This window comes from Leptidea sinapis, chromosome 45 (assembly GCF_905404315.1).
Source record: "Leptidea sinapis chromosome 45, ilLepSina1.1, whole genome shotgun sequence".
In the NCBI taxonomy this organism is placed as follows: domain Eukaryota; kingdom Metazoa; phylum Arthropoda; class Insecta; order Lepidoptera; family Pieridae; genus Leptidea; species Leptidea sinapis.
Genome location: NC_066309.1, coordinates 6304128 through 6376216, shown reverse-complemented (window position 1 = coordinate 6376216; position 72089 = coordinate 6304128). Strand labels below are relative to the sequence as shown.

The 72089-nt window shown below is 34.0% G+C and overlaps 4 protein-coding genes and 1 non-coding gene across 8 annotated transcripts; 1 reads left to right on the top strand and 4 right to left on the bottom strand.

Annotated features, from left to right (window-relative positions):
• Positions 1 to 5113: 5113 nt before the first annotated feature.
• On the bottom strand, positions 5114 to 11741 carry LOC126977391 (UDP-glycosyltransferase UGT5-like). Its single transcript, XM_050826164.1, has 5 exons — positions 11584 to 11741; positions 9175 to 9409; positions 8489 to 9087; positions 6885 to 7107; positions 5114 to 5725 (listed from the first exon to the last, which is right to left on the bottom strand). The coding sequence occupies exons 1-5, from the start codon at positions 11584 to 11586 to the stop codon at positions 5214 to 5216; spliced, it is 1572 nt and encodes a 523-aa protein (XP_050682121.1). The 5' UTR covers positions 11587 to 11741; the 3' UTR covers positions 5114 to 5213.
• Positions 11742 to 31250: 19509 nt separating this feature from the next.
• On the top strand, positions 31251 to 31323 carry Trnaa-agc (transfer RNA alanine (anticodon AGC)). The gene has a single exon. It is a non-coding gene; the product is annotated as a tRNA-Ala (tRNA).
• Positions 31324 to 32186: 863 nt separating this feature from the next.
• LOC126977405 (glutaryl-CoA dehydrogenase, mitochondrial) lies at positions 32187 to 33844 on the bottom strand. Its single transcript, XM_050826191.1, has one exon. It carries the CDS (start codon positions 33554 to 33556, stop codon positions 32282 to 32284), a length of 1275 nt encoding a protein of 424 aa, XP_050682148.1. The 5' UTR covers positions 33557 to 33844; the 3' UTR covers positions 32187 to 32281.
• Positions 33845 to 50115: 16271 nt separating this feature from the next.
• On the bottom strand, positions 50116 to 55055 carry LOC126977393 (UDP-glycosyltransferase UGT5-like). Of its 2 annotated transcripts, none has more exons than XM_050826169.1 (5): positions 54905 to 55055; positions 54371 to 54605; positions 53551 to 54149; positions 53250 to 53472; positions 50116 to 51480 (listed from the first exon to the last, which is right to left on the bottom strand). In XM_050826169.1, exons 2-5 carry the CDS (start codon positions 54501 to 54503, stop codon positions 50975 to 50977), a joined length of 1461 nt encoding a protein of 486 aa, XP_050682126.1. In that variant the 5' UTR covers positions 54504 to 54605; positions 54905 to 55055; the 3' UTR covers positions 50116 to 50974. The 2 variants fall into 2 exon arrangements, with proteins under 2 accessions (XP_050682126.1, XP_050682125.1); XM_050826168.1 differs by lacking the exon at positions 54905 to 55055 and adding an exon at positions 54776 to 54890.
• A 2393-nt stretch (positions 55056 to 57448) lies between these two features.
• Positions 57449 to 65589, bottom strand: LOC126977394 (UDP-glycosyltransferase UGT5-like). 3 transcript variants are annotated; one of them, XM_050826170.1, is made up of 5 exons: positions 65450 to 65589; positions 61212 to 61455; positions 59175 to 59767; positions 58684 to 58906; positions 57449 to 58294 (listed from the first exon to the last, which is right to left on the bottom strand). In XM_050826170.1, exons 2-5 carry the CDS (start codon positions 61453 to 61455, stop codon positions 57792 to 57794), a joined length of 1563 nt encoding a protein of 520 aa, XP_050682127.1. In that variant the 5' UTR covers positions 65450 to 65589; the 3' UTR covers positions 57449 to 57791. The 3 variants fall into 3 exon arrangements, with proteins under 3 accessions (XP_050682127.1, XP_050682129.1, XP_050682128.1); XM_050826172.1 differs by lacking the exon at positions 65450 to 65589 and adding an exon at positions 62196 to 62218; XM_050826171.1 differs by lacking the exon at positions 65450 to 65589 and adding an exon at positions 61833 to 61847.
• Between the last annotated feature and the right edge of the window lie 6500 nt (positions 65590 to 72089).

Below are 72089 nucleotides of genomic sequence, written 5' to 3'. Positions count from 1 at the left end.
TACTTGCTATCGACTGCAGTAAATGAACGCACAAATCGATTGCTAAGTCATGGTAGAGCTAGAGAATTTAAGGCGACACTAAATGCCGGCGACCTTGAGCGATATGAGTTCACGGCTCCTATGTAACAAAGCCTATATTTTCTAAATTCTTGCGTCGAAAATTTAACATTTTAACAGGCGCAAACAGTTTAATTGCTTACAATCCTCATTATTGATTACTAATCTTAATAAATGTACCAACACAAAAAAGTAAAAGCTATAAGATCAACTTTTATGAGAGCAGTATACTAAACAAATGCATCATGCCAAAAAAACTTGTTTAACTGCAAACACAACTGGTAGTTCATAATAGCTCTGGAGTGTTAAGTTTAACTAACAGCAAGCATTAGCAACCTACAAGTAAGACTTAAGGGTATGTGTAACAGGATAAAGTAGTGTTTATAGCTCCAAATGCTATATTTTCACCACAAAACTTGTCTAAAAACACCTTGTTTGCGTGTTTTCTGCTTACTCTTCGCCTTAATAGAAATATGACGAGAAGTATAAAATAGGATGGACGAGCTAGTAAAAAGAGATAAAGTACGATACGATGCCGATTAGGTCTTAGTTCATCCTTTTGCGGTAGGCAACTTAGTTTTAGTACAAAATTGTCCTCACATTAATATTTATTTGAGTAAAAATTTCAGCGGGCCTTATAAAAATCATAAAGATCTGAAAAAATGAGTTACTAAGATAACCAATATCTGGTGAACGCGGTCGATATGAATGCCATGAACGATTGATTACCCAAATATTTGGAGTTTCTGAATATTGATACACTGGAACAAAATAAAAATAAAGATAATGATACTTGATAAATAACATTAACGATATTAAAAAGTTCCCCTTTTCTTACTTAAAAATAATTTATGGTAAAATCAAAACTTTTCGCAATCAAGGCTAAGAATTAAGTTTGACAGTTTTAAGTTCACTTGTGGAAAAAAAGATGGAAAAGGATTAACTTGAGAGAAGAGTTTTTGGAAGTTGACACTGTGTACATCAATGTCTGTGACATGATTGAAGCTAGTTATAATTGTCCATCAGTAGAACATCTAGAAGTCGCATTCGTCTTCAAGCTATCGCCCGCGCTGATTGTGCGCACTGATCGACTTAAAACAACATGGAGGATACCAACACCGTGACGCCCGATTTAAATCCAAATAAATATCCGAAATATATAACATATTATATATATTTCCTTTCATTTTGTATACTCAAAAATTACAAATCTTGAAGGACTAATAAAACATACCTTTTTTTTTGTAGGACATTGTTTTATTTGGACGAAAAATATATTAACCTACACGTGATACCTTTGTCCTACAGTTACTAATAAAATAAAAAGTCCTTCGGTAAGACAACTTTTGAGCGGAGGACCAAGATGACATACCATGGACATTGTGGGTGGTAAACTATGCAAATATTAGCAAACCAATAAAATAAATCAGCTGGTTAGTAATTATTTTTCATGACCTTGTTTATGATACATGTTGGAGAGTGGGGACTCCTTAACAAAACCTTATATCTAGTAAGACAAATATTTTTTCACGTTATTTAGATAATTATCTCGATAATTAATTAAGAAAAATTCGGTTAGTAATATTTTTTTTTAATTCGTCAAATCAACATATTTCATCCTTGCTACCCCTATTAAGCTACCATTTACCAACATTACTGTAAGCAAAAAAGTTGGGCGTCTAGTCAAAAGGAAGCTACTCACGAAAAATTAGTTAGTAATAAATGATGAAAAGTGTACCAGGGATCCTGTACTATTATGTATCAAATTCGAACAAAATTTGAATTGGTCAGTGTATGGTCTTTTAATTAATAATAAGTTTTACGAATATTGCACAGTTATTGGACTCGATCTCGGATCACTTGAACATAATTCATCAATACATAATATCAATGTACAATATCTACATGATGTTTATATTTAGGCTGGCCATAATTACTGTTACAATTCAAAATATTACATTTGAATTTGAAATCTCTCGTTTAATATGATTGTTCATTGAGATTTTCTAATTTTGGCGCCAATACACAATATTTTGCCATATTAAAATGGAGTGGGGTGATTAAAAGAACCGAATAGCTGTCATTGTATTTACACAAAGTAGGTATGGAGCCAAATGCAATTTTTAATACGCTCCATACGCTTGGTATTAATTAAATATTTGTGTATCGGGCTATTAATAGGTACAATGAGACCTCTGTTTGTGACAGAAGAAGATCTGGTCGTCCACGTAGTGTTCGTACGCAGAAAGTGGTCAAAGCTGTCATATAAGTAAAGTTAGACCAAGACGGCTACTTTAGACGTGAAGTTCGTGAAGGTATTCATACCAACATGACCACACGGAAAGATGACGGCAGCAAGGGAAAAAATTCGAAGAAATCCTGTCCGAAAGCAAAAATATTATCTCGGGAGGTGAAGATAGCACCTAGAACCATGTCGCGTATTTTAAAAGATGACTTAGGACTTGCCTCGACTGATGACTTAGCCTATAAGAGGCGTACTTGCGTCTTAACTGATAATTTAAAAAAAAATAGGGTGGTAAAATCTAAACAATTACTGAAGCGGTACGCAAATAGAGGTCTAAGAAAAATTTTGATTACGGATGAGATTTTTTTTACAATTGAGCAACATTTTAACATAAAAAACAAAAACTACGTTTAAAAACCGACTTCAAAAACTGAAAAGTATCAAATAACTAAAAATTTTATGTAATACACCTTTTCCTTTAATATGAATACAATGCTATTATTTATATGTGCTACCTATTGTTAGGTTTTAAGTCGGTGCCAAGCCCTAAACAAAATAAAACTTAATATTTTAAGCAGCTTAATTACTGTAATTATTAAGGTTGTCTGGCCACGCGTGTCTGTCCGTTTGGGTTGACGAAGCTATCCCGCTCAAAGTCACGCGTGGCGGGTGTAGGTACTTACGTAATATGTAGCACATACAAATAATAGTATGTTATTAAACAACTGGCATATGGAGACACGCTATAAAAGAAATTGAGGTCATATTACTTAACTCGAATAGGCCGGTCACTTGTTACTCAGTTGTACGTTGTGTAAAAGCGATGTTATAATCTTATATAATTTATACGTCCAAAAATCGTCTCTTGCTGTTAGACAACCGATAAAAACAGGCCTGGAATATTAGTTAAGTGCACGAGTCAAGCTACGTCTTACACTCGTGATTTGTATGAGACTTTCTGTTAGTGTGCGTGAAATGCTACAAATAGAGGTTAGTTATTAACTCAATTTTTTCATAATAAATTCACAGCTGTCATAGTCTATCCAGACGAACAAATGATATAAGGTTATAATTACCAGTACTGCATTCCGAACTCCTAAGTTAAGGCGACACTAAATGCCGGCGACCTTGAGCGATATGAGTTCACGGCTCCTATGTAACAAAGCCAATATTTTAAAAATTATTGCATCGAAAATGTAACATTTTAACAGGCGCAAACAGTTGCTTACAATCCTCATTATTGATTACAAATCTGAATAAATGTACCTACACAAAAAAGTAAAAGCTATAAAAACAACTTTTATGAGAGTAGTATACTAAACAAATGCATCATGCCGAGAAAAACTTGTTTAACTGCAAAGAAAACTGGTAGTTTAACCAACAGCAAGCATTAGCAACCTACAAGTAAGACTTAAGGGTATGTGTAACAGGATAAAGTAGTGTTCATAGCTCCAAATGCTATATTTTCACCACAGAACTTGTCTAAAAACACATTGATTGCGTGTTTTCTGTCTACCCTTTGCTGTTTACAAATCAATCAATACATAGTATTGAAGTTTTCATGTGTGGAGACCAATTTTTATTTGAGTGACTCAATGGTTAACTAAACATCAGAAAAAAACAACTTTGTTGTTATTAGTTGAAATTATGTGATGCTGGCAAACCCGACCGACATTTTTATGTTCATAATGGTTTGATCGAGGAGCTCAGAGGCACCAAAGTCGGCTGTCACGTAGGAAATGTTTGTGTCAGTAACCTTAGCTATGCTGATAATATGGTGCTTCTCAGCCCCTCGATCAAGGGGTTGAGGAAGTTGCTTTCAGTCTGTGAGCAGTATGCTAATGCTCATGGTCTGAAATATAACGTTTCCAAAACCAAAATGATGGTGTTCCCTGCAGGTGGAGGTCCGGAAAGGGTGGGTACCTGAGGTGTATCTAAACGGAATGATTATTAGTGTTGTTAAGCAGTTCAAATATTTAGGTCACGTGCTTACGGAGAGGCTGCAAGATGACGAAGATATCGAGCGAGAACGAAGGGCCCTCGCTGTTAGAGGAAACATGCTTGCGCGACGATTCGCTAAATGCAGTAGGGATGTAAAGACTACCCTATTCAAAGCTTACTGCCTAGGCATGTACACCTGTCAGCTGTTTGTAACATTTACACACAAAGCATTTAGAAGAATAAGGGTCCAGTATAATGATACATACAGAGCCCTTATGAGTCTTCCGAAATGCTGCAGCGCATCAGGCATGTTCGTGGAGGGTGGGGTCCTTGACTTCTTCGCTGTAATAAGAACGAGAATCGCGACATTTTGGAGTCGTTTGCGCAGCTCAAAAAATAAAATCCTCACGGCTATATCTGAAGATATCAGGAGCCCTATATATAAACGAGGGATAACTGTTCACATGGAGAATAACAAAAAATAAATTGGACATGTAATTAATATTATGAATTTTTATATCTTTATAGTTTTATATTTTGGACATCACACCCTTATACAGTGATGGTTTTCTAGTTTTTAAGTTTACTTTTAATTACAATAAATAATTAATGTTAACTATAGGATGTAATTGGCCTGAAATAAAAGAATTATTATTATTATATAATAAAAAAATAAATAAACTGAAACCTGTAAAATGAAAGCAATGTAAGGACGGATGAAATGAAGCAAATAATGATCTATCAATTTGGATACAAAGGAAACTTAGATTAAGGATTGATCTCCGCTGCGCTTCAACTAGATACCGCACTACCTAAGAACAGTAGCTTTTTTATTACGGCATTATATTTTGATAATAAAAAACACCCAACAAATTATAAAAACTTCTTTACTACAGATCAATAACTCAAATTGAACCAAGATTATCAATAAACTAAATAAAAATTATTATACTTATATTAAGACTGAATCTTAAGCCTTTTTCATTTTGGGTTTTAATTTAGAAGTACTGCTTCTATAAACTTTGTACATAAGACTGATACATTTTACAAATATCCATAAAATGAGAATTAATGCGACTGTCAAGGCAATGTATGTATCCATCATTGTGTATTCGAACCAATTAAGCTCAAGAGCTGGACTCTTCATAAACGGTGCTCCGTTATTTCTAATTACATACTCTAACCAAAACACAGCCGTGTCAATAGCAGACATAGGCCTGTCGAAAAATCGCTTAGAAACTTCCTTCGCTTTCTTGTGGTAAGTATCGTTATCAACAACATCGCTAATTATTGTAAAGAGAGTATCCTCATCTATATCATGGTATCGGAGTAGACGACCTATACCCATCTCTTCTAAAATAAGTACATTGTTTAGTTGGTCTCCATATATAGGGACTCCAATTATTGGTACTCCTACCGATGTTGCTTCTATAGTTCCTATGAGACCACCGTGTGATACAAACACTTTTATGTTTGGGTGACCTGGACAAAAAATAAAAATTACAAATACATAAGTACAATACATATTTATAAATAAAATTAGAATAACCATAATATACTGATTTACAAAAAGATGGACACCTTTGAAAAAACAAATTTTATATTTGTTTGTTTTATAAGTTTATTCATTTTTAATTAACAATTTGTTATGTTTTAAAAGTGGATAACCCTCGCTTCGAGGACACAAATAAACTTTGAAAATCAAAATTTGATGAACGATGCGAGACTCGAACCCACGACCTCTAGCGTTCCGTACCAGTGCTCTAACCAACTGAGCTAACCGTTCGAGTGACGTATCGTCATAAAATCTTGTATGCTTTGTTCAACTCTCAGGTTGTGGTTTCATCTACAGGATCTACATTACAATTACTAACCTACTCAATCCCAGTATTTGCATATTAGAAAATTGACTTGAGATGATCTTGTAAATCTAAACAATTTCTAATGCTTTTAAAGTGATAAACCTCACTTCTAGTTCATTTTTAATTTCAATAAATTAGGGAATTTAGTAAGCGGTTGATGTAGACTGTAGAGGAAGAGATGAGTGATTCAGAAAGAATTATAGAGAAGGTTGTAACGTGGAGTAAAAAAAATATAATTAGATTAGAGAGATTATAGATTTTTTTATATAAGAGGGTTTTGCCCCCTCTTATATAAAAAAATGCACAAGCAGCTTATGTGAAGGGGGGATGGACATCCACAGCACCGGGGGTGAAGAGATGCATTGCCGGCTTTTAAGGAGAGAATATGTTCCCTATTTGAAGTTCCCTAAGTCGTGTCGGTTCAGGAATATAGCAGTAGGTAATTGATTAAAAGGCGTTGTGCGATGCAAGAAAATTCTTGCACAACGCCACAACACGTTATTGTAAAATTCCAAACGTCAACTTAGAAATTTAGAATTATGAATTTAGCAATTTAGAAAAGAGGGCAGATTAAAAGTATTGCCAATAAGAGAGCTTGCACGAAATGGTTGATGCAGGGAAATTAAATCGAAAAATTGTTTTTAGCAATGTGACAAAGTAGGATCTGTTACTTTTACAAACATGGGGGACATATGAGTGATTTTGATGAGCATTGTCAACTTTGTTTACACTTATTGAACTTATTCACTGTTTAAATATAAAGAAACAAGTATACATACTTAATATATCTTTTTGAGGAAGCCATTTTCTTGTTATAACATTGTCTGGTTTGTTTGTTACTTCACCGTCCTCCCATTTGAAAATAACTATTTGCTTAAGCTTTCGAAAAGCATTAAAAAATGCTTGCTTTTTAGCTTCTGGTAACTCTGCACTCTGTACATTAGATCCAAAGTTTACATAAACTACACCATGCTTTGCTTCATCTAAGATTTTTTGTAGGTCCTGAGGATATAATTTATTAATTATTTAAGGTATGCCCATCAGACTCATCATATAGCTTATGTGTTGTAAAAGAGTTTCGATTATTTCCGATTGCTTTATTGATTCAGTTATTTGAATGTAGTTTTGTCGATAATTGTAGGTACCCTTTCGCATATTCTGCGATGGTCAACCCTTAAGGTAACTCATTTATCACTACACAAACGACAACATCGCAACTCATAGACCTGCTTGAAACTTGATATGATTTATGAATCATCAATCAATGAATACTGCACCACGAGGAGGGGCGTCAATTTCCCAGGATTTGCTAAATTATATAAACTATCCCAACAGAACTGCAAATGGAGGAACATTAGTTCTATCAAAACAATCCATCAAACACCACCAAGAACCTATAAACAAAACAAAGTATCTTCAAGTAACAACAGTATTTGTGGAAGATAAAATGTTCTTACCATACTGTTCTCCAAAATATAAAATAAGTTAACCTCAATTTTCACAATATTCTATTTCTGTTTCGTTTCTGTTTTCTGGTGAAGACTGGAATTCTGAATACTTACTCTGTGAAAATAATGCTAAATGCAACAAGAGGTAGTGTTAAAAAAAACAAACGGAACTTGAACCAACGCACCGACGCGGTGATTTGACGCTAATCGAGGTACTGCTTAAACTACCACCTCTTCCCACCATATTTAATTAGCATGAGCTGAAAGCGAGCATGAGGGCAATCGCTTGGATGTTGCAAACACTCAGGACCTCAGAACACTCAGAATTGCAAGATATAGGAAATGATACCTGTTCAAATGATTCAACAAATTCTCAATTTTAAATATTATTTTGCTTGAATAATTGGTTTTTGGTCCAAAATTGAAAATGTAATTTGCTGTGGGTCTATCAAGAACACCCCAGCCTTAAATCCGGCACATACATAGGAAGTTTTACTTCCATCTTTCAGGTAGAGGTAAATTCATTCCATCGTTCTTAAATGCGTGGAATCAAACAATTTTATATATATAATATATAATGGAATATTCAGAAAGGATACTTTAACCAAATAATATACATTCACTCTGACATGTAATCAGCACAATTGGATATAGAACCAGACTCGACGACGTCAAAACTAGTCAAAAACCGCAGTGACCGCTTAAATACACTAGGCCTCAAGAACGTAGTTAATATCAGATTGATCACAAAACATGCTGGAATCATAGCCGAAAAAAAGGAAATAGCCGATGACCTTGCAAAAGCTGGAGCCACAGCTGTCAAATATTGTTCGTAGCCTATATGTGAAATGTCTATAAGTGTCATTCGATACCCTGCGTGTGTGCAATATGAGCATAAAAATAAACTGTATTATAGATCTAAAATATTTAAGTACCTTTGGCAGAGTTGTATTTGTTTTTGTTAAATGCACACCACCAATTTCAATAATATTTGGCAAATATGCTGCAGGTGTATCAATACTGAAATGACTATTTAGTAACATAAGGGAGGTATTTCGCTGTATGTCTATCAAGCTTGGCACGGGTTCTGGTAGTCCAGGTATATATTTTCTCATTAATTCCTCCTGCTTTGTTAAATACCAGTATTTCCACCAAAACAATTCATACGCTATAAAACAAAGATTCCTCAATCTGCCCATAAAACTCCTTGGATTGTCAATTTGACTGACATCAGAGGTAATCGTCGACAATTGTAAGGGATTTCTTATCAAAAAATTATGTTTTATGCAGTTTCCAAACGTAGTTACGAGTGCTAAAGGTGCTTGATATTTATGAGCTAATGCATAGAATGCTTCTTGAAAGAACTGCTCACTTATCACTAAGTCAAATTTTGTACCACTTTTTAGGAGTTCCTGAACATCAGGTGTCGCTAATGCAAGCTCAGTTATAGCCAGACCACCAGCCCATAAAACATCTTTATGAAATTCTTCATTTGATAAATTGATCATTGTAAATACATTAGGTCTTTCGACTCCTGAAAATTTATCAATAATTAAAATGGTACTATATTAATAAAGTATTACACCCTTATACACGGATCTGTTATAAGCATGTTACATACCAAGAACATCCCATATTTTTATATTCTGTATCATAATCTGATGATAGTTTGGGGGATGATCGTCTTCTTTAAATGATGTTATAACTGTCACATTGTGACCACGTCGAGATAATTCAAGTCCTATTGTTCTGAGTGAAATATAATGAGAATTCGACGTGAATGGTATTACATACAGGATATTGGCTGATTCGCAATAAGTGAAATATATAGCCAACAAAAAATATTTAAATATAATCTGAAAATGAAGAATATATTTATCACTAAAAACTAAACATTACTATGTTAATATGTATAAAATAAAAACTACTTAATGTACCGGAATGGGATTATACAGAATTTGATATGTCGGATGATTATAAGAAATACTTATTTTTTTGATTTTTATAAAAACCAATTTTTTTATCAATTTTCTATGTACGTTTACATTCTTTCTTCACTATATTTTATAAAACAAAATCGCCCTCCGCGCCTGTCTGTCTGTTCGCGGCTAATACCTAACATAGGCCGTATTGGATCACATGCATTTTTATCAGTTTTAATCACTTGTGGTATGGTATCAATATTAGAAAACGCCGGGCCACCTTCACGATAATCGTCATAGAGATGTTCATGTCTACATCTGAATCTTCGCGATGGAGCTTTATCAACAGATTCCAGTTGAAATCTCTTCACATTTTCTTGTTGACTGCAGCCACGTCAAAAATTAAAAAAAAAATCCATGGTACAAATATTTTCTCGAGCTACACTACCGCTACACAACTTCCAAAATGATAGTAATTATAAATTATGACAATGAAACTTATTAAAATATAACCTAATCTCGAAGTGGTCTATTTACAAATACAGCAATAATTTTTTAGATATTATATTACAAATAGCCACTCTAGCTACTTTCAGTATGGCCGACGTGTATAACATAGAGCGAACATAGGAATAAAATTAAAATACAATAATAATAATCTAGCTAGAAAAAATGGAGTTATTATCGTTACAGTAATTATAATATATATTATATTTTCCATAGTATTATGTCCTATGGTATATTTCTGTGGGGCAGCGCTGCCGACATTAATACAATATTTGTGCTGCAGAAGAGGGCTATTCGCGCTATTTATAACCTAGGCCTTAAATTAACATCTTGACTGTTGCCTCTCAATATATTCTTGATAATGTAATGTATGTTCATAGGCACATAAGTGAATTTGCCAGAAACTGTCATAATCATAATGTTAACACCAGGAGTTAGCAAGTCTTTTGTGGGGCGATATGTATGCTTTAACAAAAGGATCCCAGAAAATGTTCAAAACAAAAGTATTACGTTATTCAAAAGAATTGTTTAAAAACGTTTGTGTGGTAAAGGTTACTATAACATAAATTACTTTCTTAATGATACCACAGATTGGGAATTTAGCGACCGCACTCAGGCTATTAAATAATAAGTTTAATTATACAATGTTACTTTGTAAATGTTACTTTAATTGTAAAACATATTTTTGATTAAAAAAAAGCCCGCTGAGTTTGTTGCGCCCATTCTTCTCAGGCCTGAGGCATTCATTTTGGAATGAATGGTAGTTTTTTGACTTTCAATAAGTGATTTCACATCCTATTTTGAATAAAAATATTTGAATTTTAATATAATATCTAATTCAGCAATTCTATGGTAACAAATATTTTAGATGCTCGTGTGTATTTCGTAGTAAAGCATTTTCGATGTAAGTTTCGGAATGACTTTTTTCGGAAAAAAAAATATGTCCCCATCTTCATCACACCTATCCCTTCCTTATGATCACTCTATTTTAAGTGGAAATATATTATAACATTAGCTGACCCGACATACGTTGTTCTGTTATTATAATAAATAAAATACTGTTTTTTTTTATGAATTTGTCAATGATATTTTATAACATAAAAAATATTTCGTAAAATATGCTCTTCATTGTTATAACGAAATTGTTGCACAGCAAAACTGTCAAACCGTGCACCAATAAATTGTTTCATAGAAAATATGTCTATGTAAAATAAATATACGCAATAAATCGAAATAAAAGCTATCCTATCTCTCTAGTTAGACTAAACTGCACTCCATGAAGTAATCTCCATTACAATCCGTTCATTAGTTTAGGAGTCCATCGCGGACAAACAACGTATCACTTAATTTAAATATATCGGATCAGTATACCATATTATACCGTATCGAAATCAGTTAGGTGTCTTTTTTAAATTATCGCGAACAGACAGATAGTTGCGATAGTGAAGGAATACACTTTAAAAATACAATTAACTATGAAAAATATAATATTATGTGACAATTAAGCGTAAATTAAAATGAGGATCCATAAACCTACAATAACATAACTTGCCTACATATTCTAATCTTTACGAACAAACAGTCAAATTATAAATACTTACCATTTTATTTCGCTATCTCTATTCTGTTTAAGACACATACATTATAAAGCACTTTCTGTGTCAGTAATAATAACTAAAATCACTCGAAAATTAGATGATTCTGTAAACAAATATTATATTATTAGATATTACTATATTATTCGTGCTATTCTGTCGGACTCTCGTCACTGTCTGTTTCACAGATTACTTTAAGAGAGTCCGTGTTTATATTGAGGGCACTAATCGGAGTACCAACTGAGATAAGTAAATGTAATGTAAGAACTTGTTTCCGAAACATTCAATACCTGGTCTCATTGCTGCCGCAGTGTGTCATGTTATATAAGATCTTATATCTGCTTAATAAACTAACTCTTGCCCAGGGCAAAGTATGTAATGATATATTGGACTCATAATTCAATACAGCCGGACTTGTATCAAGTCTTCTCTTGACAAGGTCGCGGATTGGGGAAAAATGAACCTTGTATAATTTAAGCCCCGGCAGATTCAAGTTTGCTCGTTTACCACAAAAAATGGGCTTTTGCCGTATTACCGCTCTTCGAGAAAGCTTTCTTAATGCCTCGCCTAGTATGGGAAAACTAGGTCTCGAGTGATTGCCAATTCTGCGGTCGTCTGAAAGGCAAAGCGCTGTAGAGCGCGCAGTATTGCATAGAGATATTATGACTTATCTGGTCTGTAGCACCCCAGTATCAGCTCGAACCATTTGGCCGCATGTATCGCTGAGCTGCTCGAACTGTCGAGGATCTTGTGCTCTGTGAACGGCTAGATAACTTGGCATTGCGTAGAGACAGTAGCGATGTCTCGTCGACGTTTTGGAGTATTTGGAAGAGCTGTTTCGCCTGATTCCTGCCGCCAAATTCCACCTTCGCTCGACACGCCACAAAATAGGATATCATATGGCGTTCCTCCACAGTGCAGTTTCAAAGAACTTTCTTCACATACAAGCAAGCTGTGGAATGACCTTTCGAGTGCGGAGTTTCCAAGACGATACAACATAGGTACCTTCAAAAAAGCACGTACATTTTTCTTAAAGGCTGGCAACGCTCCTGTGATTCCTTTTGTGTTGCAAGATAATGTGGGTAGCGGTTATCACTTAAAACCAGGTGGCCAGTACGCTAGTTAGTACTGCTATTCCATAAAAAAGACAAGCCTCTAGAAAATTGTGATAATGATTTTAAATGAAATAAGTTTTTTCTGTTTTCGTGAATTTTTCAATGTTTTTATATTATTCTGCTATTCAATGGAGACAAATCCAACAAAGTAAAAATTATGAAAATCGGTCCAGACCTTTTTTAGATATATAAGTGTTCGGACTAAGTATTTAATGCTGATCTCATTAAAGGGTATTTATAAACGCTATATTTTGTAAGGATACATACATAGATACGGATGGATGTATATTATGATGTTTGAAGATTATTCAAAACTTATAGGTAGCTACTGCAATATAATAATAATAATAATTCCTTTATTTCAGGCTACAAGGCCCATAAAATAAATACCTTATAGTCTAACATACATCTATATATACATAAAAGAAAGTCGTGTTAGTTACACTATTTATAACTCAAGAACGGCTTTACCGATATGGCTGAAAATTGGTGAGGAGGTAGCTTAGAGCCAGGAGACGGACATAGGATATAATAAGTCATAAAATATCAAAAAAATTACGAAACAATATTATTATAAAAAAAAAATATTTTCTGATACATTTTGTATAGATTGACATTTTGATGTTGTTGATTTTTTCTCGAGAATAGAAAGAATTTAATAAAGTTTTTTGTTAGTTTCACGCTACATGAATTATAAAATACAACTGACAGTGCACGTCATGTTATTCAAGTTGACCGGTCGGTGTGTTTGTTTCGAGTTTCTATTAGCTTATGGTGCCGATATTATCATTAGCCATGTCACGAACAAGACGATCAAATTATTCCCGACAAAGACGTAATGCAACTAGGATTCGAAATATTGCGAATGAAAGGACTCAAGAAGAATAAGAAATTGCAGGTGAAAAGAACCGCGTTAGTATGGATCGTCTTCGTGCTAATCACAAGAGCAAAGCGTAGCAGCCCGTAAAACGGATCGACTGGCAATACGAAATCGTCCAGTAAAACCTCAGAGATCAACAACTTATAGATAATTTTCGACGCACAAGAAGTTTATGAAGTACTGATTTGAATCGAGCAGCGTTCCAATACGATTGCAGTACTTATACTGTACTGTAGTACTGCTTTTTACTAGCTTGTTTGTACTACCATGTTTGTTTCCAAATGACCTCATTTGGGGCAGACATATAAGAACGCGGATATAATCCGACATTCAAGGTATTTATTTAATTACATACTTACACACAATATAGTCAAAGAATAACATACGTACTATACTTATTCCTATGTATTGTGTATGCTAATTCTATAAAAGTGTTTATAAATCAGTAATACGGGTTTTGCTTTTGGTATTGTCGATATAAGGACAGATTCACCGTCGTATTGGATCACTGCAAACTCTCGAAGATGCACAGCTTAAGCTTAACAATTATACTTCATGGGCAACATGGACAAATAACTTGATCGATGTCAAGAGATCAATGCAGCAATGATAATAGCATTCGCCCTGACCATTCAAATCTTAAGGCCAATCCTTGAAAGTTTGTGGTATGTATGAAGACAATCCATTTTCGAAGTTCAATATATATATATATATATATATATATATATATATATAGAGTATATATATATACTCATCACGATATCTCTGGAACCACTAGAGCTAGAGACTTGAAATTTGGTAGGAATGTTCTTTTCACCGAGTAGAGGTCAGCTAAGCCCTCCTCCTAAGAATTCCATCCGCAAGAGTTTTTTTTTATTATGAACAGAACAACGTCTGTCGGGTCAGCTAGTATGATATATAACTTAAATCTACGTCACATTTTCGCGGCGATGTGAGGCGCGGGTTCGGTAGCTTCCGGCGGTCGGCGACGTTCACGATACTTGCGGAACATGACCCCCTTCGGCCACAGCTTCACGTCCAGGAAGGTCGATATATGTTCTTTCGGGACGCGAACAACAAAAGAGTTTAAGTCTACTGCGTGACGCGTCACCAACTTTTTGACCCCCAACCGGAACCTTGTTTTCTCCACCAAGTACTGAACAATGTCGGAGGCCTTGGTGGTGTGGTGAAAGCGAGAGACGTAGATATACGTCGCTGGGATTACGGGACGCAGGAGCTGGTTCTATCCTATCGGTGCTGTGCCACATTGGTTATGACTAGGAGATCTCCTCTTCTTCCGCTCCACCTTAATGAAGCCATCCTTGTCGGTCAGACCCTTCGACACAGTTCCACAACCGGGTTCGTTGCGGGCGTGTCCGCTTCTCCTTTCTGTCCGCAGCACTATCCGCTTTCTGGGTTGCTGGGGGATGGCAGCAGCATAGTCACGTTGAGGTGTTGACGTAACGACAGCAGGTGACACCTCCGAGAGGGTAGGAGGTGAGGGACGGGCAGCAAGTACATAACCGCTTACACGTGCAGGCACAGCGGCTGGTGTCGAGTCGAATTTCGCTGATTCGAAACTCGCTGGCGAAGCAATGCAAGCCCCACTTCGTGTGTTGATGTTATTGGCCTCTATTGACCTACTTACAACAGTATTGTTGCGCAAGGTCGCAACTTTAGCTTGCAGGTCGCTCATGGTGTTCTGAGAAGCCTCTAATTTCAATACTACTTCTGCCAGGCCTGCCTTGAGGTTTGTGATGTCCTTCAGCAACCTGGTGACGTCGACATGGTCGAAGGTGACGGGCGGTATCTTGTTCAAGTTCCTTGCCAAGAAAGACGGTACGTCGTCAGGATCAGTCACCTTCAGGAGATTTATCATGTGCTGAAGACTTCTCTCTCCCCTTTCATCCCTCCTGCGGGACGGCCTCTGGTCGGTTTTCATCAACTACTTACTATACTTCTATAAACTATTTAAACGATTTATTTCAATCTAAGCGTTAACTTGCAGATTTTGAGTTTTAGAAATAAAAATAAATAACTCCTCCGCCCGTTGCCCGCAGTTGTCCGATCGCCTGCAAGCTCTTCCCACCGGACTATACCATTATATCGCGCACTCGGTTATTTATCGTCTAGATGATGACTAGATGCGATAAAAGTATATATTTTGATACAAGGATCAATTTATTACCACATGTGCGTTAGAAATAAATTATAAATTTTTATTATATTTGTTTCACTATTTTGGCGGTAATGGCTTACACATAAAAGAGAGGAATATGCTGACCGGGGCTTTAGTGAAGGACTATTTAAGATAAACATTTCCACTAAATATAATTATTCTTCCATTAATATACGTGTAACTCCAAAGGTTTTTACAACCCACGCCAGAAAAGCACGCAGATGGCAGTTTTTTTTTCCTAGTTAGTTAAAACTTATCGTTATATTTTGGATAATTCACACTATATCTTTATAAATTATAGCCTATGTGTTATTCTGATGTGTAAGCTATGTTATTGTAAAGTTTCATTAAAATTCATTCGATACTTTTTTCGTGAAGATTAACAAACATATACGCACACACCCACTTAAATTTCGCATGTAGAATATTAGCAGGGTTAAAAATGTAACATAACTTTAACATTGATATGATATCAAAGTAATCGTATATCATAATTTTGATTGTGATTAAAATTATAATTAAAAACCAAGAAACAATATACTATAATATCGCAAATCACCGAAATTAATATCTAGCAACCATACCAGAGTTTATGTTAACACTTCAACCAATAGCTTTGCGTTTGCATATTTTATATGATTTATTTATTGCACTTTAGTTTAATTAATATTTATTATTCAGCAAAAAATTATAAAGAAAAACCCTTTTTAATATATATAATCAATAATAATAAAGTTTCAAAAATTTATTATTTGAACTAAACATACATTACATGCAGATATTCTATGGGCTGGACGTTAAAAAGCAAAATTGGTTACTGGCGAAGTTTTTAAAATTTATTATTGTTCTGTTTTTAAAGTGATAACCCTCACTTCTGGGATTAATTACACAAATAAATCTAAAAACAGAATTTTATGAACGAGCGAGCGCTCTTTCCAACTGAGCGCTCGCACGGAACGCGAGAGGTCGCGCTTTCGAGTCCCGCATCGTTTATAAAATTTTGTTTTCAGTTTTTGTGTGTAGTTTTTTTTTGCTGATGATACAACGTATACAAATGCTTTACTTATACTTAATTTCTTGATATAAATCGGTTTATGCAAGAAGCAGTTAAACAGTACCACCTACAATGACAAATAACGTGAGAAGTCACTTTTGCTATGGACATAAAGTAGGCGCTAAAAATACTTTTTGCTCAAACTCATTTTATTTAATTAATGATAATTATGAAATTTAGTTGTGAAATTTAAGAGGTAAAAAATATATTGCATTTTCTTTTGATTTTATTCATTTAAGTTACGAATTTTGTAAAATTTCAAGGACCATAGTTAGTAATTATGTTAATGTTAGTTTAATACCTATGCTAGGAGGAAGGTCTTGAAAAATAGATGAACGCAGTGTAATGCAAAAGTTCCGAAATATATTATTTTTGTTTTATTACTAGATTTTTTTTTTGCGTAGTAGGTATAGTGTAAGCACAGTGTGTAAACTAACGCCTATAATAATAAATTGTATTCTATAATATACTAGCTGACCCGACAGACTTTGTTCTGTACTTAATAAATAATTTACTGCTTTTTATGTATTGGTCAATAATTTTTCATAACATCAAGAATTATTTCGTAACGTATGCTGCATTCAATTGTTTCACAGCAGAACTATCAAAACGTGCGTCAATAAATTCTCTCACAGAAAATATGTCCATACAAAACAAATAATGGAAATAAAAATAATTACGGGTCCCAAATCGAAATAAAAAGTATCCTATCTCTCAAGTTGGACTTAACTGCACTCCATGAAGTAATCCCCATTCAAATCCGTTCATTAGCTTAGGAGTCCATCGCGGACAAACAACGTGTCACGTAATTTAAATATTATACTAGCTGACTTGACAGACGTTGTTCTGTAGATAATAAAAAAAAAAATCTGTTTTATAGGAATTTGCCATTAATATTTCAAAACATCAAGAATTATTTCGTAAAAGATTCTCCTTGTTGTTATAATTAAATTCTTTCACAGCGGAACTGTCAAACCATGCGTCACTAAATTCTCTCATAGAAAAAATGTCCATACAAAATAAATATTGAAAATAAAAATAATTATGGGTCCCAAATCGAAATAAAAACTATCCTATCTCTCAAGTTGGACCAAACTCCACTCCATGAAGTAATCCCCATTAAAATCCGTTCATTAGTTTAGGAGTCCATCGCGGACAAACAACGTGACACGTAATTTATATATATATTACTAGCTGCCCCGACAGACGTTGTTCTGTAGATAGTAAAAAAACAACTGTTTTATATTTCAAAACATCAAAAATTATTTCGTAAATATGCTCCCTGTTGTTAGAATGAAATTGTTTCACAGCGGAACTATCAAACCGTGCGTCACTAAATTCTCTCATAGAAAATATGTCCATACAAAACAAATATTTTATTTTCATAAAAATATTTATGGGTCCCAAATCGAAATAAAAACTACCCTATCTCTCAAGTTGGACCAAACTGCACTCCATGAAGTAATCACCATTAAAATCCGTTCATTAGTTTAGGAGTCCATCGCGGACAAACAACGTGTTACGTACTTTATATATATTAAAGATTATTTTTCTATCTATATAGCTTAGTTAAAAATCTAAGTTCTTTTTTAATCAGTACGGGACACTCAGCTTGCACATGTTTCCTTTTTACACGCTTTTTATAGCTTCACCTGTATGTATATTTGTTTGTAACCGACTAATTTGGGCGCGATTAAGACCCACATTAAACGGTCAAACTTCGTAGATTTATCTCGGTCCGATGACAATACGTTAATTTGATAAAATTATTCCATTTTTCAAATTGCACAAGACGATTTTGTTAATTTATATATATTTAGTTTTCTATTTTTTATTCGGTTTTCTATAAAAAGCGTTTTATTTGCGCTTTTTAAATTATTATTTATTATTTAAACATAAAACCTACTGGAGAAGATAGAGTGGGGAAAAATTCGGTCAATATTAAGTGTGTTATTAATGATTTATTTGTTACTAATTGCAATTGCCGACAAATAGATCTTATACTGTCCTGTTGAATTCTTTTTCTTCCTTAATTTTAACATTCTTCTTTTACTAAAACTCTATTAGTATTCTTATTTGCGCTCTGTTAAAAAATTAAAATATAGAACATATTTTTAAGAGTCCACCACCTGAGTTAAGTGATCTCAAGGCTCCACATTTTCTTGCAACATCAGAGGAATTACAGGTGTGTTGCCGGCCTTATCGACCCAAGGCAATAATTTCAACTGTAAATAAAATTGTTGAGCTCCCCTTAGAGGACATCTTCATCGGTCAAAAGTACAAATACGAAATTATGTGTAAACATTTAATGAAGATTATTTATTTATTATTTCTGCACAGAATAGATTGTAATAAAATATATAATTCTAACCTTCAAGAATGCACAGTCATACGCATACTCTCTGTACCCAAGACAGACGATATCCAAGATCTTTCATATTCCTTATTGCAGAACAAACATTGGATCAACAAGGCCCACATCGTCAAGCTTTGTAGATTATACAACGAAGTTAATTCAAAAATTTCAAAAATCGAAATATTCAACGATAATTCAAAAAAAAATTAAAAAATCTCGCACGTAAAGCTTAAACTCTGACGTTCTTTATCCAAGTAGTATGTACCTATATCCTCTTCATTATAAAACCATATACATTCTATCCTTACTTTATATAAATTTAGTACTCAGACATTTTTGACTGTATAAATCACACTGTTACCATTGAATGAATGAATTAATTGTAACATATATCAGGATTGTACCTTCTTCTTCTTCATCAGCCGGAAGACGTCCACTGCTGGACAAAGGCCTCCCCCAAAGATTTCCACGACGCGGACGATCGGTTCTGCGCCGCACGCACCCAACGTATTCCGGCGATCTTGGCCAGATCGTCGGTGTCATCGGCCATCTTGTGGGGGGCCTACCAACACTGCGTCTTCCGGTACGTGGTCGCCATTCGAGGACTTTACTGCCCCAACGGCCATCTGTCCGCCGAACTATGTGCCCTGCCCACTACCACTTCAGTTTCGCAATAATTTGGACTATGTCGGTAACTTCTCCTACCTATTGTATGTAGCATAATGAAAGCCAGTTTTGGCAGCTGCACTCAATGATGGTTCATTACGAGAGAACTCTCGAACAGTTAACAGCAAAGCAAAATTTTAATGAGAACCATGAAGTGGGTCAAATCAAATATTCTCTGAGAAGATTAAATGTCATACGAATAAACGAATAAAGATGAAGAATATTTTGGTTGATACAAAGAACATATAAAAGGTCAGATGATGAAGTAAAAGCAACAGCCCACAATATGGGATCTATTACAGCCAGAGATAGAACTGAATGGAAGATACTGGTTTCTATGCAGTTGCCGAACAAAACAACATCAAATAATTTGTAAATTGGTCTCCGATGCGCTACAACTACTAACTATTAGATGCTTGTGTGCGTGGCATCTTGACACTCAATGGCATCTTGCATCAAATTTTGTAACATCCGCTTCGTGTTATTTTACAGTATCATTCTTATTTCTTGTAGAATTATTTTCAACAAAGCTAGCAATGCTACGCAACCCGGCATTTTAGTTTCAATCATTACCCAACTTTAACAGAAAATGTGGCACGTCAACGTCACACATTATTCGAGATGGGATTGAATACGCCCATTTGGGTGTAGTAAAAGTTGCCGCAATTTGCGACCACACCTTCGGTATCTAGTTGGAGACCAATCCTTAATCTTACTGTGTACTGTTTATAAATAAATGCTTCTATCATTATTATTTATAAATCTCACTTTTATAATACTAATCATTGATAATATAGAATACTGCTACTCCCATGATACACAACACAGTTGTTGACGTAGAATCAGGTCGCTGCTATCTATAAAAGTGCTCATATTAAAATTTTCCTCACGGGACCTAGTTCAATTCCTGAGTCTTTTATCTATGAACTTTAATAACTCATGCGAGATTATATATTATGAAGCATATTAAATGTGTATCGATAACGCAGGCCTAATTTTACTTGATATTTACTTGTTAAGTCTACACTAAATGCCAGCGACCTTAAGCGGTATGAGTTCACGGCTGCCGGCCCGCCATCAATGTAACAAAGCCAATATTTTCAAAATTCTTGCGTGGGGAAACAGTTTATACGCTTACAAACCTCATTATTCACTACTAATCTGAATAAATGAACTTACACAAAAAAGTACAAGCCATAAGAATAACTTTTCTGAGAGAAGTACCAAAAAAATGCGTCACGCCATGCCAAAAAACTTGTTTAACTTCAAAGAAAAGTGGTAGTTCAAAAAGGCTCGGCCGTGTTAACTATAACCAACAGCAAGCATTAGCAACCTACAAATAAGACTTAAGGATATGTGTAACAGGATTAAATAGTGTTCATAGCTCGAAATGCTATACTTTCACCACAAAACTTGTCTAAAAACACCATGTTTGCGTGTTTTCTGCTTACTCTTCGCCTTAATCAACTGCGCCACGCAAAGAAGGATAATACGTTAATCGGCTTGTTTTTATGTTGGGTGTGTACCTTTGTAGTGCTATCGAGAGCAAATGATAATGTGGGATGAATTGGAAGATTCTTGTGTATAAGCTTAATTGCCTCAATTAATTTCGTGCCAATGGGAGGCTACTTGGCACAGGATGCCGGCTAGATTACGGGTACCACAACTGCTCCGATTTCTACCGTGAATCAGTAATGTCTATGCATTACTGTGTTTCGGTCTGAAGGGCGCCGGTCCTAGTGAAATTACTGGGCAAATGCCACTTAACATCTTACGTCTCAAGGTGACGAGCGCAATTATAGTGCCGCTCAGAACAATTGGGTTTTTCAGGAATCTTGAGCAGCTCTGCATTGTATTAATTACCATCAGCTGAACGTCTTGGTCGTCTCGTCCCTTACTGTCATAAAATAAAATAAATACTTAAATAATATTGCCAGAGCGCAGGCTTAGTCGTAAGGTCCTGCAACTTTTACTACGCCCAAATACTTGTACTCGCGCCAATCTCGAACAATGTGTGACGTTTACGTGCCAAATGTTCTGCAAAACTTAGCTAATAATTAAAACTAAAATATCGGGTTGCGTAGAAAAACTATGTAAACAGAATACTACAAGAAATAAGAAAGACTGGGATAACATATTATGATTAGTAAGTATTTTGTATTTTATCAATTTCAATGTTAATTAACGTATATAAATAGCGTATGTTACAACATTTGAAAGATGCCATCGAGTGTCAAGATGCCACGCATACAAGCACCTTATAGTACCCGCAATAAAGTAGGTATTGTTCTTAGGTAGTGCGGTATCTTAAGTGAAGCAGAAAATGAATCACATCTGTCAATATCAAAGTTCAGTAAAATAAGCGTCGATAAAGTCCAAAATCCGATAAGTAAACGGGTTTAATTAGCGAGAATACGTCGACTCTGCAAGCTGAATTGAATATTTTGTATGCGTCGGCCATTTCCGTACTAACTATAAGCCAGCTAATGAGCACGAAAATATTTCACAGAGAACTGCAATATTTTATTGATAGCTTGCATGAGTGCGCTACCGGGACACATTATGAGAATTAACGTAATTTACTGTTATGCTGTTTGTGTTGTATAGAAGTATAACTAAGTGTATTATCTGTGGTAACATACTAACGGATCAAGTCTTCTATCGCTACATACTTACAACCTTAGATTAAGGATTGGTCTCCGCTGCGCTGCAAGTAGATTCCGAACTATCTATATATATATATATATATAAAAATGAATTGCTGTTCGTTAGTCTCGCTAAAACTCGAGAATGGTTGGACCGATTTGGCTAATTTTGGTCTTGAATTATTTATGGAAGTACAAGGAAGGTTTAAAAGGTGAATAAAAAGGAAAATGCTGCTAAATTCAATAAAAACAACAAATTTGTTTTTCGTTTGATGTGTCCATACATAATTTCTATGAGAGAATTTATTGACGCACGGTTTCACAGTTCTGCTATGAAACAATTTCATTACGACAGCAGGGTGCATATTTTACGAAGTATTTTTTGATGTTAGGATATATTATTGACAAATTCATTGAAAAACATTGTTTTATTTATTATATACAGTACAACGTCTGTCGGGTCAGCTAGTCTTATAATAATAATATTGACAATATTGACACGCTTTTTAAACAAATTATCTTGCCCCAAGCTAAGCATATATATAGCCTGTGTTATGGGTTACAAGACAATGATATATTTAATACAATATACTTACTCAAACATACATAAATTCATATAATATACATGTAAACATACATAAATACATTTAAACAAATGATGACTCGGAAACAAACATCCATATTCATCATATAAATGCTTGCACCTACCGGGATTCGAACCCGGGACCTCTAGCTTAGTAGGTAGGATGGCTAACCACAGGTCGTCTGGCTATATAGAACAATCCCTCTGGTGTTGCAAGAGAAATTGGGCAGCGGTGATCACTTAACACCTAGTGAGTGTACCTACGCTCGTTTCTCCTCCAAGAAAAACGGAAAAACATAAAATAATGGATGAAAGTCGATTTTTCTGAGGGATAAACTTTTTAATGATAAATGAATGTAGTAATTCCGAAGTGTTAAATCTTTTATATAACTTACTTATATTTATTGTCATTTTTGTGTACGATAGGGAAATAGATGAATATTGTATTTAACCACATAAATGCTAGTACTTTTATATTGATAAATAAAGCAATTCGTGCGAAATTATTTCCTTACCATTCCAAAATATTCAAAAATGCAGTATATTAATATTAGAGTTTTTACTTCTGCTGGCACTCCCGGAGTGCAACCCCATTTCTTTTTAATCCTGACTGTATTAATGATGCTGTCAAATTGTTACATTGTAAAACATTATACAAGGATTATACAGGATGTGATCGTTAAGTGTGAGCAGGCGAGTATTTCGTAACTGTTACATATATCAATGAACTTTAAACTGATATCGAAAGAACGTTACTTTATCAGTAAGCTGACATCAATAATATTTAAAAAATCGAACGAGTAGTATCCAAAAATTTGATATTAAACACTCCTATACGATTATAAGCAAGGTTTTAGTGTCCTTATTTTAAAGGGTTATTTTAGCTTAGTACTGATATTGATGGAAACCGTTTATTAACCTAACAAGGTATAAAACCATCTTTTAATTTAATAATATTTATTTCTTAGTTAGTACAAAATTTTGTATTCGAGGTGACGCCCTTGTTGTGCGATACAATGACCTTTCTACTAATCTATACATACATATAAATAAAATTGGAGTGTTTGTTTGTAATATTGAAATAGCCGTTTTTTACTAAGTACATGTATATGAATATATATACAATACATACACCAAAATAAGATTTTTTACAATTTTTTTCTGTCTGTCTGTCTGTTTGTTCCGGATAATCTCTGAAATGGCTGAACTGATTTTGACAGCACTTTTATTGGCAGGTAGCTGATGTAATAAGGAGGAACTAAGGCTTTAATTTTTAAATACTTACGTTTGTTTTAGAAAAAATCTTTTATTTTAGAAAAAAAAGTAATGTTGTAATGTCAAAGAAACGGTTTAACTCTAAAAATAATTTATAAGGCAATAGCACGTTTGCCGTTGTCATCTAGTATCATATAAATGTATGGGAGTGTTTAATATCTAAATTTTGGATACATCTCGTTTGATTTTTAAAAAGTTATTGATGTCATTCTACTGATTAGCTAAAATACTTTCGATATCAGTTTAAAGATTTTTGATATCTGTAATAGTTACGGAATAATCACCTGTGCACACTTAACGATTACACCCTGTATAAATACTCTACCACGTCTCTGCGTTGTCTTCGAGAATCCATGTTATTTGGTATACCGAAAAAAAAACATAATTATTTCATTGAAATAAAACATAATTATACTAAACATTAGCCCCCTTACTCAATTATTCATAATGGTCCGTTAACTTTAAACAGCCGCTTAGGAGTGTTTGTTATCATTCTGACTTAGGTCAATAGAAGAAGACAGAGTGAGAATTAGCAAAGCTTTAAGTTAGCAGACTATTATGAATAAGGGGGTAGAACTAATGGTCATAGTACTTGCGTACGTAGAGCTATAAGTACCTTTAACTATGCCAATATCAGATCTTAAGTATGTTTTGAAGTCAAATTCGAATTCCAACAGCTGCAATTGTATTGTATTGCTGTCATCTCTGGTCTGGCGCACCCCAGTATCTGCTCGATCCATTTGACCGCATGCAACGTAGAGCAGCTCTGTAAACGGCTGGATCTCTTGGCGTTGCGTAAAGACGTCGCTTCATTGTGTGTCTTCAACCGCATTTATCACGGGGAGTGTTCCGAAGAGCTGTTTAACCTGATTCCTGCCGCCGAATTCCACTTTGGCACGACACGCCACAAGTTAGGATATCATCCCCACCATCTTGATGTGTGGCGGTCCTCCACAGTGCGGTTTTTCAAGGAGCTTTCTCCCTCGTACTACAATGCTGTGGAATGAGCTTCCTTGTGCGGTGTTTCCGGGACGATACGACATGGGTACCTTCAAAAAAAGCGCGTACACCTTCCTTATAGGCCGGCAACGCTCTTGTGATTCCTCTGCAGTTGCAAGAGAATGTGGGCGGCGGTGATCACTTAACACCAGGTGACCCGTACGCTCGTTTGTCCTCCTATTCCATAAAAAAAAAATGTATAGTAGTTACCTACATTAGACTGTTAATTGGTGTTCTTATCAAACGAAAATGCATGATTATATTAATATAAACATACAGGCTAGCTAAAATATTTAATGTTGTTGGTTTTAATATCGTTATACGTAAATCATAATGCCAATTACTATGTATATTATGTTAGTAAAAATAGGTACTTATGTACTTACTCAATCCTATCACGCATCTCTTGCGTCATCTTTGATCTGATTTACGTTTTCTAGAAAACTTCACTGTTTTTCTAAGTTTCCGCTGAGTCTTATTTACCATTATTATTATTTTTACACCAATATAGAATCAATAGTATACCACTGCCTGATACAGCAAGGTAATAGGTAATTATATCATCATCACGCAATGATATTTAAAAGTATAGATAGGTTACCTAGACAACATTCGGTGTTTGATACACTAACGCACACATGAATAATTTTACATTGCAATAGCACACTACATTACGATTACACGTCAAAGAAGGATAGTAAATGCAATTATCGCAAAGAGAATTAATGAAATCAAATAAAATGTTATAATTCATGATTTCTTAACTGTAGTATGTTAATCTATGAGTTCTTTTTACTTTCGTAATTACTTTATCTTCCCATAACACAAGACGGCATTGTAATGGTGTACCTATATCAAATTGTAAGCAATTCTGTCAACAACAAACGCGTGCGCACCTTTTTCGTATCGAGAGAGCGACTACGACCAAAGGAACCAATTGACTCCATTTAGGCGATTGATTTTCGGCGCGCTAGTGACATATCTAACTCTTTTAATACTATAATATCATTGTCATCACGCTGATTGAAGTATGTGAATTATGCAAGGCATGAAAAATGTAACGCCTGATCATATTTTGCGAACGAATACTTTCTTAATTTACTTTTGTCAAAATAGTAAGGCGCAAACGCATATCACATTCCAGCAATCTTTGTAATTGGTTACTAATTCAAATAAATGAACTTTCACAATAAAAGTACAAGCCTTATACCTCTTTTGAGTTTCATACATACATACAAAAAATCACGCCTCTTTCCCGTAGGGGTAGGCAGAGACCACTTCTTTCCACTTGCTACGATCCTTACATACTAGTTTCGCTTCGTCCACTTTCATTATTACTTTCATACGTGCTCTCCGGTCCCTGATTTGATCTTGAAACGTCCGCCTAGGTCTACCCCTTACAACACTTTCATTCACACTGGCCTTATACACTTTCTTCGTCAATCGTTCTTCATTCATTCTCTCGACATGTCTAAACCATCTCAGCATACCTTTCTCAGTTTTTGTCACAACATCTTCTTTCAGACCACAACGTTTCCTTATCTCACTATTTCTTATCCTGTCACTCAGTTAAACTCCTATTAAACTTCTCAACGCTCTCATCTCAACTGCATTTATTCTGCTTTTATGTTTCTTCTGCCATACCCAACTTTCACTTCCGTACATGAGTGTTGGAACCAACACAGGTGGTGTTGGTTGCATGCACAGCCAAACGAGCTTTATCAGACACCTTCTGCCTGTTCATAAAGGAGTGCAAAGCTCCATTCACCACGTTTCCTGCATTCACTCTTCTTTCAATATCACTCTCATGATATGATGACTGAGTTTCGTACTAAACAAAAGCGTCATACCGAGAAACATCGTGTTTTACTGTAAATAAAAATGGTAGTTAATAATAGCTCTGGGGTGTTATCTATAACCAACAGCAAGCGTTGGCAAGTTTCAATTAATACTTAAGGGTATGTTTAACAGATTAAAGCACTGTCTATAGCTCCAAATCCTATATTTTCACCATAAAAGTTGCCAAAAAATACCTTGTTTGCGTGTATGTTATAACGCTTCGTGTTATTTCACATTGAAATTAATAAAATAGAAAATACTTACTGATGATATGTGATCCCAGGGTCTTTCTTATATCTTGTTTTACTTCTCAACTCGGCATTTTAGTTTCAATTATTACCAAAGTTTAACAGAACATGGGCCACGTCAAAGTCACATAGACTCACGAGACTGGCTCGAGTACGCCCACTTGGGCGGAGTATTACTTGCCGCACTTTGCGACTACTCTTGCGTTATCTAGTTGGTGCGCAGCGGAGACCAATCATTAATCTAAGAATTAAACTTTAAAATGTTAATATTTATATTATTGGAAACTGTGCATAAAAGTTACTAGTTTTTGTTTAACGAAATATCCTCATTTTGAAAGAATTGAGAGAAATCAGTGTAGAACGATTATGTAAAACTGAATCAAACTTACAAAATATACAACGTGAACCAGAAAGGGTATAACATCCCTTCAATGGTACGTTATTTGGGTCATATGCAATAGTATGGTGATGTTTAAGTTTTAACAAATAATTAAAAAAAAGAAAAAACTTCCCTACGAAATTAAAAATATTATTTTTCAATTTCTTTTCTTAGACAACCCTAACTTTGTTTATAAACAGAATGAGGTCACCTATCTATGGAGTTAAACATAAACAATAATCTATGATTAAGGAGTATGCACACTACATGAAATGTGGCTTGTGTCTATGTATTTATTCATTCATTTTTTACTTCCTGTTATTGCAAAACAAATAAACAATATAAGGAATTACATAACATTACACAGTTTCACATCTGTATTCCTGAAGGGTTAGAGGTGTATTTTTTCCACCCACGTTTCACTATGTTTTATTACCACGTAATAGGGGGCGAGCATCTACATTTCTGAACTATGGGCTGCTAGTGAGAAATTTCCTACGAAAAACTCAATAACTGCCCCATTCCATACCCAGGCCGGGTTGAAAACCCGGTCCAGGAATGGAGTACCTATTATTAATACGAGGATGGTCAAAGACATCCATATTTGACAAAAAAAACCGTGAAAAACAATTTCTTAATAGGAGTCTATTAGAATTATCTTTATTGGATAAAACATTTTTGAATTAAAATGTCAAGTCTCATTTCCCCAGTAATAACAACAGCTACAGTGCCATTCAGACCAAACCATAATAATGCTTACACATTTTTGCTTCACGGCAGAAAAAGGTGCCGTTGTGGTACGCATAATCTATAATTACAAATTTGGAATTATTTTCAATGTAACTTGAAGAAAACTTCAAATAATTCTACATTGAAGTGCTTACGTAATAACTTATCAAAAATGTGAACTCATTTAATTTCCAACATAATAAACAAATCTTGAATTAAAAATGGTGCAGTGTGTAGGGTGCCTTTAGAATAGACATTTACACACACACAGAGCAGTAAATATCGTGTTTCAAAGCACAATTCAAAGAGTATTAACGCAGATAGGCCGATCTTTTCAACCTAACATATTTAAATAAACACAAAATGTAAAAACACAGTTACAATGCAATGCAAATACAAAATAACATTTGTACAAAATGAGAACACAAATTGCTTCACAGCTGCAATAAATAGTAGACATTTTACTATTATCTGATATTATGTCACATCTACGTTTTTCATCTGTTTCAGGTCAAAGAGAGTTCAAAAAAACAGCTGATTAGGGTTGAGGGAATCATAGTTTTTGCGAAAACTTAGAATTTTAAATATTGTATTAAAATATAATTCTAATTCATTTCTGACTTCACATAGTCATTACAGATGACCTAAGGAATGTCTGGTTCAAAGCATAGTATACCCATTAAGTTTCACGTTGTATATGTATAAGTGTTCTTACCTAATAGTATTCATTAATTCAATAATTGAATGTGCATTAATTATTTTTAAAGTTTTAATTTTAGGTTTATAATAAATATCTATTATTACTAGTACTTTAAGAACCATTATTTAGGCAAACATTTTGTGATAGTACCTACGAGTATGGTAAATTAAAACATCACTATTGTTGTCAATAGCATCTCGTTTCTAACAAGAGAGTCCGTTTATCTCAGTAGTAACCTGGATAGAAATCCTATGAAAGATGAACACTAAGTGTGCAGAAAAACATTAGGAATATAGTAGCATGTTAGCAGACTATTATGAATAAGGGGGTAAATATAACATATTATATTTGCACTTCATTTTCTAAAGATTATATTATCAAATTTAAAAAAAAAACATGTTTTAGATAACTAAATATTGTATACGTGAATATTACGCCGTTAATCAATATCTGTCATAGGGATTGTCTAAAAGCAAAACAGACATACTACACATTTCACTAACACATCTGTAAAACGTGCACACATGAACATTTTAAATTTAGTCTCGCCGTAATGAGGAGAGTTTTTGTCTATTACGTTAGTATACTAACCCCCTTATTCATAATAGTCTGCTAACCTAAAGCATTGCTAATTCTCACTCTGTCTTCTTCTATTGACCTAAGTCAGAATGAGAAAAAACACTCCTAAGCGGCTGTTTAAAGTTAGCGGACCATTATGAATACGAGGGTAAGTGTATGACCTCACCACCCCATGACGTGAGCCTCTTGCCCGTTTGCGCCTCTAATATATAAAAGAAGTGGCCTACTAGTCACATTAATAAAAAGACACTTTTTGAGAAGATATAGTTTTAATTTCACGTGGAAATAAAAAATTCACGAACCAAATATTCACGTAAGAATAATGTTACTAGTACATGCAACTTGAAACAAATTACTTACGTTCTACATTCGAAGCACCTACCGAAATAGTAGACAGCTTTTTAAAAAGCCTCAAGCATCTAGATATACGCTCTGAAAGAAATTGAGGCCACAATACTTAACTGGAATAAGCCGGCCACTTAGATTCATGTAATGCTGCAAGAGCTAAAATTGCCGCTACAGTGATAAGACCCTCGCTGACAATGTTTAAAATAGCAACCCACTAGCACATTTCTTTGAAATAAATAATATTTTAAGTGCATTTGAAATCATCCAAATGTTTTAAGTTTTCTTTAGTGTTAATTCCGCCAATATGGGCGGATATATGGATTTCCGCAAAGTAACGCCTACTTCAATAAATTTTCTTGCATTTGTAATTCCATTTACATTATCTGATTGAAAAGAGTGGCCGTTAAGTTTCTTGTATGTTCTTCTCACAAGCTCAACCAGTTACGGCCACATATGGAGTATTGCTGTCAACTCTGGTCTGGCGCACCTCGGTATGAGCTCGATCCATTTGACCGCGTGCAACACAGAGCAGCTCGAATTGTCAGGGACCCAGTGCTCTGTGAACGGCTGGATCACTTGGCGTTGCGTAGAGACGTCGCTTCATTGTGTGTCTTCTACCGCATTTATCACTGGGAGTGTTCCGTAGAGGATGATCAATTAACACCAGGTGACTCGTACGCTTTGTCCTCCTTTTTCCATAAATAAAAAAAAATTAAAATAAATATTTATAGCGGCGCTTCAAAACCGCTTAGTTTAAGCCCAATTGTATATTTTTTTTTTTACTTTGACTTAAAGTTTTTGTGAAAGTGCATTGCAATTTGCATCCTGACATGTCACAAGTTGATTTAATTCCAGAACTAAGTGGCTAGTTCTCATGGGGGCTATAATATAAATATTTTAATTTTTATAAAGTAACAAGGGGCCATAAACAAGTATCCATCCCTACTCTGTGGCCTGTACTATGCTATCACATAATTACATTACCTAAATAAAAGTGATTTCATTAACATTATTAGAGTAAAATACACCTCATTTTTTCGTTGAAAGTGTTTAACGCTTGATTAAGAATCTGATCCGTAATTTCGCCGGTTTGTATACAGGGGGCGTAGCTCAGATGGTAGAGCGCTCGCTTAGCATGCGAGAGGTACCGGGATCGATACCCGGCGCCTCCAATAGAATTTTTTTTTATTTGAAATCTAGAACAAAAGATGCTAATTGTGTGTAAACATTTCGATAAGTGATGTTGTTTTATTTGTGGGAAAATAAATGTGATTCAAAACGTTATATAATAATTATACAAAATTATTATTATATTATGATTATGGCATTTGGCAAACCTCTAGGCATAAAAAAAGGCGTTTATTTTCTCAAAATTGCTTCCTTTAGAATTATTTTTGATTAAATTTCTAATATACTAGATACTACTACCGCTTCGGAAACGAATGGCGCTCTGAGAGAGAAGAAATGACCCAAGAAACTCTCCCAGCATTCTTTTTATGCGCTTGCTTGGCTTTAGGTTGCTCTCCTTATTATCAAGGCGTTAGGTGTTTATTATATTGGACATTCTTATATATAAAAATGAATTGCTGTTCGTTAGTCTCGCTAAAACTCGAGAACGGCTGGACCGACTTGGCAAATTTAGGTCTTGAATTATTTGTGGAAGTCCAGAGAAGGTTTAAAAGGTGAATAAATAGGAAAATGATGCTTAATTAAATAAAAACAACAAATTTGTCTTTCCTTTGATGTGTCCATACATAATTTCTATGAGATAGTTTATTGACGCACGGTTTGACAGTTCTGCTGTGAAACAATTTCATTACGACAGCAGGGTGCATATTTTACGAAGTCATTTTTGATGTTATGATATATTATTGACAAATTCATATAAAAACATTATTTTATTTATTATATACAGAACAACGTCTGTCGGGGCAGCTAGTCAAAAATAAATAACAAAAGATACTCATTGCCTGCATAATTTTGACACATATGTAGGTTTATAGTACGTTGGTTTAGGTTAAAATAACAACTTGAATTATAACAGTTATACATATAATCAAAAAATAAACGATATAGAAAATAACATGTTAAAATGACTACAAAATAATAATATTATAAAAGTGACTATATTTAATAAAATGCTTGTAAGCCAGTGGTTGCTCTTCCCAATATCAATGCATGAATATCGTGTGTTCCTTCATAAGTATTTACTGCCTCAAGATTCATAACGTGCCTTATAATATGATACTCGTCTGACACTCCATTTCCGCCAAGCATGTCTCTTGCAACTCTCGCAATCTCCAACGCCTTGCCACAATTATTTCTTTTAAGTAATGACACCATCTCATGCGCAGCTAAACCCTTATCCTTCAAACGACCTACTTGTAAACAGGCTTGGAAGCCAATACTTATTTCAGTCAACATGTCAACCAATTTCTTTTGTATTAGCTGATTCGAAGCGAGCGGTCTCCCAAATTGCTTCCGATCTAATGTGTATTGTCGAGCGATCCGCAAACATGTTTCGGCGGCCCCGAGCGCGCCCCAAGCTATTCCATACCGTGCGTTATTGAGACATCCAAAAGGCCCTCTCATTCCTACTACATTGGGCAATAAATTCTCCTCCGGAATAGCGACTTCGTCGAGCAATATCATTCCCGTTGCCGAAGCCCTTAGAGAAAATTTTCCATTGATTTTAGGCGTATCTAAACCTTTTTTCACTTGAGCTCTCTCAACTATAAAACCTCTTACTTTATTTTCCTCATTTTTGGCCCACACTATAAGGATATCCGCAATTGGCGAATTCGTTATCCAAGTCTTTGATCCCGATAATACGTATGTTTTTGTTTTGGCGTCATACTTTGCTCTAGTAACCATACCACCAGCATCACTTCCAAAATTAGGTTCGGTTAAACCGAAACAGCCAATTAGCTCACCTTTGGCCATTTTCGGTAAATACTTTTGTTTTTGTTCCTCTGATCCATACATGTATATGGCTCCCATTGCTAAGCTACTCTGGACACTCATTGCAGACCTATACGCAGAATCTATACCATCCAGTTCTCTTGTAATCAATCCATAGGTGATACTAGAAACCCCAGCACAATCATATCCCTTAATCGTACATCCGAGTACACCAAGTTCACCCATTTCTTTGTATATTTGTTTATCAAACACTTCGTTTCTATTAGCATCTACTATCCTAGGTAGTAACTTTTCATTACAATAAGCCTTTACAGAATCGCGAACTGCCTTTTCATCATCAAGTAATTGTCCTTCCAAATTCAATGGATCCTCCCAATTGAAACTTACTTTTGTTCTGTTTGGACATGTTGTCGACAGCGTCCTTATACTTGAGTTGCTTAGGACAGACCACACTTTAGTGAATTTATTAAGAGTCACAGCCATTATAACTGTATAGCACAACTTCTTAACTATACACTTGATCAAAAGCGGTAACTACAACAGTTGTTATCAGTTGTTTACAAGTTTCCGTCGAACTGTATTTGCTCGTTACGTAGTTTCACCCACTCATTAATATTCCACTACACAAATGTGGGAAGTTCGATTATAAAGTTCGCTTCCCACTAATATAAATCTTTAGTAACTTTAAATATTTAGTATTCAATGCGCAATATAACCTCAGAATTCTACAATCTACATTACACTACATTTACTTGTGAATTGTGACTATCTTCATATTGCTATCATGTTGTGACGTAATCGTATCGCCGAGCTCGTCACACACACACTGTTACTTATTTATTTATAGATGGACGCCACCACGACAACAACATGTTTTTATAAAACGTGTGCGCGCCCGCGACAATGCCCGCCTCAATTGAGGCATATTTTTTCAATTATCTTTTTAAGGTGAAATTTCTTTACGCATTACTTTAAGTCAAAGTCAAAAAAATCTTTATTCACTGTAAAACTTTATAAGCTATTTATTGCAAGTCAGGATGGAGTACAAAAGTTACAATAGCATTCAAATGAGTATAACAATATTCATTAATAAAATTTAGAACATTAATTCCAACTATCTTTATAATTCAAATAATCTTTCACATTTTAATATGCCTTAGATGTTAATTTATTTATACGATACATTAAATTTTTTTAATAGGTAGTATTTTAATATCACTTGGAAGTTTATTATAAAATATAACACAATCCACTATAAAAGATTTAGTAATTTTACGGAGCCTAGTAGATGGAATTGTGAGTTTATGTTTGTTTCGAGTATTGACACTATCCACATCACTATTCTTTTTAAATTGGCTAATATGTTTATGAGCGTATAGGAGGTTCTCGTATATATACTGGCAGTGTACTGTCATAATATTAATTTCACTAAACTTTTGTTTCAATGAAACCCTTGAACGCATTTTATAGACTGCTCGAATTGCTCTTTTCTGCAGCACAATTTATATAATAACCCACCGATTGTATTTATTGAAGTTAAACCTTCTTTATTCGCATTAAGGTATTTTTGTAAACCGGGTGCGTTACCGATATGTTACCGACACAGGGTCGCGTCGTTTGTGAAACGCTCGAAATAAAACAATTTAATTGTTGCGCAGAAAGTGTTACAACACATAAGTAAAAACCGCATTCATATCGGACTAGCGGTTTCTCAAACTGACACAAGCGATATATTATTGGCCGAATATTTTAAACGGTATATTTTAGTTAGATTAGAACCACGTGTATAAATTATTTTCTTAAAAAAATATATAAAATTTACAGACACTGATCGCTCACAAATTTGTTATAGTAATAGCTTATTGTTAACTAACAAATAGAAAATTCCGCATGTTTGTGAATAAGATAATAATTTATCAGATACCTTGTAAGTATTATATCTGTTAGATATTGTTGAAAAATAAATAAGAGTAGGTACCTAGTTGATAACTGTTCATATGTGGTAACTTAATATTTTATGCTAATTTATTTCATAATTTAGGTTCCTTAGATAAGACTATTTGATAAGGTTTTATCAATAATATTATAACAGTTATAACACTCATGTATCTTGTTTATATTTACAATAAGCAGACCATCATAAGATTCAAAGGTTTTTTTTTGCACTCCAGCTTCAGCACGAACCATACAATCGATAATAGAGTGTTAAAAAAACTATAAAAAATTACGTCGCCTAAACTACTAAACTTGTTAGTGATCTAACTAATTAAATCTCCCAGGAATACAATAGAATAATTAATCGAACGGTTATGTAGGTACACCACAGGTCTCATCAGTGGGAGGCTCCTTTGCACCAGATGCCGGCTAGATTATGGGTACCACAACGGCGCCTATTTCTGCCTTGAAGCATTACTGTGTTTCGGTCTGAAGAGCGTCGTAGGTAGTGAAATTACTGGGCAAATGAGTATTGACAACTTATGTCTCAAGGTGTCGAGCGCAGTTGAGTGAATTTTTGAGTTTTTCAAGAATCCTGACCATCACTGTACGTCTTGCTCGTCTCGTCCCTTATTTTCAATTAAAAAAAAACTTACGTATCTTCAAGCGGATATTAAAACTACATTTTATTATACGGTTGCTACATCCAATAATGATCTTTGTTATAATAAGCGAAGCAAGTTATACTTCAGAAAATTACACTAAATTTTCATATAAAATATCCCAAGTGGAATGTAAAAAAATTAAGTAACTCCTTTGGGTCGGAGCATAGTTTAATAAGTTAGGTCCTTACTAGCCTGCTCTTATTACATACTTTCCAACTCCGACGTAGAAAACTTGCACGAGAATATAAAAATTTTAACAATGATAAAATTATTATGAACTTTCATGTTAAGTGAACTGCTTAATAATAGCGATTATAACGTTTTCCAACAGTTCGTACATTTAATTAATCAATAAATAAGGGTACCATTTCACTTTTCCTTTCTGTCGCTGCCACCAGATATCTAAACTACTAAATTTAAAAAATTACACCAAGTCTCTAGTCCTTCTAAAACTCGGCGATAGCGCCATCTTGTGGGCGTTAGAGACCTAGAAGGGGGCGTTAAAGGGCCAAGAAAAAACTGGGGGAATGGGTTGTTTGATTTGTAATATCACTGAGATACTTTATTTTAAAAAATTTCGGACAAGGGTGCTTGTGCACCCTTCCGTGATTTTACGGATCCATGAAAAAATTACTAATTGAATGTATGACGGCCACTTTGAAGAATCATGGATACGAATTTAAAACGTATAGTGCTCACACGGTCTAATTAGTTTATATTTCTGCCCTGTATGATGGGATGAAACTAGGAATACTTGTACTGGACTCCCTTTTATACACTCGTATAAAAAATATTTTCAGAACAATATATTTATAAATAATAAGAGAAATAAGTTTGATAATCTGTGATTTAAAGCTGCTTAATAATAACGATTGTAACTATTTAGCAGCATTAATTAATCACTAAATAAGGGTGCCATGACATAGTGCCTATCCTTTCTGTCGCTGCCAACAGATATCTAAGCCAATACGTAATTTAAAAAATTACACCAAGTCTCTAGACCTTTCTTTCATGTATTTAAAGCAGTATTTGTAAAAGTGGGCGATAACGCCCCCTTGTGGGCGTTAGAGACCTAGATGGGGGCGTTAAAGGGCTAAGAAAAAAATGAGGGGCATGGGTTTATTGATTTGTAATGTAACTTTATATTTAAAATTTCGAATAAGGGTGATTGTGCACTCACTAATCTGTAATTTTATGGATCCACGAAATAAATACGAATTGAATGTACGTTTTTGTATGAGGGCCACTTTGAAGAATCACGTATACGAGTTTAAAATGTATGAGTGCACACACGCTCTAATTAGTTTATATTTCTGCCCTGTATGATGGTATAAAACTAGGAATACTTGTACTGGGAGTGTTTAAAATATTGGGGGCGCTGAAAAATAATTGATTTTCAGGATCTTATATTTATTAAAAACTAGCTGACCTGGCAGACTTCGTACTCCCTCGATCGTTAAATAAAAGACCTAAACTTTTGTATAAAATAAACTTAAAACAAATAAAAGGAATCCTTTTTTAAGTGCTATTTACCTGTGTTTTAAGGAAGTTTATTTTTTACCTCCTCAGAAAGTTAGATAGCTATAAAAATTCTAATTAGTTATTCATTTTAAACTATAATTTTTATTTTATTTCTGAACGACGGGGGACACATCAAAGGAATATTTTCATATACCGAGTATTTTCATATTTATTCAACCTTTAAACCTTCTCTGGACTTCCACAAATAATTCAAGACCAAAATTAGCCAAATCGGTCCAGCCGTTCTCGAGTTTTAGCGAGACTAACGAACAGCAATTCATTTTTATATATATAGATATATAGATAAAAGAAATAAGTTTGATAATCTATGATTTAATGTGACGGGGCGAGTGGCGAGCGATAAAGGCCATTATATTCATGTGTCTTGAATTGCATATTTCTTGGAGAGTGTTGCAGCAAAGCCATGCGCGTTTCAAGGAACTAATAACACGCATTACTGCCTTCTTTTGAAGTCGGAAATGGAAATATTCGTCCTGGGTTCAAGCATGTATTGATCCTGTATTTTTAGTCGAGCAGCGCTATTTGATCAACATCACCGAATTCTTTGAATTTCGTAGGAGGTTTGTGTAGGTTTTTGTCACGGTTTTCTCCTTCATCACACTATATTATGTGATCCGAATATTCACTATGTTCTACTGAACTGTACTGCATTCCGAACTCCTAGGCGACACTAAATGCCGGCGACCTTGAGCGATATGAGTTCACGGCTCCTATGTAACAAAGCCAATATTTTCAAAATACTTGCGTCGAAAATGTAACATTTTAACAGGCGCAAACAGCTTAATTGCTTACAATCCTCATTATTGATTACTAATCTGAATAAATGTACCTATACAAAAAAAGTAAAAGCTATAAGAACAACTTTTACGAGAGTGGTATACTAAACAAATGCATCATTCCGAGAAAAAACTTGCTTAACTGCAAAGAAAACTGGTATTTCATAATAGCTCTGGAGTATTAATTAAAACCAACAGCAAGCACTAGCAACCTATAAGTAAGACTTAAGGGTATGTGTAACAGGATAAAGTAGTGTTCATAGCTCCAAATGCTATATTTTCACCACCAAACTTGTCTAAAAACACCTTGTTTGCGTGTATTGTGTTTACCCTTCGCCTTGACTTTGACATTCACGCAGCACGTACAGAGTGTCTCTAACAGTGTGAACCTGGGACATAAGCAGCATTTCAGTGGTCCAATATAATGTAAAATCATCCGTTGGTGGCGAGAATAGCTCTTGACGTATCTCTTCTCCTCCATTTTGTGTTTTATTTTATGGATAAGGAGGATAAACGATCGTACGGGTCACCTGGTGTTAAGTGATCACCGCCGTCCACATTCTCTTGCAGCACCAGAGGAATCACACGAGCGTTGCCGGTCCTTAAGGGAGGTGTACGCGCTTTTTTTGAAGGTCGACCCCATGTCGTATCGTCCCGGAAATTTGTTAAGTATAATCTGTTTTAACTTATTATTTTTGACAGCATCTCTATACACTAATAATAATTCAGCTCGTTGAATATCACCAATTATTTTCGGTACAAAAACCCCCAATTTTTGTAATGCTTGTGAAAGTAACAATAGCAAGTTATGTTCTAAAGCAAAATACTCGTAAAATATCAACAGGAGTTGAAATTATAACACTACCGTAGAACTGAGCGTAAATTAATAGTATAGAAACTAAATTGCACACTCGATTATGAGGTTATATTCGATTTAAAATAGGCAGTTTTGCAAATAACATCTTTATAATGATATAATATGGATACGATATCTGATTAACGGTAAAATTAAATATATCTCTGACTACATTTTGCATGGTAGATTGTGACCTTTTCATCATATCGAAACTGCTTTTATTTACGGACTTTAGATAAAACACTGTTAAATAAAGACAGTATGAATACAGTTCACATTACAATTGCTTAGATTCCAAAAATTACAAGAATCATAACTAGAATTATATTAATTAATTAGATTGTATAAAAATACGCAATTATTTTTATACTTTTTAGTGCATAATCTATTGTTTTAAGAATAGTGTTATTGAAGTCGGTTGTTTTTTTGTTAAAATATTTTTTGCTAACAGACGATCATAGATGAAGAGATAGTCTTATGTATGACGAAAATACACCTTAATAATTATTAAATTCTGACGTCATGCGCACGACTTATTACACAGGCACTAGGACAACATAAATATGGTAGCGGTGATAGTAATGTCTTTCATAGCGGTTGAAATCATGTGTCATCCTAGAAAATGAACCAGGACTTCATATGCAGTTGAAAGGTTCATGCACAATGTAGGTTTCACTTCTGATATGTGTACTTTATAGGCACGCAATTTTTTTAATGCTTCCACACCAAAGATAACACCACTTTAAATTTTAAATCTGATGAATGGTAGGTATCTTGTAAAATTATTATTAAAACAAGACAAAATACTGCTTGCATATCCGTTTAAATAAAGGAAAACGCAGAGAGAATGAATATGGTTCATTTGCTGTTCCGAAACGCAATTCTTTAGAGTACAATAATAGCCCAGCTTGTTTGTGGAAGCAAAAAGAGCAACTTATACGACGCCGAAAAATGCTCGCACAAAACTTACAGGAGCTAAAAAACTTTAAAAAATTGCAGCAACGTGCAGAGAGCCGTGAGCGGACAGTATGTCCTGTTATTTACGACCCCGAGCTAAAACCACGGCGTTATGAATGCAAAAAACTTCCAACGAACGACAATAACGCTTCGTTTCTTTGCTTATTTAAATAAAAATTTTTGCTCAACTCATTCCGTCGTTTGCTACGTTTTACTTAGCTGAACTACACGAGAAATGTTTTTTCAAACGACTTTACAAATTTAAACTTACATTTAATCATGTAAAAGTTTGATTATCATTTTCTTATGTAATAATTTAATAACCATGATTTGATTTATAAATATAAGAACATCAAAATATTTTTGATGCCATCTCATTTCTTTTTGTAGATAATCCAACTTTATTCCTTTCTGGTACCTTCTACTTCTTTAATACCAACAACAAGTTTTTCTCAAAGCCTATCAATGTCTCTATGAGTTTTTCTCGGAGAATTTGATGTTACAATTTTTCACATATCTATTGTATTCATAAATTGAAAATTTCTGCGCCTTAATACTTCCAAAGAGGACATTAGTTAGATGGAGCTCTCGAAAGTGTAACGTAAAATTGCAACATAAACACCAACTTCATAAATATATATTAATAAAGAATTCTTTATTTCGACCAACAAATGATCATAATGTGTTAGTAACAAAGTAACTTAAAACCTAGTGTTAGTACACGATATCTTAAAATCTAAACCTTCCTAACTTAGGACATGATCGACTTGTCAGCACATGACGTATCATGTATGATACTGCTGTAGTAGTGGTTCAGGTACTGACAATCGAACCTGTGAGAAACTGCTTTCAGAATACCATTGGGGCTAGCCCGGACTCTACGCAACAGGGATGTACACCGCTTACGCATATTCGCGTAAAAACAATCTACGTGCGCCTCAGCAAACATCCCCGACGCGCTGCAATGCCGTGGCAGCCCCAATAACATTCTGAACGCAGACCATTGTACTGCTTCTGCGCATAGTCGACCCACAGACTGCTCGTGTAAAATGAGGTGCAGTAAGCTTTGAAGAGTGTAATTTTTACTGGCACGGTACAGCGAGCAAATCTGCGGAAAATATGTATATCGGATTATAAAGTTATTTATGCAGTTAGTGTACCTAGGAAACTGGAGCAAAATTGTTTTTGTTTTTAGTTTTTTCTTCATTTATACACCTAGTCCTAACTGTATTCTAAGTTTGAAGCTTCTATGTCAGCTAGAACTCTAGAAGTGCCTTAAACTTTTGATGATCGATCATATATTAGAAGTCTCCCAGATATTTTAAGCTTTCTACTTACATACAAGTCAAAGTGACACCACAGGGTGAACAAAATATATAATCTTATAAATTATGCCTAGCGCCAAACATTCTTCAAACAGACAACAAACTCAACGGCCACTGCTTTAACTCTTCTCTCTTTCAATATTATGTAGATGAATATTTTTTGTTGCGTCACTGTCATTACTTCTGGTTGTGACGTGGGGCGGGTCGTTCCTTTCCCTAAAATATGGTCGAGGGAGGCGATAGCTGGTCCATGGTACATCCTCGTGAACGGGTGCTACTTGTGGTGCTTGCTTCCTATTCTAAGAATAAAATTTATTATATTTTTATAATGGCGAATTGAATGCTCACTTAATAAATGCATCTACTGTACTCAATAACTTTTGTGTTATTTTGCTCATTCGTGTTAGGCATTGAATATTTGACGATTGAGTATTTTAATGCATCACTACATACATATATTATAATTGAAATGATTTGTAAAACGATGAAGCTGTAACTATTGATTTAAAAGAGTGGCAATGAGCTTCTTGCCACTTACTCTTATTAAAGCTCAACCTTTTCCGCAGTGGTGGTAAATGTAAAAAGAAAACTTTAGACATTCATAAGTGTCATTTTCAATATTATTAATTCTATTATATTTTGCATCTTCTCTCCCATATTGATATAAGTATTTTTGTAACATTGGGAACCGTTATTGGTTAATTTTAATAATGTATATAATCTATTCTATAATTATTGTTAATACCGCTGCTTTCCAAAATAATACCTAAATAAGTAAATAATTTATTTTACCTACTTCTATGGATAAAGTGATTTTGATTTGTCTTTGATTAGATTTATAATGAGAATAATAACATTTTATCATTATTCTCTGAATTGCGAATACTTCTATTCGCAATTCATTTGAGTTTTGTTATTTTTGTGCATTTTCATTGATATATCTAGAGCACTTCTCAATTCTCATGGCAAAGTCAAAGTCAAATAAACTTTATTCAATCAGGCTTTTCAATCCTCACTACAAATATTTCTTTCAAATTACTGAATTTGCCATTTGTTACGTTCGTAAAAAGTTGAGCTCGTGAGAAGAACATACAAGAAACTCAACGGCCACTCTTTTCAATCAAATAGAGTATTTTCCAATGGCTGTAATATACATAACAAATTAGTTTGTAAGGTATTGCAACCAATATATTATGCGTCGTGTTTAAATAATATAAATTATTTCATAAAAGGTAATAAAGAATTAACTATATAAATATAAATTATCATATATTGGATGCATCAAGCTTTAGAACTTGAATTCAATGTTAGTGTAAGGATGCTTCGTGAACATGATGGTCGTGATTACTGTCATAAATAGTAATTGCATCCAACAAATACAATTATTTATTCACTATAACAGGTCCACCTGGCATCGTATGCAGCAACCGTTCATGAATTGACATCATGCCGGCCATCGTTCCCTCCGCACATATTTGAGGGAAAGAGATGACCCGGCAAACGACGCCGTCACAAGCCATTCAGTGAGCATGACGAATCATGTTATAGCATACCTACACATGATAACTAAAAATCAAAATCAAAGCTTTTTCGTCAGATTTTTTTTATGAAAATACGGGACGATACGATCAGGACGATGGTAATTGATACGCCCTGTCCATTAAAATGCATTGCCGCTTAGGATTCTTGAAAAGCCCAAAAAATTCTGAGCGGCACTACAATTCGCGCGACCCCTTGAGACATATGATGTTAAGTCTCATTTCCCCAGTAATTTCACTAGCTTCAGACCGAAACACAGGAAAGTTTACACATTACTGCTTTACAGCAGAAATAGGCACCGTTATGGTACCCATAATATAGCCGGCATCCTGTACGAAGGAGCCTCCCACTGGTATGGAGCATCTTAAGTAAATAACGAATCTCTCAAAATCATAAGTTATATATAACATGTAACTTACGATAAGTGTGTACCAAGCCTGGTATTTAATCAAATAGTATTCGTTACTATCGAGTATGCTTTAACAAAGTGTGTATTCACATGTCTGAGTCTTCTATAAATTATTCACTATCTATTTGCATGACAAACGCAAGGGGTTGGATGGGGTCTTACATAGTAACACATTCACTTGTTAAACTAAGGCCATTGATTCCTTTACACTTCCTCGTTGCTATTACAAGATATGGCATTGTTCAATTTTGACAATTCTGTGCATATATGAATAATAGGTTCTATAAACTTAGTATTATATTTTATTATTTTAGTCTGACAAATTAGCAAGTCATTAAATCTTTTTGGTCTTGTTACTGACAATCATTCATGATTATTTGAGAAGTTATTGCTTTGCATATCTTGAATTTATATAGTAAATTAAAAGTCGGCACTATTAGCATTAGAGCCTTTTGTATGTTTTTGCATCTATGTATATAGAAATATAGAATTACCTTGTTAGGCAAGTTTCCCTCGAGTCTTTGAATTCATTTTAGCATAAAGTAACTACCTATTTTCTAAAACTATAATTATGAAAAGGCATAAAAAGGCATAAAAGGCAATTATTTTCTCAAAATTGATTCCTTTAGAATTCTTTTTGATGTCATTTCTTATACTACTAGATACTAATACCGCTTCGGAAACAAATGGCGCTCTGAGAGAGAAGAAGCGGCGCTGGAACTACTACTAATCACAATCTTGTCCCAGGCTGACCGATCATTTAGATATCAGCAGTGGAGTAATAGGATTTACGACAGAGCCATTTTTTATAAAACATTTAAATTTATTTATAGATAATGCCTGAACAGTGGCTGGGACTTTATTATAGAAGTGTATACATTTACCCTTAAAGCTATTATGTATCTTATGAAGCCTACTAGAATTAGTTACAAGCAATCCCTTTTGTCTAGTGTTATAATAATGAAAATCACTATTAAGGGCAAAAAGGTGACGATTTTTGTGAACATATATTAAATTTTCATAAATGTACTGACAATGAACAGTCATAATATTTATTTCTTTAAATTTTTCTTTGAGAGACTGTCTATAACCAAGCTGATATATAGCACGAACAGCTCTCTTTTGCAGTGCAAACACTATATCAATGCAGCAGCATGACCCCATGGTAATATACCGTATGTCATGATGCTGTGAAAATAACTAAAGTACACTTATCTAGCGGTCGCAACATTCGTGTATTTTCAATCATTACACGATTGTGGTTTCCAATATATAATTACATATTATGGATCCAAGCAGGATTACATAATAGTTGAAAAATACTACTTCGTATATTATGCAATGTATATTTACGAGTATACAATAGTTTGGAGTACGAGTTTAGATAATTCCCTATTATTATAACGAGAAGTTTTAATGTTAGTTTTTAAATAACACAGTGTTGAGCAAAAAGGTGACGAATTTTGTGAACATATATTAAATTTTCATAAATGTACTGACAATGAACAGTCATAATATTTATTTCTTTAAATTTTTCTTTGAGAGACTGTCTATAACTAAGCTGATATATAGCACGAACAGTTCTCTTTTGCAGAGCAAACACTATATCAATGTCAGCAGCATGACCCCATAGTAATATACCGTACGTCTCTAAATAATACCACTGCAGAAGGATATTATGACGAGATATGCACAAAAGTTATTAAACTAATGTCAAGCAGAATTGGTACCCGCACTGACGCATTTAATTAACATATCCTTTTCTTATGGTTCTTTTCCTAAAGAACTTAAAATATCCATTATTAGACCCCTATTCTAGAACGGAGATAAAAATTAAAAGAAAATTACAGACCCATTACTCTCGTGCCAATCATATCGAAAATCTTTGAGAAATGTATGTGTTTACGGTTAAAGGAGTTTAGTAATAAATCTTATATCTTTAAACGAGCAATTCTTGTATATATATATATATTATCTGAATCTCGGAAACGGCTCCAACGATTTTCATAAAATTAAGTATGCAGGGGATTTCGGGGGTGATAAATCGATCTAGCTAGGTTTCAATTTAAAAAAAAATGGTTTTATCCATGTTTGAATGAGAAACAGCTACAATAACATTAGAATACAAAGGTAAATTTCGCCACTATATACAAGACTATTATAGCTCAGATGGGACATTGGGTGATCCGGAAAGCAGAAGACCCCGGTTCGAGTCCAGATGTCCTATTAGTTTTTTTTTTGTTCAAGTTTTGTACATTCTTAAAAATCCGAGCAAGGCTCGGTCGTCCGGATATTTTCATTTAATTAAAGATGAACAATTTGCCTTACAGAAAAAATAGATCTACTAATGATGCAATCTATTCTTTATCACTCTCAATTGTTCAAAACATTGACTACAGTATTGTACTTTGACATGTCAAAAGCTTTTGATCGAGTGTCCCATAACATATTATTAAAAAAATAGAATCATATGATACGGGGGCTTTTGTTAGATTGGTTCCGATTATTTTGAATAAATTGGAAACAAAGTGTTATTTTACTCGCACTAATAATATTAGTGAGAAAGTTACATACAAATCTGAATATACATTTAACCAGTGTGGTGTACCTCAAGGGAGTGTCCTGGGGCCTATTCTATCTTTGCTATAAATCAATGACATTATAGACGTTAGAAATAATAAAATATTTTCGCGGACGATTTTTTGATAATTTTTTAATCTGATATTAAAAACTTTGATTGAAACACATTATTAGTTAAAAAGATTAGACAATTAACTGACATAGATACGCGACTAGTATACTTTAGTTATTTCCATAGTATTATGTCCTATGGTATATTGCTATGGGGCAACGCTGCCGATATTCATACAATATTTGTGCTGCAGAAGAGGGCTATTCGCACTATTTATAACCTAGGTCCTAAAGAATCATTGAGAGCAAAATTTAAAGAAATTAACATCTTGACTGTTGCTTCTCAAAATATTCTTGATAACGTAATGTATGTTCATATGCACATAAGTGAATTTGCCAGAAACTGTCATAACCATAATGTTAACACCAGGAACAGACATAAACTTATGATGCCTACTACTCGGCTAAGTCGAGTTAGTAAGTCTTTTGTGGGGCGATGTATATGCTTTTACAACAAGATCCCAGAAAATGTTCAAAACAAAAGTATAACGTTATTCAAAAGAATTGTTAAAAAACGTTTGTGTGGTAAAGGTTACTATAACATAAATGACTTTCTTAATGATACCACAGATTGGGAATGGAGCGACCGCCCTCAGGCTATTAAATAATAAGTTTAATTGTACAATATTACTTTGTTAACATATTTATTCGATGAAAAAAAAAGCCCGCTGAGCTTGTTGCGCCCATTCTTCTCAGGTCTGAGGCATTCATTTTGGAATGGGTGGTAGTTTTTGACTTTCAATAAGTGATGTCACATCCTATTTTGAATAAAAATATTTGAATTTGAATTTGAATATGCAAATAAAGAATGATTATATTATAATGAACACATATATAAACGAAAAAACTGTTGTGTAACCCACATCTTCATAATAAACATCCTAAGCTTGAAATGCCCAGACTAAGTTGCTTGAGTAATAAATCCACGTCATTAAATTCAGAAACTTCTTTAAAAGCAAATTATAAAATTACAACATCAAAGGGAGTGACATTGCCGAAATAGACTATCGCGGATTGCTCAGCAAACACAAATGGAATAGTCATGTCGCTTAAGAGCCAGAAATAGGAGAGAGTAAGTATCTCGAAATACCCACGTATATTCACGATACGAACCGATTAAGGTATTGGAAATTTTGGGAGAATTGTTTTCGAATTAGATTATTTAAAGGTATTCGATACTGAAATTACTGCCTAACTATTATTTAAATACATTAAATAGTTCTCAACAAATTGAGTTTGCTGTCAGATGATGATTGTAAGAAGAACCAACCATAAAAAAACTACGTTTAAAAAAACCGACTTCAAAAACTGAAAAGTATCAAATAAGTAAAAATTCAATTACATACACCTCTTATGCAAACCTTTAACTTTAATATTAAAAAATACTTTTATTTGTAAGTGCTACCTATTAATAGGTTTTAAGTCACCAAGCCCTAAACAAAATAAATTAATATATATTACTTAATATTATAAACAGCTTACTTACTGTAATTATTTAGGTTGTCTGGCCACGCATGTCTGTCCGCTTGGGTTGTTTTGTTTTGTTCTAGACGATGCTATCCCGCTCAAAGTCAGGCGTGGCGAGTGTGGGTACCTTTATTACATTTGGCTTGGCACCGCCTTCAAAGCTATCAATATGTAGCACATACAAATAAAAGTATTTTATTAATATTAAAGGCAAAGGTTAGCATAAGAGGTGTATTATTTTGATTCATTTTTTATTTATTTGATAGATACAAGAGTGAATGGACCGCGATGAAATAGATAATTGAAATGTCCAATTTATTTTATTTATTCGGAAAACTTACAGTTAAGTCCAATACAGTTTTCACTTACTTGTATTAACAATAGCAATTATTTTAATATACAGTCAAGTAAAATACAGTAACTTAGCAGTAAAGTACGTATTTTCTTAAAGAATTCTATAATATACCAGCTAAATCTATTAAAGAAAATACTTTACTAAATATGGTTTCTTACTCAAACTACTAAAGAACATAAAATAATATTAATAGACAGAACATCGGGTCAGAATTATAGCTAACTAAAACTTACATAATTATTTATTACATTATAATTTACTAAACCAATATTTTGAAAGTAATGATTTAATAGTGTTAGGCTTAGAGTTAAATATATCAAACGTGTGGAAGTCAGGAAAGTCAATTAAATTGTTAAAATTACTTCCAGATCTAATTAAAAATCACAGATATAATAATCACAGGTATTTAAATATCACAGAAACTTACGTGTGTCTTTAAGATTGGTGTCTGCGAAGCTACGATAAAAAAATTGGATCGAAGATTTGTTCGTTGATACGGTATCGACTTCCAACACTCGACTCGCTAAATCTGCGCGAATCACCGGAAGGAACAGGTTCTACTTCAGGGTACATTAGTTTAGTAATTAATAGACACAATCAATCAAGAGTACCTTTGCACAGGATGCCGGCTAGATTATGGGTACCACGGCGCCTATTTCTGCCGTGAAGCAGTAATCTGTAAACATTATTGTGTTTAGGTCTGAAGGGCGCCATAGCTAGTGAAATTACTGGGCAAAGGAGACTTAACACTTTATGTCTCAAGGTGACGAGCGCAATTTTAGTGCCGCTAAGAATTTTTGGGTTTTTCATGATCCTGAGCGGCACTGCTCGTTTCGTCCCTTATTATCATAAAATAAAATAAAATCTTTCATTCGAATAAGTCTCTTTATAAGAAACAGTTTTACAGACCTTAACATTCACCTTTTAATTAGTTTAAAACTTGTAGGTACGAAACAAAATTAATGTTAAAATATTTCAAATGTATCCATTCCTAACAACTTTGTAATTTAATGACAAACTTTGTTTAGGAGTTTGGACGAAATGAAAATAACCAGGTCGGATTGAAATTGAAGGCATTCTGTTTCCAAGTTACAAACAAGTATGACAAAGCAACATGGTGCAGGTACTTTGACTAAATAATTAGAACTTTATATGGGATCTTTTGAAGCTGTAAATCCACCTGATGTTAACCGGAATCATCCCTGAAGAGTAACATCACATCCCTCAAACTCGGAGTCAATTTTGACAAGGAAAAAGGCATCCAGGTTATGGGAAGTGGTTAGGTAGGTCCAACAGTGAAGCTGAATGATCTTCCACGTCTGGGATTTAAGGGTTCAGCAGGCTTATTGGCGTTTAGATCAGTGCTGAAACCCTTGAACTTTATGATAAAAAGCGAAAAAAGTAATAGTATGGTGAAAAACATTGGAAAGGGAAGAGAAACTAACAAAAATGAAAGGAAAAATTATTTACGGGCGATCTGAGGTCGAGAAGTGGAAGTAGGAGTAAAAAACGGCTACTCTCGATTTCTATGGAAAAAAGTGTAAAAGTAAAGTTACACATAACCTAAAAATTTATATGAAAAATTCAAATATTCAAAGTTTGTAGATTTTTATTTTTATCGTTTGCAAAAAAAATCCATGAATTTTCTTGAAAAGTTACCTTTTTAAATCCCAAATACACTGTAATTTTTTGATTTGAAATATATATTTTTTTGACTTGTAGTTTCTTTCTTTGAGATAAATCATTTTATACCCTTAAACCCCAACTTCCACTTCCCTAACTCAGCTCGCCCGTAAATTAATTTTCCATAACCTCAAAATTTATGTGAAAAATTCAAATATCCAAGTTTGTCGATTTTTATTTTTATCATTTACAAAAAAAAATCCATGAAAAGTTGAAAAGTTACCGTTTTAAATCCCAAATACATTAAATTAAAAAAAAATAAAAACAATTACATACAACTCAAACCTATTGATAAAAGAAATAATTTATTACTATCTAGTATTTGAGTATCAATATTTACCAACCATGATTAATGGATGTTTCAGTCTACCGAAATTACGGCCAATAACTTAGGTTTTTACTTTGAGTAATGTATGCATCATTGAGCACTATATATGGACACAGCTATTATTATAATGGTAATAAACAATACAGAAAATATTCATAAGGTTATTCAATTGACATTCTGTTCATTAAACGTGGAAAATTCATTCAGGCGTTGTTCCAAGGCCCTCTCATTTTCCGACCGTTTCGGCATTAATTCACCGCTGAATATTCTGCCGACTTCCAACTTTTAAATGCAAACTCTTAATGAGGATATGAACCGATCTTACAAAACTGATTGAATTGATTGATCATCATTTATGTTTTCTCTGACTAATACATTCGGTAAAGCTAGTAATAGGAGACTTGTTTGAAGCATTTATTAATTTATGTAATATTTATGAAAATACAAATTTTAGTTTACATGGTGTCTCTTTTTGGGATTTCATAATACTTAAAACTATATTAATATATCAATGTTATTTTTTCCAAAGGTCAACTCTTCATTTAATTTTGATAATATATAAATACCAAATATGTAGAAAAGGGCTTTGCCGGCCTTTAATGAAGGTGTACGCCCTTTTTTGAAGGGAGCCATATTCTATCGACCCGGAAACACCGCACTAGGAACGTACGTGGAAGAAAGTTCCTTGAAAACTGCACAGGAACGCCATACATCCAGAGTGTGGGGATGATATTTTAATTTGTGGCGTATCGCACGAAGGTGGAATTCGGTCAAACAGCTCTTCGGAACACTCGCCGTGATAGATGCGGTAGAAGACACACAATGAAGCAACGTCTATACGCAATGCCAGGTGATCGAGCCCTTCACAGAACCCAGTGGGCCATCCCAGACAATTTCAGCAGCGCTGCATTGCACGCAGTTAAATGGATCGAGCTGATACTGGGGTGCCACTGACCAGATATTACAGCAATACTCCATATGTGGCCGGACATGGGCTTTGTAGAGCGCTAGAATGTGGGCCGGCTTGAAGTATTGCCGTGGTCTATTTATGACGCCCAGCTTCTATAAAGCCAATTTAGCTTTGCCCTCCAGATGATTGCGAAATTGGCAATCGCTCGAGATTTTGAGATCCAGTTTCTTCAGGTTCCGGATACTAGGCTTCAAGGGAGGTGCTGTCGAAGAGCGATGACACAAATGGGTTTTTTTCGTGGTAAACGGAAACTTGAATCTTCTGGGGGCTAAATAGGATAAGGACGAGGATAAATTAATCAGGCAAATATTTCGGTTGATGTATCGCAGTCTGAATCAAAATAGATGAATTATGAATTGCACAATTTTCCAAATTAAATCATTTTAATTACATTACAAAATATTTATGACTTTTTACTTTTAATATTCGATTTCTGTGTCATCAGAATCATTTTAACAAATATTAATATCTTAATTATAACGAACATAGTTAATGTGAGTGTAACAGCCAAGAATATGTACACATCTAGCATAGTATAAGCCCACCAATTAAGTTCAAGAGCTGGACTCTTCATGTAAGGTGCGCCATTATTTCGAATAACATACTCTAACCAAAATACAGCAGTGTCCAAAGCAGACATAGGCCTATCCAGATATCTCCTAGAAACTTCCTCAGCTTTCTTTTTATATGCATCAGTATTAACAAATTCACTAAGTAATTCAAAAAGATTTTCCTCGTTAATATCATGGTAACGAAGTATACGACCAATTCCCAGTTCTTCTATGGAAAATAGATTATTTAGCTGATCTCCGTAGATTGGAATTCCAATGATGGGAACTCCTCCGTATATTGCTTCTTGGGTTCCAATAAGTCCACCGTGTGAAATAAACACTTTTATATTTGGATGATCTGAAAGCAATACAAAAAATATACTGTGAGTAAAAATTACAACATCCACAATTGACTGGCAATAGAAGAGGTCCCTAAGAATGATTGAGAGAAAAATTTAAAGAAATAAACAACTTAACTGTTGGCTCTCAATATATTCTTGAAAATGTTATGTATGGCAGGCACCAAAATGTAACACCAGGAACAAACATAAACTTATTATACCTACTACTCGGCTTAGTTGAGTTAGTAAAGCTTTTATGGGGCGATATATATGCTTTCATTTCAAAAGAATTGTTAAAAAAAAGTTTGTATGGTATAGGTTATTATAATATAAATGACTTTCTTAATGATACCACAGATTGGGAATGGAGCAACCACTCTCAGGCTATTAAATATTGAATTTTATTGTACGATGATACATTATAACCACATTTTTATGAAAAAAAAAGATGCCCACTGAGTCCTTTGCACCCGTTCTTCTCAGGTCGGTAATTTTCGTTTTTGACTTTCAATAAATGATATTTTAAATAAAAATATTTAAATTTGATAAATAAATTGGCCACACGTTCGTCTGGTCGATCAGTGACTCCGCTTACTTACGTCAAACAACATCTCCTCTGTTTAGTATTAATATGTATTTTATTTGACAATAAGGGACGAGATGAGCAGGACGTTCAGCTGATGGTAATTGATACGCCCATTACAACGATTAAATGATATTTAAGTTATCAAATTGAAGATAAACTCATTAGTGGATATGACTTAAAGAAATACCTAATGACCCATTTAGTCCCACATTTAGAACTAATACCGAATGACCTATTTAGTTAACATTTAAATATTGAAGCGTTGTTTCACATCTGCCATTATTGTAAATACTAAATCACTTCCTAGTTCTTACTCGCTGGTGATCCTTAACTTAGCTATGCCACTTCCAGTACCTTTTTATTTATTTTTTTTTTGACTTAAACTGACTTTAAGCGCTGTATTTATCCGGAGCCGTTGTGCTGGTCTTATTACAGACATATTATTATGAAACATTTTGTTATGATAGTTTGTGATGCGTTATATTCTTGAATGCACGTCACTGTTATTACGGATAATGAGGTGTTGCAGCTTATTATGAGGTGGGGGTCAAACACTAACATTACATTTTTTTCCTAAGTACTGTTTGTACATGTTTTTTTAAATATAATTTTAAGCACATAACTTTTTATGAGGTTTTTAATTATAATACATCTATTGAAATATATTATTTACTAAACAAACGTGAGACATCATTGGAATAATTGGTACGTTAAAACACAGACTAGGGATAGATACTCACGTATTAAGCTAAAGTAAAAATATTTAGCATTTTTTGTATGACAATAAGGGTCGAGACGAGCAGGACGTTGATAGTAATTGATACGCACAGCCCATTACAATGAAATGCCGCTCAGGATTCTTGAAAAATCCAAAAATTCGAAGTGGCACCACAATTGCGCCCGTTACCTTCATATCACGCCCATTCGAACACTGCAGACGCACTTCTTATAATGTTTAGCAAGCTGTCATATTATATGTATTACAAGAACCTTTTAATAAGTTCACCAAATGAATCTTGAATTGTATCCCATTCGTAATTAATTAAAATATATAGTAATCATAACCACACATAACGCTTTTCTCTACTTAACGATTTCTATCAGTAATCTCCCTCGCCACACAACTAATACATGCTTCAATTACCTAAAACACCATCGAAAAACTTATTAATTACTATGTTACCATATTTCTATACATACTAAGAATGTCTTTCTGCGGAAACCATTGACGAGTGATTACGTTGTCTGATTTGCCTTTCAATTCATCATCCTCCCATTTCCATATCACTGTTTGTCGAAGTCTTCTAAATACGTTTAAAAACGCTTGCTTCTTTTCATCGGGTAATTCAGAACTTCTAACATTTGATCCAAAATTCACGTAAACAACACCATGCTTTGCTTCATCTAAAATTGTTTGAAGGTCCTAAAAAAATGCATTTTAACATGTTACTTCTGAACTATAACTTAAACTTAATAACTTAAACAAAAATCAAAACATTACCTTTGGAAGGGTTGTGTTAGTTTTTGTTATGTGGACTCCACCAATTTCAACAACATTAGGCAAATATGCTATGGATGAATCAACGCTAAAATGTCTATTCACCAGCATCAATGAAGCATTCTTTTGTATATCAACCAAGTTAGGTATTGGCTGTGGTAATGCAGGTATATATTTTCTCATCAACTCTTCCTGTTTACTTAAATACCAGTATTTCCACCAAAATAATTCATACAATGAAAAATACATGTTTCTTAATCGACCAAAGAAACTTTTTGGATTATCCAACATTAACAATTCGTAAGTTACAGTAGACCATTGCAATGGATTTCTAATAAAAAAATTGTGCTTCATACAGTTTCCAAAAGAAGTTACGAGAGCTAAAGGAGCTTCGTATTTATGAGCTAATACATAGAATGCTTCTTGAAAAAACTGTTCGCTGATAACTAAATCAAATTTTGCATCACTTCTTAAAAGTTCCTGAACAGCAGGTGATGCTAACGCCATTTCAGTTATAGCTAATCCACCAGGCCATAAAAAATTTTGATGGAATACTTCATCAGACAAATCGGCCATAGAAAAGACGTTAGGTCTTTCGAAACCTAAAAAATATATTGTTATAAATTTGAGTTATTGGAAGCTAGAATACAAATTACCCCCTTATTCATAAGTCTGGTAACTTAAAGCATTGCTAATTCTCACTCTGTCTTCTTCTATTGACCTAAGTCAGAATGAGAAAAAAACACTTCTAAGCGGCTGTTTAAAGTTAGCGGATCATTATGAATAAGGGGGAAAATGTTTTATTATTATATTTGTAACATACCAAGACTGTCCCACACTGATGTTGCCTGTACTTTTATCTGGTGATAGTTTGGCGGATGTTCATTCTCTTTATATGCAGTTATAACTGTAACATTATGTCCTCTACGAGATAATTCCAAGCCTATAGTTCGCATTGATATATAGTGTGATTTCGCCGTAAACGGAATTATATAAAGTATATTTGCTGCATGGCAAAAAGTCAAATAGAATACTAATAAAATAGTATTGAGTCTAACCTGAAAAATAGGCTATTTAAAAATCGTACCTAACTCACAAATAATTCAATATGGTCAACGAAAACTTTATAAACAATATTTCTATTCAATGAAATAAAGATTTCAATTCTAATAATTTTATGGCCTTTAATATATAATATTATTATATTGTCTTTTTTACATAAACTTACCATTTTAATATGATTTTCTAGTCACAAGTTTAAACATTCGAACACACAACAAAGAACATACACCAACTGATGTCGAGGTACAACTAATATTTACGTAAATGAAGTAATATTAGATAAGTAGGTACTTACAAAAACGATAATAAGCTCCCGTGCTTAGAGTCTTTTACATCTACTTCGTTCAATAACACTGCGAGATAAGAATAAAATATTTCTCAGTGCAGTAACTTCTGATAATATGAATTGTATGATGTTATAATTATTATAATATGATATTATGTAAGTATATTAAAAGTGTATAAGCGTACTTACATAAAATCATATTTATGTTGAATGAATTTTTAACATAAGTAGTTAGAAATATAACTCTTTCTTTTTTTTTTAATAGCAAAGTGTTATAAGTTAACGTTAGCTAAGTGGTTTTCCTATTTTCACAATATTTCATTATAAGTAGGGAACTGTATTTTTTAAATAAAGTAAAGTACGTGTTAGTGAAAGGTTGGAGCACTACTAAATATTGGGTATGTCTACTAATATTGGCTATCCCTACTAATATTATAAATGTGAATAATATGAAGTTCATTTCTAAGTAGATAGTATTCAATGGATGATATGACCACGACGCGACGTGACCTAAATAATATATTATATCCTATAACATTACATCTATACACAAAAGCTTTAAATTATTGGCTAACTTGTCTTGCTTATGATGAAGTAGAAATCTTCTGATCAGACTGACATGACAAACACATGCATTCTATATATTGAACCAAACAAAGGTCCAAAATCAAACCCAAATGCACACACTCACTCACACACACACACACACAGTTTTCAAACTTGTTTTCATTGTGCTATAATTGTAAAATTTGTTTTTTAATCATTTCTGTTTATTTCTATATTGTTTATTAAATAAAATGTATCTGCTAAGGAAGTTGCGAGATATTCCCAATACAAGTGTCATAAGAAAACTTACTGGGAAGTCTCAACCACTAAAAATGTATATGTAATCTTTGAAATAAAAAAAATGTATTATATTATTTATTATTATTAATGGATCCTATTTGCACACACACAGTAAAGGGTACAGAAAAGGACATAGGGAATTTTACTCAGGTGAACTATAATAACGAATGAAGGGCGTAAGAATGCTGTTGAAAAAAGAGATTTATTGCCAAGATTCTCGGAATTAGGTACGTATAATGAATTTGGGATTATTTATGAAAAATAAATCCTTACTTATATTACAATTAACGATGTAACGTTATTATTGATATTATGATTTCAAAAATACGCATATCGATTCCAAGGATCTCGCGGTCGTAGTAGAGAACGAAGTCGGGTTCATTTTTAAAAACAATATGGCCGCTGCGTGATCTTACCATAACCACAGTATTGATTTCGAGGTTCGTAGGGTAGCTGAGATCAAATTCAAAAGTAATAAATTTGTTTATTGTCAATTTTTTATTTCATTCTAATCATAATATATACATGCCTATGATTAAGGTTTGTTAAGGGCTCCTAGTAAAAAAATATTAGTAAATTAGATTGTAACCACTGTGGACAGTTAAGTCAGTTTGAATCTTTAAAACCCAATAACATTAAACATAAAATAACTTTTGTGGCAGTTACATCATAACGTATAGAAAATGTGAGGGCTTCCCTTGGTAAGAAGCTTCCGTTTCTACAAAATACATTAAAACCTAATGAAATGTATAATAAATTGTTCTTAATCAATTATGATATAAATATAATCACTATTGAAAGTACTACTAAGCAAACCTAAGTAAAAATTTCTAATCGAGGGAAAGTCAAAAGAAAATAATGAGTTACTAAATAGAATACCAGACGTGAACATTGGTTCTGATGGGCTCGAAACATTTATAACCAAATGCTGCAAAATTCACTAAATGTAAATTATATATAAACAAATTTCGGCAGAGCAAACAACCGGTGTAAAAACTTGTGATAAAGCTAGGCAGTATAGTTAAAGATGTATGATATGAGTAATCTCTAAGCATTTATTAAATGAACTAAAACCATTGAAGATATGAACGTATTGATTGATCCCTTGCCTTTTGCATAAAATGCAACTAACTTAAATATTGTAATTACCTACCTACTTACATTTCCCATTATACAAAATTTTGTTTCCCGACAAATCTTTACATAAAATTAATTTTAAATAAAAATACTTATAGATTTGTTTTTAATAAAGTGGCTACTAAGTAGTACAGTAGACTCTCACCACGGTACCGATATGATCCCTCGCCTGCCATGTACTAATGTGTTTTCGGCTTTAGAATTTCTAATATCGTAACCTTTATTCAACTTTTCAGATTGGCAACGCTTTTCTGGTTTTTTGTTTTTTTTTTTTATTAGGAAAAGCAAACAACTACAACTTACAAAGTAAATAAAGAAATAACATATAAGTCTAATAAAATTGTAGTCAGATACGCTATCCACATCTTACTATGTAAAACTTTGAGTTATTCGATGTTAGGTACATAGAAAAAATGTTTTTGCAATACTAATTGAATCTAAAGAGAAAAATAATGTTCTTAATTATAGCTAGGGAGAGTACCTAAATAAAATCTAGGGAGAGTACCTAAAAAAAATCTAACAATTAATAAACACAAAAAAGAAAACAAAAGAAATAATTATATACACAAGTTTTCAGTAAATTATGGCTATATTTACAATTATATTAACCTACAGTACTTATGATGTTAGTAGGTATTTAACAGTATGTACTTATGTAAATAAATTTCTCTGATACAAGAGGGTCTGGGCAGCGCTGATGACATACTTTACTCTTTTGTCCTCCTTTTTCATAATTTTTGTTTAATTATTTTAATTATTGTAAGAAATTACAATACAAAAGCCACGACGTAACATGGTATTAATAGAATTGGTTAGTTTGTACTAAGTTACCATTTTATTATTTTTACTTTTTTAACATTCTATCTTTGCTTAATATTATTCAAAAATTTACGTCACCACTTTGCAATTGAATTTAGTTATATTTGTATTTAATAATTCGATTTGAATTTATCGTCGTCCTAATAAGATCTATTATCAGTATTGCAACTGTAATGCTTATTATTACTAGAAGAGCAATATAAAAATAAACATCTATCATTGTAAATGCAAACCAACTTAAATTTATTGCTGGATTCTTTATAAAATCTGAACCTCTATGCCTAATAGTGTATTCTAACCAAAAAATTGCTGTCTCTAATGGAGTCATGGGTCTGTCTTTAAATCTTGCTGAAACAATTTCAGCGTTTTTCTTATAACAATCATTATTTAACACTTCATTAACTACAGTTTTTAAATTATGTTCGTTTATGTCATTATATCGTAAAACTTTTCCGAATCCATGTTGCTCTACAAGAAGTAAATTATTTAGTTGATCTGCGTAAATTGGTACTCCAATAATGGGTATTCCGTTATAAATGGCCTCTTGAGTTCCAATCAAACCACCATGCGATATAAATAATTTTACATTTTTGTGTGCTGAAAGTTAATAAAAAATCATTACTGGTGTATACAAAATTGCATTGACTTGTTTTTAAGTAGTAAGTGACGAGACGAGCAGAACGTTCAGCTGATGGCAATTAATACGCAGGATTCTTGAGAAACCGAAAAATGCGCTTGTCACCTTGAGAAATAAGATGTTAAGTCTCATTTGCCTAGTAATTTCACTTGCTACGGCGCCCATCAGATCGAAACACAATAATGTATACACATTACTGCTTTACGACAGAAAAAGGTGCCGTTGTGGTACCCATAATCTAGGCTCCCACAGGTAACTTACATATTTTTAATTTTAAACAGCAAGCATAAAGTAAAAGACATTGATACAATTAACACTCGTAATGTGATCAAATAAGTGATATAGTTACCTAATATTTCCCTCTGTGGAAACCAGGGCTGTGTTATCAGATTGTCTGGTTTATTTACTATTGATTCATTCTCCCATTTCCACAAAACCATTTGTTTCAATGTTCTAAAAACATTTAAAAATGCGTCTCTCTTTTCAAGTGGCATTTCTGCACTTCTCACGTTTGACCCAAAGTTAACATAAATTATTCCTGCTTCAGAACCATCAAGTAGTTTTTGAAGATCCTATAACATATAAAACAAACTATGTATTGCTATTTTGATTAAAATTATATTAAAAAATGATGAAAATGGCTTATAACGACTAAAAAGTAGAAGGTAATATACAGATATGACAAACAGAAAAGATTAAACAAAACCAGAACAACGGTTTCAATAATAAGAAGTAGTTATGTATTAGTTTTCTGATACTACTTCCGAATTTATTAGAAAGTTAAAAAAGTGTAAATTGAATACTAGCTTTTAGTTACCAATTAAAAGGAATTTCATAAACCTTTGGGGGCGATCCATAGCTCTGAGTTAAATGTATGCCTCCAATTTCTATTATATTCGGTAAATAGGCTGCTGGAACATCATAACTGAAGTGACTGTTTATCAACATCACCGAGAAATTCTTTTGAATATCGTATAAACTAAAATCTTTTACATCGGGAATATATTTTTTAACCAAAGTTTCCTGCTTTTCTAAATACCAATACTTCCACCATACAAATTCGTACACGGCAAAGTAAACGTTTCTCAGTCTTGACCAGAAACTCGTAGGATCCTCCACGTCCAAAAACTCTGATACCACAGTCGCTAACTGTAGTGGATTTCTGGTTAGTATATTGTGACGCATACAGTTACCAAACGTTGTAACTAAAGCTAATGGTGCATTATATTTCTGTGCCAAGACATAAAATGCCTCTTGAAAGAATTGTTCACAAATAACCAAATCAAATTTTGAGTCGCTTTTTAAGAGATGCTGAACGTCTGATGAATTTAATGCAACTTCGGTAAATGCTGCACCACCACCCCAAAGGATTTTCTGGTGAAATATCTCGGCAGGCAAGTTGACCATAGTGAATATATTTGGTCTTTCTTCACCTAAAACAATTAACAAAAAAAATTATAAATATGTACAATGTATAGCTTAATGATATTACCGCATCAATTTAGGTAAACTTGATTTTTATAAAGTTATTATTAGTTTTGACGTGTGTGTCTTTTTTCTACTTTGAATCTTTGTTACACTACCGATTTTTAAATTTCTACAGAAATTCGTAGCTACAGATCGGGCACTTTGCAAAAATGTAAGCCCACGACATTGAAGAATGTCATACTTAATAGCGATTATTTTTTCAAAATTAGATTCATGCAAAATTCTTTTAATATCACAACTACTGTTGCGGATATAAATCTCAAGATGCTCGCGAGATTATTTGTTGCACTGATAAAATTTAACCATTACAGTACAAAAGTAATTTCTAAAGATAACGTAAGCTAGTCCCGGGCTGCCTCATCGCTTAGGTATTCTACAAATGACAAATAAGACTTATCTATGGAAAAATATGGACGAAGTCACAACTATAATGATTCAATTATAAATTCAATTATAAGATTCTTAAAAAAGCTTCTGCCATCAATCTTATTACGCAACTGCAGATTATGCGATTTACTTATATAAGATCTGATTGAGTTATAAACAGCATACTTAGCACATTTTTAAGAGAGGAAACATAAATACTGAGTCTTGCGCCGTTTATCCTTTCATCTGTCAGAGCATCAGCCATTTTCTGACTCACTGTTCCACTAAGCCTTTAAGTTGAAATGACTTCACAGCACAAGTCCGTTGCAATGGGTTACACCGCACAAAGAAGCTTATTCCACAGCTTTGTAGTACATAAAAAAAACTCCAAGAAAAGCGCGCTCTGGAGGACCGCCACACATCCAGATGGTGAGGATGATATCCAAATTTGTGGAGAGTCGTGCGAAGTTGGGATTCAGCGGCAAGAATCGGCTTAGTTTCGTCTCTACGTAACGCCAAGTGATCCAACCGTTCACAGAGCAGTGGGTACTTGATAATTTGAGCTGCGCTGCATTGCACACGGTCAAATGGATCGAGCTGACACTGGGGTGCGCCAGACCAGAGATGACTCCATATATGGCAGGGCCTTCGCTTTGTAAAGCGCTAGAATGTGAGCCGACTTAAATTATTGCCGTGCTCTATTGCCGATTATCGAAGAGCGGTGATACGACATGTGGCAAACTTGATTCTTTTTTTTTCTTTCATTTTTAAGCTACTCCTTAATATTGAATTAATTTTACACTAAAAACTTTGTCATAAATCGCTTCGTCTTTTGATTTATATGTACCATTTGCTTTATTATTCTATGTTAGTATTGCTAGTAACTATGATTATATTACTATCTTATTCGGCCGCAATTATCTTTAGGATGCTGTTGTCGCTGGCACAACAGCGCATCTACTCAATGCAACAACAACATCCTAACGGCGTTGTTATATCGTACATTTAATTAAGCTCTTTTACCTATAACTTCCCAAATTTTGACGTCATCAACCATAATTTGGTGATAGTTCGAAGGCGGATTGTGCTCCCTATTCGCTGTAATGACCGTCACATTGTGACCCCGTCGTGCTAATTCCAATCCAATGGGACTCAGCAGTATATAATGTGACTTTGATGTAAACGGAATCACGTAAAGTATATTAGCGCATTCACAACATTTTGTTATCATTATCAATGTCACGCACAACAATTTTGCTATTAACATCTGAAAAAAAAAACATTACTTTATTTATTTATTGTTAGAAAACAAATAGTAAGTACACATAATAAATAACACAGTATTACAACCATAAACTATATTACGGTAATAAACGAACCCTGTGTGAAAGAGAGAAAACTATCCTTACATTAAAACCAAGGTGTGAGTAAGAGACGGAATAGATGAAGACCATGAAACCGGTTTGAAACAATTTAGTGTCCATTTATCTCCTGTCACTGGACCGCGTTTTATTTTTAGTGTTTTTTTTTTCGTTCTTGTTTTGTGTTTTAACAGATATTTAACCTTTCCGCATCGGACGTTCCCGCGGGCACTGGTAATTCAAAAAACAATGAGAGCGGCTGTGCCCCGAGGCACTCTTTTACCTCACCCAGTTTTCGGGCGTTAGTTCCCGGGCGGCGCAGCGAGCGGTCGTTATCAAGACTTTGCACGAAGATTGTTCTTTGTGGAGATTTTGGCTTTATTTTATAATGAACATATAATGTTCATTACAAAAACATAAAAGGAAATAAATAAAACAAGTAATTAACAGTAATAACAATATTTATTTTAAAATATACCTATTTTTACACTTATTGTCGAATGAAAAGTCTGTGTGAAATAAAAAAGAAAGACAATATGAATAATTTATACATAGTCTTATAGCTTGTTTCAATAGCTTTCAGTGACAGTCCTTCAAATCACCCTAGTTATAAGCATTTTATAACTGCACGTAAAATAATACGCACGGGGAAAACGTTGCGCGAGCGCCGAACGCTTGCCGATCTAAGGTGTACATCGAGCGGCGGAGCGCGCCGATCCGGAAAGGAAAATATAATGGTGTCGTGTTCTGCATTAGATTGTGTTGTTAAAGAAACATTTCACAGGTATGATTTTTCAATTCTACTATCGTGATGTATATTTTCATAGAACATATGCATTAAAATATTAAATATTACATTTTATATACGCAATAAACATTATATTTTCTTATGATTAACTTAGTCTTGCCAAAAATAGTGAAACAAAGAAAAAAAAGTGCGAATAATATTTATTACTTTTATAGTGTGTTACTTTAATACATAAATATAAAATAATTAAAATATAAGAAGCTTATTCGAAGTGGCAGCAATAGAGTGCTTTAAGCGTTAATGTTATAAATAGAAGCACGCTCTCTTTCCATGGGAAAATTCTTCACTGGCAATCGTACGGATTGTTTAAGTTAAGTTTAGAGCAAGCCGTACACTCTAAAACTGACCATAAATCATAATGCAGTGGATTAAGATCGGGACAAGACGACGCGGCCAGTCTTCAGCTCTGATGAAGTCCGAAACGTTCGTTTCCAACCACTCTGCGTAGACCGAGCTTTATTGACCATTCTTGGCTACCGCCCTCAGGCTATTAAATAATAAGTTTGCGCCCATTCTTCTCAGGTCTGAGGCATTCATTTTGGAATGAATATAATAAATGAATGAATATAAATCAGTGCTAAAGAAAAAGTTGTATACAAAAGGGTACTATAAAATATCTGAATATCTGGATCTAAAGAACCCCTGGGACTGAGCTGCTGGGCTGTTAATTGTCTGTCTTAGTTTGATAAATGTCATTATAGTTATATAATTTAAATATTAATATTGTTTCTGTTTTTTAATCAATTTTAATAATCATTAATAATCATCATCAATCATGAGTTATGTAATTTTAAGCAAAATTATTGTAAGTAGAGGCATTTAGTAAGTATTGCATAATATGTAGATGAACTTGAATTGTTTTGTTATTCGGTAGATTTCTCGTGACAGGTATCGTCATGCTCGCTTAAATGCCTCTGCTTGTGGCGGCGACGGGGGGCGGGTCGTTCCCTTCCCTAAAATATGGTCGAGGGAGGCGATGGCTGGTCCATGCGTCATGCTCGTGAACGGGTGCTGCTCGTGGTGGCTGGATGGTCTTGTTACCGGGAGGTCTGCTTGATGTGTTTTTTATTATTATTATTTTCTTTAAAGTTAAAGTTATTATATATTTTATTTTATGAAATGCTCACATAATGCCTCTACCTATTTACGGTATGTGTGGATTGATGCAGCTACTATACTCAATAACTCTTGTGTTTATAAGTATTAATTTACTTTTTTTTTTTCTTTTTTGACTTACTCGAGTAAGCCTTTAAGTTTTTGACATTTGAGTATTTTTGTTGCGTCGCTTTGCATATATTGTAATTGAAATGATTTGTAAAACAATTAAAATGTAAATATTGACTTAAAAGAGTGGCAATGAGTTTCTTGCTACTTCTTCTCATTAGCTCAACCCTTTACGAAGTAGCGGTAAATTCAATTAGAAACAATATATTTTTTTTTGACATTCAAAAGTGTCACTTCCGTGACCTACATGAATAAAGAATTTTTGAATTTTGAATTTTTAAATGGGTGGTAGTTTTTTTGACTGTCAATAAGTGATGTCACATCCTATTTTGAATAAAAATATTTGAATTTGGTGTTGTTAAGGGGCTTCACTACCTTCTCAAAAATGGTATCTTGATACACTTGTGCCGATCTGTGAACACCATTCCACGCGATCCCACATCAACTCCGCTGTCAGTTCATGAGGGATCCAACGACAACAAAGTTTCAGAACTTTCAATGCTTCATGTAAAATTTTCTCAATTAGGCTCATACCAATCCCCAATAGTCCTCGAATTGTCTCGTAGGTAATCCGTGGGTTTTCTTCAATTAGCCGCTTAACAGTAGCCACATTATTTTCGTTGACGGCAGTTGAAGGCCGCTCTTCACGAAATTCGTCATGTAAAGAAAACCGACCTCTCTCAAATTCGGCAAAATATCGCCTCAAGCTACTCAAGCAAGGTGCTTCTCTCCCAAAAGCTTTTTGAAGATAAACGGCACAGTCTTGCGCAGAAAAAGAACTTTTAAAATCATAAAAAATCGCTCTATAATATTTTTGACTTAAATCCATTTTCGTTGCGTACGTAGAACTTTGATGTGTGATAAAAAATAATTGACAAATGATTTCCCGCCAATTGTTTTTTTTTTGTTGTTACTAAGAAGGTTGCAACGACCACAAATAATATAACATTCGAAATTCAAATAGTTCCGATTAGCTAGTAGTGCAAAAGTTTTAGTGTGCCCCATGTATATGTAACGGAGGCAATAATAAACACGTTTGTATATTTTCAAGGCTAGGCTGTTTATAGTTCATATAAGTGTTACGAACACGCAATACAAGTAAGTTTTTTGATACAATACTTACTTTGTTTTTATTATTGTTATCTATATATATAAAAATGAATTGCTGTTCGTTAGTCTCGCTAAAATTCGAGAACCGCTGGACCGATTTAGCTAACTGTAGTAAATCTACCAACTATAGTTAGCTAAAATTATGTTTATTTTTTACCTCCTTAGAAAGTTAGAAAGATATAAAAATTCTTATTAGTTATTCATTTTAAACTATTCTTTCAATTTGATTTCTGAACGACGGGTACACATCAAAGGAAAAACACTATTGTTGTTTTTATTTAATTCCATGCATTTTCATATTTATTCACCTTTTAAACCTTCCCTGGACTTCCACAAATAATTCAAGACCAATATTAGCTAAATCGGTCCAGCCGTTCTCGAGTTTTAGCGAGACTAACGAACAGCAATTCATTTTTATATGTATACAGCACAACGTCTGTCGGGTCAGCTAGTCTTCAATAAAATTTCATTTTAGTAAGGTATTATTTAACAATTTTTTTTTATAGTGTTAGAATTTATTTTTAATTTGTTTAATATTTAAATATAGTACAGTTTATTTTAGATTTTTCAATTAATTTTAATTATTATTCTTTTTATTATTGAATATTAATATTGAATTTATTATTTTTAAACAAATTTAGGCTTGTCTATTACTGTAATGTGGTTGTTACCAGAATGTCCAATAACGACTCTTGATAAATTAACGTTCAAATTATATTTTTCTGCAAAATAAAGAAATAAGAATAAACATACAATACCTTTTCAAGAATTGTTTAATTCACAGTTCAAAATTTGCAAATTTACAGTAAACAACATTAAGTTTACTTAACACTTATAAACTAAATGATTATTTATAAAATATTTTTTTAAAATAACACTTCAAATACAGAATATTATTCGATGCACGTAAACTAAGAAGACGATAAAACTGATGCGATTACTTATATATAAGTTCAGTTAGGGTAAATGGTACAGTAATCGGACATTAATAATTTATTAGAGATTAAATAAATTATTAAATATTTACCAATTTCTTAATTAATAATGATATTATGAAAATTTATCACGATGATAAAAAAGGATACACTTAATTTTTTTTAATCTTAAGCTGTTTGAAGTTCCTTTGAATGAAAAGAAAATATTTAATTTTAAAACATATTGTTGAGAGTTAGTGTTTTGGGGATGGATAAGTCGTTAAATTCTAAAGATTTATTTAATATGCAAAAGGGATTTAATACACACAAAATAAAATGGACTGATAACGCACACAAACCACTGACAATAATTTCTCTAATTTACGCACAATTTACACACACTCAATAAATAATCACTGTTCACAAATATTCTTACTTTTATCACTGTAAAGTTATTCGCTTAGTCGCACTAGTGACTGAACTACTTCTTTGCGTTCCGGCTTGCTTATCCATGCCAGAAACAATATTCGAGAACATTCTAGGCAAGCCTAGGTTATCGATAACTGTTACAACAGTTAACGTGCCACGTTATTTTGATGGACGCACCCTGATGTGGATCAAAGTATATTATCAGATTTTTTTAAATGAATTTATAGGCATTACATTTGGATTGCTTGGATAGGGGTAAAACTGATGTGAAAGGGAAATAACAAAAAAAGTAAGATTTCTAACAAAAACTTTGATGAGAGGTGAGTTTTCTTCCATAAAAAAAATTAAAACAGAATTTGGTATTTCCTTTCATTTTTAGTAATACATTTCTTTTGAAAAGATTGATCCTTATCAGGGACATAGTCCATTAGTCCAATAATACAGGATGTAATATTTTTGAAAAATCATACGAGTCGATTTCCGTCAAAAGTTCAAGAAATTTAAAAAAACTAAAAATGCAGGTATTGGTTTCTTATAAATCGAGGGCATGACTCTTCTTTTCATGACTTTTCTCTAAATCTCGTAGTTTCCGACTTGACTTGCCATCACCGCCCTTGTCCAAAAAACCACCCTGTAGTTTGTGCATAAATTGTAACAGTGTCGATTTTGGTGACATTTTTTTAATAACGAACAAAAAAACTAATTTTAAAGTTGGCAGAATTGGATTCTCATACATTTTTTCCATCCGCTGAACCACGTTAAAAATGGATTTTCCTACAATATTTCTGCCCGCATTTTGTAGAAATAAATGACACATTTTCATCCCCGTTGTATGTCAATCGAAATCACTTTCCGAGCAAGTATATAACAACAAGTATATAACAACAAAGTAAATAACTGTCTTCTAATTTAAGAAAATATTTTTCAACCGACGAATGTAAGGTATTATATTCTGCCTTTATAAAGACAGAAAAGCTTCGTAAATGATTTCAAAATTTACCCCCAGCAGAACATTATTCTATACTTATAATAAATCTATAGAGATCAAATTTCTGTACAAAGAAAAAAAAAAAGCACAAAACCGAGTCAGGGCGATGTTAAAAGAAAAATATTTTTTTTGGAATTTTTTGTTTGTCTATTTGTACGGGCTAATCCTTAGAACTATTGGACCGATTTAATTGAAATTTTACATCATGATACCTTACATTCCCGGTCAACATCTTAGATACTTTTCATCCCGGAAAATCAAAGAGTTGCCCATAGGACAGTTAAAAACCTATACTTACTTATATAGCGTAGTACACAACAACTTATGCACATAATTTTATAAAATTTGGCATGTTGATACCTTATATTGCCGGTGAACATCTTGGATACTTTTCATCCTGGAAACTTAACGAGTCCCCGTGGGATATATAAATATCTGCAATCTACGAGCTATTAATGTTGAAGCCCGCAGGAGTTACAAAAATGCATTTAATGGATATCGGTGCCTATACTATAACACACTTATTATAAAAACGTGAATAATAAGATTAATAATTTTACTGAAAAATTATATCATTATATTATCATTTGATTACATTGTGATGTAAAATTATTGTTAAAAAGCATTAATCGAAAACACGTGTACCTGTGCCGAGCCCCTATAAATTCAGCCACAGCGACGACACTCGAGGCACGCCTCTTGGCATCCGGGGACAATCAGACGCACTCACCTCTATTTTGTGATCATCCTTCTGATGTGACTAGTCCCAATTAGATAGCACCCTCTGTGCAATATCCCAGCGGAAACTCCATAGGGAGTGCCGCTTGCGCCTCTCTCTCCCCATGAGAAGGTCGCCTTCGATGAAGGCTTAGAGGGCACCTGCCCAAAGCCAACTGCAGGTGGTGTTTAGTGGGTAGGCACCTAGGTTTCACGTGAGTCCCACATAACCAACGCAGACTTAGGCTGCGTTGGTATGCATGAGCATTCACCACCTCCCTCCCGTCGTTATCCCGGAGGGTAGCCCATTCCCTTGCTTGGGCGCAAAAAAAAAAAGACACTCGAGGCATTCGTGCTCAAGCTGTCGTACGGTACGGACGTCTCTGGGATGTCGTTACGCTGTCTGTGGAATAAACAAAGGTGATCAAATACTCTTGCAGTTTTCTTTCGATGCAAAGTGCATTTCTTTTATTTATATTCAAGTACTGAACAATACAGCAATCTTTTTGTTATTGAGCTTACACCGGTTAAAAGGCATTTTTTTTTGCTCAAAATTGATTGATTTTTGATGTCATTTCTTTACTACTAGATACTACTACCGCTTCGGAAACAAATGGCGCTCTGAGAGAGAAGAAGCGGCGCAAGAAACTCTCCCAGCATTCTTTTTTTTGCGCTCTTTTCAATATTGTACAGTCATTTCTATCGCTTTAAAATAATCACAATCTAGTCCCAGGCTGTCCGATCATATAGATATTCAGCAGTGGAGTAATAGGATTTACGACAGAGCCATTTTTTTATAAAACATTTAAATTTATTTATAGATAATGCCTGAACAGTGGCTGGGACTTTATTATAGAATTGTATACATTTACCCTTAAAGCTATTATGTATCTTATGAAGCCTACTAGAATTAGTTACAAGCAATCCCTTTTGTCTAGTGTTATAATAATGAAAATCACTATTAGAGCAAAAAGGTGACGATTTTTGTGAACATATATTAAATTTTCATAAATGTACTGACAATGAACAGTCATAATATTTATTTCTTTAAATTTTTCTTTGAGAGACTGTCTATAACCAAGCTGATATATAGCACGAACAGCTCTCTTTTGCAGTGCAAACACTATATCAATGTCAGCAGCATGACCCCATGGTAATATACCGTATGTCATGATGCTGTGAAAATAACTAAAGTACACTTATCTAGCGGTCGCAACATTCGTGTGTTTTCAATCATTACACGATTGTGGTTTCCAATATATAATTACATATTATGGATCCAAGCAGGATTACATAATAGTTGAAAAATACTACTTCGTATATTATGCAATGTATATTTACGAGTTAACAATAGTTTGGGGTACGAGTTTAGATAATTCCCTATTATTATAACGAGAAGTTTTAATGTTAGTTTTTAAATAACACAGTGTTGTTAACTAGGTATACTTAGTAAATAGATTCAAATCTTTTTCTTGAATAACGGATTTTAAAATCACTTACGTTATTTGGCTAGCGCAAACATCTGGTATTGTTTTTCGGATTTTTTACGACCAGTAGAGTAGATAGGATAGAGACCCTTGTGAAAGCACACGCAAGTGGACGACGAAGACGAATTGATTACTATTGCACTTTTACTGGCACTAGACAAGAAGAACAGGAATTGTCTATACTGGTTACTCCCGTAAGAATCTCTCTGCTTTGTCACAGCACGTTTCCCAAACATTAAAAACCATTTTGCATATCCTTTCCCAAGCAAAGTCCTTCACGTCTCTATTGTGGTCTATAGACGTCCGACTCGCTACAAAGCTTGTGCAGATCTGGATTGAAATTTACTAGTATATACAAAGGTATTCTGTGATTGAAATTTCGGTGCGTGTACGCGTACGGTTGATGAGCCAAAATGTACGCGAGAGCTGCGTTCGGTGTGACGTCATTATTTTCCAGTTCTTACGAACCGAACGTACCACACCGAACGTTAGCTTTTTCCGATCAGAAATAATAAGAATAATATGCACCCTGTTGAATATTTAGTATCTAAGCAGAGCATTCAGGATTCCAAATCTGAATTTCTAATCAGGAAACCTAATCCGGTATCCGAACATATACCATACATTCGTTTAGTTAAGCTCTAAACAAAGTAGATACTCACCGGTTGATGAACACTTAATTTTTGTTTAATTTTCACATTTCCGTTCCTTATTTAATTTATTAATGAAGATATTATTGTCATCTTTAGCTTTAACCTTATAATGCATGATTTTGTATTAGTTTCGTTTTAAAAATAAATATGTGGTTCAACATAGAGCCTAGACATATACATGATATGAATGATAATAAAAAAATATCGCACCATTAGCCGGAAGACGTCCACTGCTGGAGAAAGGCCTCTCCCAAAGATTTCCACGACGAGCGGTCATATAACTTATATAACTATAGTCTTGTGGTGGGCCTACGAACACTGCGTCTTCCGGTACGTTGGCGCCATTGCAGGACTTTACTGCCCCAACAGCCGTCGAACTACGTGCCCTGCCCGCTGCCACTTTAGTTTAACAATCATTTAGTTTAGGCTATGTCGGTAATTTATCTTATAGATAAAATTCTCGTGTCACAATGTAAGTTACTTACTCCTGCGAAACGGCTTTACTGATTTTTACCAAATTTTATATTCATATTCAGTAGTTCGGAGAATCGGCTACTATCTATTTTTCATCCCCCTAAATGTTAAGTGTGATCCGATCCACCCCTAAATTTATTTTTATTTATTTGGACGTAATTTTTGTTTTTATGTTTTTATGATACAAAATAGGGTTGCAAGATGGCAATGGATCAATACTTACAATAATTGTTGTACGATAAATTTGGTAGGTCTCAGAATCGGTTGCATCTACTACGAGTATTTATACCCCAAAAATGTTTTTATTACTTTATATACCAATACAACGTTTGCTGGGTCAGCTAGTATAATTTATATATAAATTACCGACTGTATATTTATAAAAACATATACATGTATTAAATCTGTAGCTATTTATTTTTTAAATTCAGTTTCATATACTGTATGCAGTGACACTAGTATTCGGCTCTTTAGTCGATGTTGATTCATTCCTCTGTACTTCTACCATCTTATGCAGCGGCCAGCAATTTATGGCGATAATGTGATATTATAATTGTACCCTTCAAAACTCTCAGGGATGGAATTTTCAAATATTTACCAATTGCCTTTTGTTGACCGTCCCGAGTGATTGGATACCTTTTATTTAAGGTTAAAATTTTCCTCTATCGTCTCACAGCACGAGGACCTGAGTAATTTGAGGAAGATGGTGCATAATTGGTCGGCGAAATATCATTTTTAGACTCACATCTTCATCCAATTGGTGCAAGTATCGCATTATTCTCACAATGTCATCATCACTGCCCGAGAAGTCTTGGCCGTCTTCACTTTTTCATGTTGTGTCAAAATACTGCTCTATGACCAGACCAGAGATGAGAATAATACTCCATGTAGGACCGAATCTGGGACGTATTGAGCTGATTATGGGCCGGAAGCCGAGAGCATGCGGGAGTATGAGGTGGAACCCTTAAAGGCTGGCAACGTATCTCTTATTTTTTTTATGGAAAAGAAGGACAAACGAGCGTACGGGTCACCTGGTGCTAAGTGATCACCCACATTCTCTTACAACACCCTTTTTTAAGGTTACCGATGTTGTATCGTATCGGAAACAAGGAAGTTCATTCCACAGCTTTGTAGTGTCTGGAAGAAACCTCCTTGAAAACCGCACCGTGGATGTTTCGCACACATCCAGATGGTGGGGATGATATCCTAACTTGTGGCGTGTCGTGCGAAAGTGGAATTCGGCGGCAGGAATCAGGTGAAACAGCTCTTCGGAAGACTCCCCGTGATAAATGCGATAAAAGACACAAAATGAAGCGACGTCTCTACGCAACGCTAAGTGATTTAGCCGTTCACAGAGCACTGGGTCCTTGACAATTCGAGCTGCTCTGCGTTGCACGCGGTCAAATGGATCGAGCTGATACTGTGGTGCGTCAGAACAGAGATAACAGCAATACTCCATGTGTGGCCGGACCTGCGCTTTGTAGAACGCTAGAATGTGGGCCGGCTTGAAGTATTTCCGTGCTCTATTTATGACGAACAGCTTCTTCGAAGAAGCTCGAGATTTCGAGACCCAGTATTCCGATACTAGGCTAGGCTTTAAGAGAAGTGTTGTCTTAACTTGTATTGCTGTCCATGGAAGGTTAGTTTTTCACTTTCAATCACGTGAGCCTCGTTCCATATATGGAAGTATTTTTATAAAAATACACACTCTCCTCCAACAGGAAGAAGTATGCAAC

Excerpts from the sequence above, each read along its gene's own strand:
- LOC126977394 (XM_050826170.1), bottom strand. The coding sequence starts at position 61,455 with ATGTTAATAGCAAAATTGTTGTGCGTGACATTGATAATGATAACAAAA. Across the intron at positions 58,907-59,174 it reads GCTATGGATCGCCCCCAAAG|GATCTTCAAAAACTACTTGA; the intron begins GTTTATGAAATT and ends TATATGTTATAG. Across the intron at positions 58,295-58,683 it reads TCCACAGAGGGAAATATTAG|CACACAAAAATGTAAAATTA; the intron begins GTAACTATATCA and ends ATTAACTTTCAG.
- LOC126977393 (XM_050826168.1), bottom strand. Across the intron at positions 54,150-54,370 it reads ATCAGTGTGGGACAGTCTTG|GTTTCGAAAGACCTAACGTC; the intron begins GTATGTTACAAA and ends TATATTTTTTAG. Across the intron at positions 53,473-53,550 it reads CTAACACAACCCTTCCAAAG|GACCTTCAAACAATTTTAGA; the intron begins GTAATGTTTTGA and ends GCATTTTTTTAG.
- LOC126977391 (XM_050826164.1), bottom strand. Across the intron at positions 9,088-9,174 it reads AAAAATATGGGATGTTCTTG|GAGTCGAAAGACCTAATGTA; the intron begins GTATGTAACATG and ends ATAAATTTTCAG. Across the intron at positions 5,726-6,884 it reads TCCTCAAAAAGATATATTAA|GTCACCCAAACATAAAAGTG; the intron begins GTATGTATACTT and ends TTTTTTGTCCAG.
- LOC126977405 (XM_050826191.1), bottom strand. The coding sequence starts at position 33,556 with ATGGCTGTGACTCTTAATAAATTCACTAAAGTGTGGTCTGTCCTAAGC.